The 70,173-nt window shown below is 51.4% G+C and overlaps 3 protein-coding genes and 5 pseudogenes across 3 annotated transcripts; 3 read left to right on the top strand and 5 right to left on the bottom strand.

Annotated features, from left to right (window-relative positions):
- LOC137156530 (duodenase-1-like) overlaps positions 1-16,694 on the top strand; it is a 22,962-nt pseudogene extending 6,268 nt beyond the window's left edge.
- A 10,991-nt stretch (positions 16,695-27,685) lies between these two features.
- Positions 27,686-30,108, bottom strand: LOC137156598 (duodenase-1-like). The gene is made up of 5 exons (XM_067553483.1): positions 30,045-30,108; positions 29,572-29,719; positions 28,639-28,774; positions 28,186-28,458; positions 27,686-27,928 (listed from the first exon to the last, which is right to left on the bottom strand). The coding sequence occupies exons 1-5, from the start codon at positions 30,106-30,108 to the stop codon at positions 27,779-27,781; spliced, it is 771 nt and encodes a 256-aa protein (XP_067409584.1). The 3' UTR covers positions 27,686-27,778.
- Positions 30,109-34,580: 4,472 nt separating this feature from the next.
- LOC137156589 (duodenase-1-like) lies at positions 34,581-37,111 on the top strand. Its single transcript, XM_067553474.1, has 5 exons — positions 34,581-34,644; positions 34,971-35,118; positions 35,966-36,101; positions 36,432-36,704; positions 36,962-37,111. Exons 1-5 carry the CDS (start codon positions 34,581-34,583, stop codon positions 37,109-37,111), a joined length of 771 nt encoding a protein of 256 aa, XP_067409575.1.
- A 3,421-nt stretch (positions 37,112-40,532) lies between these two features.
- Positions 40,533-44,094, bottom strand: LOC137156580 (duodenase-1-like; annotated as a pseudogene).
- Positions 44,095-52,690: 8,596 nt separating this feature from the next.
- On the top strand, positions 52,691-54,948 carry LOC137156518 (olfactory receptor 10A4-like; annotated as a pseudogene).
- Positions 54,949-61,767: 6,819 nt separating this feature from the next.
- On the bottom strand, positions 61,768-62,460 carry LOC137156511 (olfactory receptor 5P55-like). The gene has a single exon (XM_067553421.1). It carries the CDS (start codon positions 62,458-62,460, stop codon positions 61,768-61,770), a length of 693 nt encoding a protein of 230 aa, XP_067409522.1.
- Positions 62,461-65,777: 3,317 nt separating this feature from the next.
- LOC137156570 (olfactory receptor 14C36-like) lies at positions 65,778-66,713 on the bottom strand (annotated as a pseudogene).
- Positions 66,714-68,826: 2,113 nt separating this feature from the next.
- LOC137156633 (olfactory receptor 14C36-like) lies at positions 68,827-69,733 on the bottom strand (annotated as a pseudogene).
- Positions 69,734-70,173: the final 440 nt, after the last annotated feature.

Raw genomic sequence — 70,173 nt, 5'->3', positions numbered from 1 at the left:
TGAAATGATTCCCAAAACAGTTGTCTCTAAACATTCAGAAGTGTGGGATTTTAGTGGGACAAAACAAAAAAATCGCTCTACAACTTCATCGTTGCCAGTCACATATCTTAAAATTAATGTTAATTGGTCTACATTAAGGTACAGAGAATCCACCAGCAAGTGAGCCGTGCCCCATGCCACAGAGGAAGGCGAAACCCCCCCCCCCGAGCCTCTGCCAATCTGTCTTGGGGGAAAATTCTTTCCTGACCCCAAATATGGCAATCAGCTAACCCCTGAGATTGTGGACAAGACTCACCAGACAGACACCCAAGAAAGAATTCTCTGTAGTAACTCAGAACCCCCCATCTAACATCCCTTCACAGACCATTGGCATATGTACCCCCAGTAGTCAAAGATCAGTCAATTGCCAAACTAGGCTGTCCCATCATACCATCCCCTCCATATATTTATCAAGATCAGTTCTGAAGCCAGCTGGTTTTTTTTCCCCACTACTCCCCTTGGAAGGCTATTCCAGAACTTCACTCCGCTGATGGTTAGAAACCTGCGTCTAATTTCAAGTCTAAACTTCCTGATGGCCAGTTTATATCCATGAGTTTGCATGTCCACATTGGCACTGAACTTAAATAATTCCTCTCCCTCCCTGGTATTTATCCCTCTGATGAATTTAGAGAGAGCAATCATATCTCCCCTCAATCTTCTTTTGGTTAGGCTAAACAAGCCAAGCGCTTTGAGTCTCCTCTCATAAGGCAGGTTTTCCATTCTGCAGATCATCCTTCTCTGCACCTGTTCCAGTCTGAATTCATCTTTCTTAAACATGGGGGACCAGAACTGCACACAGTATTCCAGATGAGGTCCGACCAGCGCCTTGTATAACGGTACTAGCACCTCCCTATCTTTACTGGAAACACCTTGTCTGATGCATCCAAGGACTGCATTAGCTTTTTTCACAGCCACGTCACATTGGCAGCTCATTGTCATCCTGTGATATCCCAGTCTTTCTCTGTATTGGCAACACCTCCCAACTTTGTGTCATCCACAAACTTTATTAGCACATTCCCACTTTTTGTGCCAAGGTCAGTAATAGACAGGTTAAATACGATTGGTCCCAAGACCGATCCCTGAGGAGCTCCACTAGTAACCTCCCTCATTGGTCTGAATACTGATGCGTGAGAGACCCAGCTCTTTACCTCTCTGCACTGTGAAATTCCCCTTTGCACAGAATCTGCCTCTGTTAACATTTACTTTCTAATACAAGATCCAGCTCTTTGCCCAGTTACGTTTCCGTTGAGCTGATAATGGAGGAAAGGTTTATTTCCTCTCCAGGGTCGTATGGCAACAAACATAGATTGCACATTGGGGAGAATATAGGCTTCATTCCCATTTCTACTGAAAATTGAATATTTATTCTGTTGAATAAATTATTTTCTGTATGTACAGCCTGACATTCAGAGGTGCAGAACAATGAATCAAAGTGCAACTGAAGTAGATTTCAAAAAGCACTTAAGTGACTTCGGAACAAAAGTCCCATTAATTTACTCTCTTGTCCTTTTCAAAATCATGTCACCGTGACTAGAGAATGTTTGCTGGGCACATTCATTTCTTCTTCTTCTTCTTCTTCTTCTTCTTCTTCAGAAATACTACTGATTTTCATAGGGATGAATCCAATAAGATACTATAGATATTAGATTGCATTTTAACAAAACAGACTGAAACAACAGACAGAAATTAAGAGACAAAGATATAATTTACCAGATCCCCAGTATTGGTAAATCATCCGTAGTTCTCTTGGTGTCAAGGAGCCAGATCTCCCGCTGGTGTAAATCTGCTGTGGCTCTATAAAGCCACTGGTATGAAGCAAGGTATTAAGCAGCCTGAGGTCTCTGCATACCGAACTCCACACCTAGTTTAAAACTGTTTTATGTTGGACAGTGAATGTGTGAGGTCTCTCCTGCCCTGTCTCTCCCACTTCCTAGATACAGTTCACCAGAAAGCAAAAGTCCAGAGCCCAATCTGCAGGCAAAGCAATGGTTTTATTTGGGACTAAAGAAGCAAGCATAAAACCATAGACCTTCACACCGGTCGGGCTTCCTTTCCCATAACCATATCTCTATATGCCGATAGAGTTTCCTCCCCGCCCCCGCGGCACCATGACCATTTCCTCTTGTCTTTAAACAGATATTGAACTTTATAAAACATTGAGGGACCCAAAGGATTAAATGCTTAATAACAAAGCCAAGGAACACTAGCTGTCTGTGTCTAGCAGAAAGGGTTTATAATATTTGCAACTTTGAATGAAAAATTCCAACGCACCAGTAGTGGAATATCCATTTTAAACATAGAAAATAGGGTTCCAGAAACCAGAAGTCATGTCCTGTTTTGGAGGGTCTTGAGTCTGGGGGCTTTTGTACCTCATGGGAGAGGTAGGGAATGAGGTTACATTTTGGCCATGGTCACCTTATGGCCCTTTAGTATTTCATTCTCACACCTCCCTTTGTCTCTCTGCTCCTCCCAATCGGTTCTTGACCTTGCTCTGGTGTCGGTCTTGAAGAGGAGTCAGAATTTTCCTTCATTTGTACATTCATAAATCAACCCCCCACTACACCTCAAAACATTTTATCTACATCCCTTATCTCTTCTCACAGTAATAAAGAATAGTCATCTTGTTGTGGTGAGGCAAGAGCAACGCACAATGTCTTTGTTTACATGTGTAGCTTGAAGACCTGAGTTTTCAGGAGGGCAAGCAGGCCAAAAAGCAGGCCCAGAATACCATCTCAGGCAGATACACAGGCCTAAAATACTTATACAATCCTAAACTTTATACTGCTAATCCTAACACTGACTGTGTTATGTGCACTCTTTCGGCCTATATATGGATCCAAATTAATACATACAAAGTTATTTGAGATCTTTGTGGATCACGGATGCAGATGAAGAAAACTGCTCAATTCTACTATTGTCTCTGTGATAGAAACATGAAAATTGCCATAGTGAATCCAGCATGAGGGCCATATATAGTCCAGTGTCCTGTTCCAGACAGTGACCAGAACCAAATGTTCAGAGGAAGTTTCACAGTAGACAGATGTGGGATAATCGGCCCCCACAGTAGAATTGCTTATAGTTATATATTGGCTTAATCCCTGAAACATGATGTTTAATATCCCTTCAAAATATATCATCATAATTCATTATAATAACCCTGAATATTTTTCTTATCTTAACCTTTAAATGAATTTTGATACATTTTTGGTCTCAATGTCTTTCAAGTGGCAAGAAATGCCACAATCTGATTACGTGTCTTCTTCATGCCATGAGCACATGCGTAGAACACCCTCCCAATACTAGTTCACCAAAACCATCATGCTCACCTTATGATAATCATATAGAGGCGGCCTTTGCTGAATGGGCTTTTTCATTTGTCTGTTGTGTTTATGTGAATCTCTTCTTTTCTATAGACATGATACTGCACAAACTTGTGTTTAGATTAAATGAACATTTTCCTACAGCCTGTCTGCGGTCAGAACTCCAGTGGATGCTTACAAGACTTCAATGTATAGACAATCTGCATTATTAAGCCTAATCAACAATATGCATCATCCCGATCCTGCAGACAGGTTCATATTCATGCTAGTAATTTGTACTCGCAACACTTAATTTCAATAAGGTTATTCATGTGTTCAACCTAGTCGTAGGAGTGAAGCTTTTGCTGGATGGGCACTATTTGCCTATTTATATGATCATTTGTATTCTCATTAAACCTGTCAAATTGAAAAGTGAGATCTACAAGATGTTAATTAGGACTGAAATTTCACAGGGTTCCAAATTCTGGACACTGACAAAGAGACAGGAGCATATCTTGAATAATGTGGAAAAGGAAAAAGTAAAGATGGATGCTTGGAGTTACACTGACAGACCATGCTTAGAATGAATGAACTAAGGGAAATGTGAAGGTGGTACCAGTTATAGAAAGGCTGAGGGAATCCAGTCATAGATGGTTTGACCATGTGAAAAGGATATAGGAAGAACAGATACAAAACGGGCAGTTTCTCCTAGAACTGGAGGGTAAGAGAAGGGATGGGAGACCCAAACTAGATTGACGAGTGTCATACTACAAGATCTGATTCACTGCAGTGTCTCTGAGGAATTGCATTCAAGACAGACTGGAAGGGATAAGGACAAAAAGAGCCAACTCCATATAGGTGGAAGTGAGGTGAGAGGAAGATCTGAGTTGAGTAAGTGCAGCAAGGGGTTGAGACATTATATTGCAGGAGTGTTGCTGTGACTGATAGGACAGTGTCCTGTAATATACATGACAAACCTGATGGAATTAAGTTTCACATCTTTGGAGTTCATTGTATTAAAAATTCAGATGTTTATGTACTGCTGTAGGATGGGATATACTGGGGACTTGAAAGGACTTTGGGCATAATACGTGTGAAGTGGATTTTCAAGGACATTGGTGGGGGTGAAGATGATGCAAATGACCCAACTGTACCCCATCCTTTTGGAGCTTCACTTTAGGCAGAGACCCCAGGTCTGGCTGATTTCCTAGTCAAATAATCAGAACCTAACTGATCGACAACTAGCTAAGAGCACAACAACTAACAGCAAAAACAAATTATTAAATATATCGGAAGCAGGAAGCCTGAGAAACAATCAGTGGGGTCATTGGATGATCAAGGTGCTAAGGGGGCACTCAAGGAAGACATTGCTGTTGCATAGAAGCTAAAAGAATTCTTTGCATTGCTCTTCACTGCAGGAGGTGGGAGGGAGAGTCCTTCAACTTAGGGGACAAATCAGAGGAACCAGACTGACAAATCATAGAGAGGGTGTTTACTCCACTTTCCCATTCCCAGCCTGTATTCATTTATTAGTGACGTTTAAATCTAGCTGGCCATGCTGCTGTCTTGTGGTAATTATAAATTATGGCTGGGAGCTTCAAAGGAGTGTAGAGGAGATTAAATCATTTGCCATTAAGGTATCTAGCTCCTCCGGCTGTTTTGAAAACCTGAGCCTAAATACATGCCTTTTTCATTGACTGTTGCTGAGATTGGGTACCTAAATCCTGTGATAATCCAACCCTCCTTGCTCTCATTCTTACTCCCTACAGAGCATTGTTGAAGAGTTGACCCAGCCCAGGTTTAGTGGTAGCTCATTACAGAGAGTGAACTTCAGGGATCTTATCCCAGGGGGAATAAAACAGCATTTAGACAATTCTCAGGAAATCAGCTCTTCATCTTGGAGTCAGACGAGGAAGGCACTTTGTGCCACTCCGACAGAGAGCACGACACATGTCGAGTGGTTTCACTGCTGCGGGTCAAAGGTCCAAGGGTCACATCCAGAGACCTACTGGATGTCCTGAGATGCTGGATTCCAGACACAGACAGACAGACTAGATAGCCAAATCCATACGCAGGTCAGTAAACTAAGAAAACAGAGAAAATCGCAGGTCAGAATGATCTCGTCATATTTATGATCTATGTTTAAAAGGCAGGTGAGTTGATTCATAATTTTATTCCTTTTTAATCTTTATTTGCTTTCAGTTTCAAAGGCCCAGATTCGGCCCCACTGATCTAGGGGTGGGTCTCTCTGCAGAGTCCCACTGACTTCTGTTCCCCCAGAGGCAGTCACAGCTCACGGGACAGCGCTGAAAACCCAGCTCTGCTGAAGCACACAACTCTCTTGCTCACTCACGCTCCCTCTCTCATGACAGCACTGAAACACAGGAGATCAGCTGTTGCACGCTAGCAGTGATTTCTATGTGTGCTCTGGGTGTGTGTGGGGGGATGGTGAGGTTAGGGGCAGGGCATTCCCTGGAGAAGGTGATTAGCCTGGAACTCACTTTGCAAAGAATCTGCCTGGCTTGACATTCACGTTGTAGTGCAAGATCTGTTTGCCTGGGCATTTGTGTGATGAGCTGATAAGGGAGAAAAGATTTAGTTTCTCCCTGGGAGACATACGGGATTAAATATAGATTTGACATTGGACAGAACACCGGCTTCATCCCCATTTCTATGAAAAATCAATGTAAAAATAGCCGCTCACTTCCAGGAGGGCAGGATAGGTTCTCTTATGTATGAGCAGCAGGATATTCTGACTTGGGAGACACTCAGTCAAAAGTCCCAGGGCTCAGATTTTCAAAGGGACTTCAGTGATTTTTAGGCACAACAGCCCCGTTAACTTTCATGCAGACCCTTCGTTTTAAAATCATGTCAGCATGCCCAGGGACAGTTTGCTGGACACATTCATTGATGATGATGATGATGATGAAGTCTCTCAGTATTACCTAAGGTGGATTTTTTACAAAGAAACAGCTGTCACACCGTACTGAATCATGGCGTTTTAGCAGAACAGCGAGATCACGGTGTGTCTGGGGGCCCACAACTTAAAAAAACGGGAACAGAGACAAGTGATCCCCGTGCGCCGCCAGATCCCCCACCCGCGACACAACAAAAAAACTTGAAACAATGACATCACACTGCTGCAGGTACCGCCCCCTCTCCATCACCCCGCCCCCTGTGACCTCACACTGCTGCAGGCACCGCCTCCTCCCCGTCATCCCACCCCCTGTGACCTCATACTGCTGCAGGCACCGCCTCCTCCCCGTCATCCCACCCCCTGTGACCTCATACTGCTGCAGGTACTGCCCCATCCCATTCCCCGCCCCCAGTGACATCCTGGCCATGGGTTGGTTGTATTTTCTCTCTCCTGGGATTGGGACGTCTCTGCCCAGCATCGATTCCGACCTTTATCCTGCCCTTGGTGCTTGTGTCTTCTCCTGTGCACAGCTGGAGAAAAAGGCAAAGCTCAACGAAAACGTCAGCCTCATCAGCCTGCCCCCAGCCTGTCACCGAGTGCGTCCAAGGGCCAAGTGCAGCGTCGCCGGCTGGGGCCAGACTAGCCCACACTTTAAGCTGCCTTCGGATACGCTGCGGGAGGTGGATGTGATGGTGATGTCGGATACCAATTGTACATATCTTCATTATAACCCCTCCACGATGCTGTGTGCGGGGGACCCAAAGACAGGCAAAAACCCTTTCAAGGTGATTCTCCTCCTGGTTTCAAGCCCCTTTGACCAATGGTTGTGATTTACGAGTCTGTCGGGGTCGCAGTCAGGTCACAAAGCACAGATCAAAGTTCAGGCCCCTCCCTGTGCTCGGTGCTGTACAAAAGAATGGGAAAATAGCTGCTCTTTTGCCAGGGGAGGCTTAGAATGGGCAAATGTGATGCTGAGACTGGCTGAGCTGGCGGGGATGGTGCTGAGACTTGTTCTTTATCTGTTTCTAGGTTCATTTCTCAGGGCGACTGGGGGCCCCCTGGTGTGCAGGGGAACGGCCCACGGCATCGTCTCTGTGGTACGCAGTAATGGAACCCCCCCCCCGCCCCCGCGGTGTACACAAAGTCTCCACCTTCATCCCCTGGATTGAAAAGACGATGAAGAAGCTGCAGCCCTGAGCCCTGCCAGTAATCGCTGAAGGGGCCGGAGCTGCGCCGTGTCTGTCCTTTGGCGAGGCCCAGCCATGGGGCCTGCTTTGCTGAGAGGCTCAGTCCCCTCCCACCTTTCGCTTCACTCAGGCAGTGCCCAAACCATGAACCTCAAGGCAGGGAGCCTAGGGGAGTTAGGAGCCAGGTTCAAGGCCCATCTGCTCCCTTGGAAATCCCAGCCCGCAGCCTGTCCCTTCGCTAGGCAAACAGCTGGCTTATTTCCCTGGAGGTGAGGGACAGAGCCCAGCACTGGGGAAGACGCGGGGGTTTGTAGCTCTCCCCGTGTCAGCCGGTCGAGGGGCTGTTCATGGGAGATCGTCGTCCATCCCTGCCCTGCTAACTCATGTGAAAATCCCGTTCTCACCGGGCCTGTCCCATGTGATAGTCACCCCGGGGTGGCCCCTCCTGCTGCAAACACCCTGTCCCAGCGCCGGCCAGGCCAGCAGGCATTCACTCGTGGGAAGGGAACTCCACAAAGGCTGCACTGAGGGCAGATCAGTCGACAGCGCTGATCTTCTCCATCCCGCCTCCCCTTCCCCGTGCTGCTGAGTGGCCTAGTGCATCTCGCTCGCTGGTTTGGAGACAGGAATGAATAAAAATGAAGTTAACAAAACAAGCAAGATTCCGGGAATGAGCGACCGACCCGAGCCGTGAATCCAGCGCAGCCGCTGCATCCGCCGGGCGTGGGGGGAATCGACTCCACAGACAAAGGCTGGGCTGGTGCATAATGCGCTAGGCTGGGCCCTGGGAACGGGGAGCCGGGGGGTGGCAGCAGAGAATGAATCCGTACGGGGCTGGAGGAGTCCCTGCTGGCCAGGGCTGAGCTGCAAAGGGAACCACAAGGAGAAAAGCTGCCTGGGCAAGCGGCTGGTCTGGAGCAGTCTATTAATTTCACGAGGCGCTGGTGTGGGGTTTCCTCGCTGGTCTGCTCTGGTGCAAACCTCTCTCCCCACTGAAGCGCCTGGCCCCCAGCAGAGCCCACGAGGTGGGAACAGACCCTGACTGCAGCTGGAAAAGGTGCTGGAGGGGGGAACTGGCTGGCTCACAGGGTGGGGAATGGGACATGGGGCCTTTCCAACTCTGGGACGTGGTTTCTAGCTGCAGGGATTACTGCCTATGTCTAAGGGCGCTGGGAGGGGAGCGGGGACTAGTGGTTAGAGCATGGGAGATCCAGGACTCCTGGGTTCTGCCCCTGGCTCTGGGAGGATGGGAGGGGAGTAGGCTCCAGTGGGTAGAGTGGGCAACAGGGAGCCAGAACCCAGGAGTCCTGAGAGGGGAGTGGGATGTGAGGGGTTAAATGGGAGGGGGGCTGGAAGTCTGGACTCCTCAGTTTGTGCCCGATCTCTGGGAGGGGAGAGGGTGTCTAGTGGTTAGAGCATGGGGGCGCCAGGACTCCTGGATTCTCTCCCTGGCTCTGGGAGGGAATTGGGCTGGGACGGTTCTTGGGGTTCCCAGGGCTGTGAGTGACCTTGTTACATCCAGGTGAACAGCAGCTGCCCTCAAGCCCGCTTGCCCCGCTCCCCTCTGACACCCCGTCCCTGGCGCCGGCTACTCACAGAAACCCCACCTCCTCGGCCCCCACGGGAGGCGTCTGTCTCTGCTTTCCCCAACCCTCGTGTCCCCAATCACACACCGCCAGCTAGGGACGATGTTTCCTGATAGTTCCACAAGACGCCCCCCCAAATTCGGCCGTTGCTGGCTGGCCCGGCAAGATCGGGGCTTCCCTGAAACCCCCCATGCACCAAGACGTCTCCTTGAGGGTCCGCCTCCGCTCTGGGTTATACCACATCCACCGTCCATCTCCTCCCTTGGCTGGCTCTGGGATGGGGCAAGGGTGGCCAACCGGCCCTTGCAGCGTGGAGATGGGGGTGCCGACCCCAGGGGGGGGCTGGCCAAAATGGGGCCGACGCCTGAAATCAGCGGCATGTCCTGTGATCCAATTTCCCCCCTCCCGCACCGAGTGTGAATGCCTGCGGCCCTCCACCCGCCTTCCCACGGCATCCTCCATGGTCCCCTTAAGCTCTCTGCTCTTTCTCACCCTCAGACTTGGTGATACAGTCACTGATCCCCCAAACAACCCCCCCCGGCCAGGGTGCTTCCCCCCCCGAGATCAGTCCCTCACCCCGGATTGGCTGCCGCCTAGATTGGACACAAAAGATTGCACCGGAGCCAATCCGGGGGAAAAGATCTCTGGCATCCGTGCTGCGTTTCCAGCCCGTTCAGATGCCAAACCGCACGGAAGACAAAAACTTGTCCCGGGGCTTCGTCGTCTTTCCTTCATTCAGACTCCCCGGACCACATTTCCTCACATAGCGCATGCCCGTCGCCAGCCCTTCATCGTGAGATGCGCAGCGGTCGGATTTTGATGGTCCTTCCAGCAGGCAGTGGATTCGTAGAAGATGAGGGTTGGAAAGGACCACAGGAGTATCTAGTCCAACCCTTGTTCAGAGCAGGAATAACCTCAGTTAAATCATCCCAGCCAGGGCTTTGTCAAGCCACAGTTTAAAAACCTCTAAAGATGGAGATTCCACCACCTCCCTAGGTAACCCATTCCAGTGCTTCACCACCCTCCTAGGGAAATTTTTTTTCCCTAATATCCAACCTAGACCTCCCCTAGTGCAACTTGAGACCATTGTTCCTTGTTCTGTCATCTGCCACCACTGAGAACAGCCTAGCTCCATCCTCCCTGGAACCTCCTTTCAGGTAGTTGAAGGTTGCTATCAAATCCCCCCTCACTCTTCTCTTCTGCTGACTGAACAAACCTAGTTTCCTCAGCCTTTCCTCATATGTCTTGTGCTCCAGCCCCCTAATCATTTTTGTTGCCCTCTGCTGGACTCTCTCCAACTTGTCCACATCCTTTTTGTAGTGGGGGGCCCAAAACTGGACACAATATTCTAAATGCGGCCTCACCAATGCCGAATAGAGGGGAATAATCACTTCCCGCGATCTGCTGGCAATGCTCCTACTAATGCAGCCTGTAGGAAGCTGCTGTGGCCTCCCATGGAGCCAGAGCCTGAGGAAGGACACGAGCGCTCTGATTGGCCCAACTCACACCCTGCCCCAAAGTCTGCCCGGCAACAAGGGACCCGGGCCGTGATAGGGCCACCCGGCCAGGCCAATTGGCAGCCACGGGGCAGAGCCCCAACAGGAAGGGGAAGTACAAAAGCCTGGTCCCTGAGCTCAGTAGGGCTCAGACTGTTGCTAGAGGCAGATGTGCTGCCCCGCCAGCAGAGGCCTAGGCCAGAGCCTAGCCGCCGCCGATGAACCCCAGCCCCACCCGGGCCTGGGGATTGGATAGGGCCCTCGAGGAGCTGGACTAGGCAACCCGGCCAGGACGACTGGGCCGAGTTACCCTGACCCCGAGCCCGGGGCCGTGCTCTGGAACCGCCAGACTGGGCTGAGACCCCAGAGCGGCCCGAGTGGCGGGCACCCCCGGAGGCCGGGCCGGATTTGGAGGAACTGCCGGCCGCCGAGCCCCTCCCTGCAGCGGGGCAGGACTTGGAGGAGCTGCCCGAGGCTGAGCCTCTCCCCACATCCAACGACCTTGAGGAGCTGCCCCCTGAAGAGGAGCTTCCCGCCTTACCCCTGGTCGACGAGGAAGGACTGACTGCGCTACCCCTGGCGGACCACTTTCGCGGCATGGAGGAGGCAGGTACTAGGGTCAGTGGGGAGGAAGTAGCCCAGGGACAACCACGGTCTGTGGCTGAAGCCACATTCTAGTCGGTGTGTTGCGGCGGGAGCCCCGCCGACACAGTGGCAGCCGCTTCTGCCACTGCTAGGGCCCTGGGCTGGGATGCAGTGGAGACGGGTGGGCCTGCGTCCCCCTCCCCTTCCCCTTTTCCCTAGCCACCCCAGGAGAATTGCTCTCCTGACACCGCCTGCAGCCGTTGCCGCCGTCTGCTCACCCTGCCTAGGGGTTGGAGCAATAGACTCCTTGTTCACTCGCCCTGCCTGAGGGCCTGAGCGATCTGCCCCTGCTCGCCCTGCCTAGGGGTTGGAGCAATAGACTCCTTGTTTGCTCGCCCTGCCTGAGGGCCTGAGCGATCTGCCTCTGCTCGCCCTGCCTAGGGGCTGGAGCAATAGACTCCTTGTTCGCTCGCCCTGCCTGAGGGCCTGAGCAATCTGCCTCTGCTCACCCCTGCCTAGGGGTTGGAGCAACTGACTCTTTGCTCGCCCGCCCTGACTGAGGGCCTGAGCGAGTAACTGCTGCTCACCCTGCCTAAGGGTGGACTATTAGGACTACTCACTCGCCAAGCGCGAGCTATTCCCTGTTTGTAGGAAGCCGCTGTGGCCTCCCACGAAACCAACACGCCTACACAGCTCAATGTGCTATTAGCCTTCTTGACAACCAGGGCACACTGCTGACTCATATCCAGCTTCTTATCTACTGTTACCCCCAGGTCCTTTTCTGCCTAATCCTTCAATTTGTCTAGGTCACACTGTATCCTATCCCTACCTTCCAGGGTATCTACCACTCTCCCAAGCTTAGTGTCATCTGCAAACTTGCTGAGGATGCAATCCATCCCACGTAGTCCTGGTTGAGAACCACTGCTCTATGTGCAGCTCCGAGTGTGTATTTCGTCCTGTTATGTGTCGTGGTCTGCAGAAACGCAGACATCTGCTAGGTTACTCAGTTCTGCTCATCTCTGCCAGCCGGAAAATATCGTGCCACCGGGGTCAGAATAGCCACGTGAGCAACTCCAGCTAGGCTGAGCCTGTAGCACAGTGGTCATGCAACTCGAATTGCACCGGGCCTCCAACAGGAAACACTTTACAACACCCGCAGCACATTTCCCACGTCTTTGTCGACTTCAAGAAGGTGTTGACAGAGCCTGGCACGAAGCTCTCCTGGCAATCATGAAGTAGACCAGCATTGGTCGTCAGCTTATTTTTACCATTAAACGACCGTGTGCCCAGGCTGGTAGTGCAGCCTTGTCTGTGGCACAAGAGGGGAATGGTTTTACAGCACGGTTGGAGTCTGGCAAAGCTGCCTCCATTTGCCCACGTTGTTTGCCGTCTATGTGGAGCGTGTAACAATGGATGCCCTGGAGAAGATCACATTTGCAGCATCGTTATTGCGGGGCGAACAGGCTCAAAGCTTTGATTGGCTGATGACACTGATTACCGGGCAGGCCGGGACGAGGAATTTGTGAACCTGGCAAAATGATTGGCTGAAACCTCGGCAAAGCAGGGCCTGGAAACGGATGCAGAGAAAGCCGGGCTGAGACAAGTCGATGTGCTGGGATCAACCCACGCATGACGAGCTGGAGCCAGTGGAACAGGGCAAGGAGCTGGGGGCAGTCCCCACCGACAATGGGTTGAAGGCAGAAAGTCCGGCAAGAAAGGCACAAACAGCAGCAGGGCAGGTGAAGCTAAAGCCGGTTACAGCAGGTGCTGGTGGTCTCCGGTTTTCGGTCTGCGTGCGAGACATGGACCTACTGGCATAACTGGAACGGCCAATACGGGCCGTGGAGCTGAGCTACATCCGGAAAATCCCAGCATCTCCCACCTCGGCCAGGTTCAAAATGAGGGGGTTTGGAACAGCATCGCCCCATGGACTGGAGCGCAGGAAGACGTCCCGACAAGCGCGAAGGAGCGGCCGTGGTCTGACCATGTAACGAGATCATCCGGCCTCTCCAAGCTCATCCGCCCAGGGGCAGGCGAGGGAGGAGACGAGAGACAGGCAGAAGCAGGGTGAGGACATGCAACAGGGGCCAGGAATGGACATCGCAGAGACTCGGGGGACTGGGGGAATGAAAGGGGAGGTTGGGGGAATGAAAGGGGAGGTTGGTGAATTAAAGGGGAGGCTGGAGGTTTTTCAGGGAGTTCAGTGGGATGAGAGGGGATGCTGGGAGGCTGGCAGGAATTAAAGGGGCGTGCGGGGAGAGTTACAGCACTGCAGGATGGTGCGGGTGTGGTGAGGAGGCCTGGGTTTGTGGTGATCACTGAGGCAGGACTGTGAGCAGGCCTAGTGGTTAGAGCAGGGTTGGGTTGGGAGCCAGGACACCTGGGTTCTCTCTGTATCTGCTGTGTCATTTCCTGGCAGCCAGGATTCCTGGATTATATCCCAGTCTCTGGGAGGGGAGTGGGGTCTAGTGGTTAGAGCCAGGAAGGTGGGGGCCAGGACACCTGGGTTCTCTCTGCATCTCTGCTGTGTCATTTCCCCTCTGGCACTACATGGGCACAGCTCCTGGCCCTACAGCCTCACACATGCTGCCACATCCCCTTTGCGTGGTCACAGTCTTTCCGGGGCGCTTCTCAGAAACCCTCCTGCTGCAGTCGCTGTGATGGGGGCCGGTGGCAGCTCTGCCCAGCCCTGCCCCTGCATACGGCTGGGCCGCGGTGAAAAAAATCAAAGAGCTGCATTCTTGCCTGCCACCGATATCCGGGGCTGTCACCCACAGCCCCAGGCACGGAGAGATGGGCAGGGAGCTGAGAGAGACTGGGTGTAGGTGAGGAAGGCCCCCAGATGTGCCCAGCCATGAGCCGGCTCTCTTGATCCTGTTAGACACGTCCCCACCGGGGTCTTCTCCATCCAGGGGTGCTTCATCTCTCGCTGTGCAGTGACCCAGCTGTGCATCATCCATCCAGCTGTGCTGTAGCACCAGCTGTGCAGGACCTGCCCATCCTGCCCCCCCAAGCTCGTGTGGTCGGCTGTGGCTGGAAAATGAGAGGCCTGAGCCCTGCATTGGGAGGAGCGTGTGGGTGACCCTGAGGTTTCCTGCCCACCAGCTCCCACCCAGCTCAGTCTATAAATCACCCCAGCCCCAGACAGAGGCATTATCCCTGCACTGACTCTGAGCATGCAGATCTACGTTTGGCTGCTGCTCCCCGCGGCCCTTCTCCTGCCCCCCGGGTTTTGGTCTGGTGAGTGAGGATAGGATTGGGGCCCTCTGGGGTTTTGGGCTGAATAGAGAGTCTGCGAGATGTTGGCTTTCTGGATGGTATCTCAGAGACCCCTGGGGCTTTGGGGTGAATGAGGTGTGTGTCTAGAGGCCCACAGGGGTGAACGGGGGGTTCTTAACATCTAGATCAGTGCAGAGCGGGAGAGGGGCTGCACCCAGGGGTCTGCAGCTCTGCACATCTGGGGTGTGGGGCTCACCAGGCTAGGGGGTGACAAAGCTGGTCCCGCTGGGGCATCCCATGGGCACCTGAGCTGATCCCTCCCCTCCTCTCTGCCCGCGGTGCCAGGAGAGATCATCGGGGGCCAGGCCACCAAGCCCCATTCTCGACCCTACATGGCCTTTCTCAACAGATAGACCTCCACAGGTCCAAAGATGTCCGGGGGCTTCCTGGTGTGGAAGGATTTTGTGCTGACAGGCGCCCACTATGCCGAGGAGTAAAAGCCTGTTTTTCTCTTCATCCTGGTGTCTCCCTGAACCCAGGACCCAGTTGTGCAGGGACCCAGTTGTGCAGGGATCCAGCTGTGCAAAGCCCTCCTCATTTTACTGGTGTCCTGTGGGAAAGGCAAAGAGAAGCCCAAGGGCGTCAGAGCCAACATTGGGCCATTCGTATTCTTGGTGTAAACACAATACAATGTAATTCATTCGTTAGGGGCTGGTTGTGTGGTTATTTAGGGTTGTTTAGCACTGAGATCCGGGCCCTGCTCCATCGTTCCAGGCGCTGCCCAGATCCTGAGACTCAGCCCCAATCCCTGCAGCAGGCGCCCCTCGGCTGCGGGTCTTCCCCTAGGTCCCAGCCCCAGAAGAGCTGGGCAGAGGTCTGGAGTGGGGGAGCCAGGCACAGAAGCTGTCTGGATCTACCAGGAGGGTCCCCAGGGTGCAGGGAGCTGATCCCCAGCGGCCAGGAGGACACGGGGCAGCGAAGGCGCTCAGGGGAACAGCACAGGGGGCCGGGAGAGACACCGGCTGGGACCCCCATGCCACGGGGCAGGGGCTCTGTGCTGCAGCCGGCGCCACCTACAGGGAAAAGGCCCCTTATGCCCCATTTCCACCCTCGCAGGCAGCCGGTGCTTAGCCCCGGGGCCGTATGGCAGCCAGCATGTGTGCAGTGGGGTGAGGGTTTACAGGCTGGGAGCTGAGTCTGAGATCTCGGCCTGAGAGCCCTGGGCTGCCCCGTCCCCCCATATCACTGTCCCTGCGCCCCTCCCCCAGCTCCCCGCTCTGCTCCTAAGGCCCCACGTGTCGGTCTTGGCTCTCACAGCGAGATTACGGTGTTTCTGGGGGGCCACTACATTAGCGAACCGGAACAGAGCCAACAGGTGATCAACGTGGATGTCAAGATCCCCCACCCGCAATATGATGAAGAAACTGATAACAACGACATCATGCTGCTGCAGATACCACCGAATCCCATCACCCCGCCCCCTGTGACCTCACACTGCTGCAGGTACCATCCAATCCCATCACCCCGCCCCCGGTGATCTCACACTGCTGCAGGTTCCACCCGCATCTCATCACCCCACCTCCAGTGACCTCCTCGCAATGTGTTTTCCTGGGCATGGGGTGTGTCTCTGTGTCCTTGAGTACCACCCTCGCTCTGATCGTCATCAGTCTTATCATGTATCAGCTGAAGAGGAAAGCGAAGCTGACCCGATGGGTGAAAACCATCCCCCTGCCCCGCGCCGACAAGACAGTACAGCCCGGGGCAAAATGCAGTGTCACCGGCTGGGGCTGCACTAGCGCAGACGGTGAGGAGACCTCGGATATTCTGCAGGAGGTGGACGTGGTGGTGATGCCGGAGGCTGCATGTTGGAGTACTCCTCACGGGCCAGATGAGAACTATGACCCCTCCATGATGCTGTGTGCGGGGGACCCAGACGAGGGCAAAAACCCTTCCAAGGTGATTCTCCTCCTGGCTTCAAGCCCCCTTGACCAATTGTTGTGATTTATGAATTTGTCAGGGTCGCAGTCAGGCCGCAAAGCACAGATCGAAGGTCAGGTCTCCCCCTTGCGCTCGGTGCTGTACAAATGAATGGGAAAATAGCTGCTCTTTTGCAGGGAGGAGGCAGAGACCAGGCAGGCTGCAGGTAGTGTGAGAGGCAGAGACTGGCAGCGCCACGACTGGATGTTGTTTATCTGTGTCCCTTTCCATTTCTCAGGGCGACTCTGGGGGCCCCCTGGTATGCGGGCGAAAGGCCCAGGGCATCATCTCCTATGGATTTGATGATGGGATCCCCCCCCGTGGTGTACACAAGAGTCTCCACCTTCATCCCCTGGATTGAAAAGAACATGAACAAGCTGCAGCCCTGAGTCCCTCCGTGAATCACTGCAGGGGCTGGAGTTGTGCCGTGTCTGTCCTTTGGTGAGACCCAGCCGTGGGGCCTGCTTTGCAGAGGGACTGAGCCCCCCTAGGCTGAGCCCCCCCAGCTATCGCTTTGCTCAGGCAGTGCCCAACCCATAAGCCTCAAGGCAGGCAGCCCAGGGGAGTTAGGAGCCGGGTTCAAGCCTGGCTACCGTCAGCTCCCTTAGAAATCCCAGCCCTCAGCCTGTCTCTTCGCTAGGCAAACAGCTGGTTTCTTTCCCCCGGGGTGACAGACAGAGTCCAGCGCTGGGGAAGACGCAGGGGTTGCAGCTCTCCCCTGTGTCAGCCGGTCAAGGGGATGTTCATGGGAGATCCTCGTCTGTCCCTGCCCTGCTAACTCGTGTGAAAACCCCATCCTCACTGGGCCTGTCTCGTGGGTTAGTCACCCTGGGGTGGCCACCTCCCACTACAAACACCCTGTCCCAGCGCCAGCTAGGCCAACGAGCGTTTGCTCGTGGGAAGGGAACTCCGCGAAGGCTGCACTGAGGACAGAACAATTGACGGCGCTGATCTTCTCCATCCCGCCTCGCCTTCCCCGCATTGCTGAGCGGCCTGGTGCATCTCGCTCACTGCTTTGGAGTCAGAAATGAATTAAAATGAAGTTTAAAAAAAAAAAAGCGAGAATCCAGGAATGAGCGACCGACCTGAGCTGTGAATCCAGCGCAGCCGCTGCATCCGCCAGGCGTGGGGGGAATCGGCTCCCACAGACAAAGGCTGAGCTGGTGTGTAATGCTCTAGGCTGGGCCCTGGAAATGGGGAGCTGGGGAGTGGCAGCAGGGAATGAATCCGCTCAGGGCTGGAGGAGTCCCCAGGGTGAGCTGCAAAGGGAACCGCAAGGAGAAAAGCTGTCTGGGCAAGCAGCTGGTCGGATCCCAGAGGTTCAACTTCCGGGACAAAAGGGAACAGGTTGGGAACTGTTCTAGTGACGAATAATCGATCAGCCTCTTCCCATCCCCCCATCCTCCCCGTCTATCTATCTAGGGTTAGTTTCTCTCCTTATTTGGTGGAGTGGTGACGGGGGAACCTTAGGCAGAGTGTCCTGTGATCTGATTTCCCCCCTCCCACACTCAGTGTGAATACCTGCAACCCTCCACCCGTGTTCCCACGGCATCCCTCTTGGTCCCCTTACACCTTCTCTTTCTCCCCCCCGGACATAGCGATACACAGTCACTGATCCCCCAAACAATCTCCGGCATCCATGCAGCATCTCCAGCCCATTCAGACACCAAACCACGTGGAAGATGGAAAATTGTCTAGGGGCTTCGTCATCTTTCCTTCATTCGGCCTTCCCGGGCCACATTTCCTCGCACGTCATGGGCCTGTCACCAGCCCTTCATTCTGAGATGCGTGGCTGACAGATTTTGATGGTCCTACCGGCTGGGTTCATAGAATCCTAGAAGATGAGGGTTGGCAGGGACCTCAGGAGGTATCTAGTCCAACCCCTGCTCAAAGCAGGACTAACCTCAGCTAAATCATCCCAGCCAGGGCTTTGTCAAGCCTCAGCTTAAAAACCTCTAAGGATGCAGATTCCATCACCTCCCTAGGTAACTCATTCCAGTGCTTCACCACCCTCCTAGGGAAAACGTTTTTCCTAATATCCAACCTAGACCTCCCCCACTGCAACTTGAGACCGTTGCTTCTTGTTCTGTCATCTACTACCACTGAGAACAGCCTAGCCCCATCCTTCCTGGAACCCCCTTTCAGGTAGTTAAAGGCTGCTATCAAATCCCCCTCGTTCTTCTTTTCTGCAGAATAAAAAAGCCCTGTTCCCTCAGCCTCTCCTCATAAGTCTTGTGCTCCAGCCCCCTCATCATTTTTGTTGCCCTCTGCTGGACTCTCTCTGACTTCTCCATATCCTTTCTGTGGGGGTGTGGGGGGGGGGGGGCAAAACTGAACCCAATAAACCAAATGCGGCCTGTGTCTGTTGGGGGTAATGATTTGCCCATGGGGGAAGATGCCCTGGTCCCCAGAAATTTGTCTGGGAACAGCCAGGTGGGCTGGGACAAAAGAGGGGGTGGGGGGATTCCAGATTGTTTGGATGTTAAGAAAGAGAGGTTACCTGCTGAGAAAGAGTTCATCTCCCAGGTTCTGTCTAAAGAGCAGACAGGGTGTGCCGCTTCCCTTATGCTAATTGAGGGGGTGCCAGTGATCTCAGATTTGGCCTTGGACTTAACTGAAACCCCGAAAGAGTCTGTTAGGTCTCAGGGAAAGGTCTCTGTACAGCAACCTCTAGCTGAAGGGGGAAGAGACGTTTCTGTGAAAAGTGGCTTGTTGCCTAAAACTGCTCCTGAGGAAATAAAACCTCCTGAGAGCCCTTGCAAGCAGTTTTCTGCGACCGAAGAGTGTGAAAGGAAGTGATTAAGTTGGCTCAGGATGAGTCACTGCCTGTGGCAAGCAACAGTTCACATGTTGAGAAACTTGGTTCAGTTTCTAAGGGCCAGAACTTTTCACAGCTGGATGGATTCACTGACTGTGTTTTAGAAAGGGCCAGTTGGATATTTTGGAGAAGGCTTCAGGTGAAGTGAAAATTGTTTGGGAGCTTAACCAGCCCTGCAATCCAATGGCTGTGCTCGGTCATTACAGCAGGGAGACAAAGATGTTGGAACCTGAATGGCTCCAGGCTGGTGGCTGTGTAATGACCAGAGAGTGTCTCGGTTTCAAAGGAAGGATTGGGCAGCTATAGTTACAGAGCAGGACAGATGTGGAATTGATCCCTTGGAAGAAGAGAGGGGGAAAGGCAAACTCTCACCTCTAAATGCTGTGGGTGTATGGTGCAGTCTCTTAGGGCACCCAGGTACATCTGGTGCTAGGTGGAGTCAGATTTGGCAGTGAGAAAACACCAGAACCCTGTGTGTGAAAAGCTAGTGAAAATGGTTGATGTCTCTTTAAAACCAAGCCCAGACTGGAATCAGATAACAGTTAAGACTTTGGAAACTCCTGAACTAGCTAGTGTGTGTGTGTGTGTGTGTGTGTGTGTGTGTGCGTGTGTGTGCGCGCGTGTGCGGGGGGGCGAAATCAAATTACCTGTCTGACAGTGGGGAGGAGAATCTACCCCAAGCTGTTAGGAAGAAACTAACGGCAGACCTGAAGAGTTACCAGGATTGGCCCATGTGACTCTGGACTCCATTTTAGTTCTTGAAACATCCCACAAGACAGCATGGCCAGGGCCAGAGGGTATATAAGGCCAAGCCACAGAAACCATGTTGTCTTTCTTCCTGTCCATAGTCACAAGGGCCAATCCTGGTAATTCTTCAGGTCTGCCTTTAATTTCTTCCTGGGCCCCTTGCATCCGTGAGTGTCTTAATGTCCATTAAGCAGGCTATTGTCCTGATCCCATCCTATCTGGGGTGTTGCCCAGGCAGCACAATTTGAAATACAGATACATCAAATACATCTATAATTTCCATTTCACATATTACACATGAACATAAGTATCATCATCTCACTTAGCACATTACAACCTTCCTAACAGTACCAGACACGGCCTATCTCCATGAATTATTATGATTATGACACACTGGTGTTAACCAATATGACAAATGCTCTCCCCCCATCTACTCAGCATGACACCCCCAACACGAGACTGGTGTAGAAAGGAATAATCGGAGCTCCTGAATACACCTCAAGGCCCCCCTCATTCAGCTTTCAACATACTTCAAGGGTTTTACAAAGTATCAGGCACATGGCACATTTTTGCAATTCTTGCATTAACAACAAATTAACTACGAGACTTAACAATGACAAATGTTAACAGCAAAATCATGTTTAGCTAAAACAGGCTTTTCTTTGTAAGGTTCACTATGGAGGTAACAACGTTATTCAATTTTTTACAAACATTTGTAAGGGTTCAGATAGCTCAATACTGGGTTCTTGGTGCATAATCTATGCTCCTCTTATGTGATCTTGCCAGCTTTCTTTGAACTGTGACACATGCTCTCCCACTGGTTGTTCTGTCACCTCTGCATTACCCTCCCAGGAATCACAAATCAGATTCAGGGGTCCCCGGACCTGCCTCCCATAAAGCAACTCAAAAGGAGCAAACCCTGTAGGCTTTTGGGGTACACCTCTGTACGCATACAGCAGATAAGGTAATAGGACACCCCAGTTATTCTGGTGTCTGTCCACATACATTTCAGCATGGCCTTCAATGTCCCATTAAATCTCTCTACCCAGCCATTGGTCTCTGTATGGTAAGGGGCAGCTTTCAGATGACGTATTTCACACCTTTCCCATAGCTGCTCACAAACAACTGACGTACAATTGGCACCAGGGCCTGACAAGGTTCCCTTCGGAAACTGCACCCGGCTAAAAATACTAAACAGAGCTGAGGCCACTATCTCAGCCTTAACATCAGATAAAGCCACAGCCTCAGGGTATCTGGTGGCAAAATCCACCCACCCCGGAATATACTCCTTCCGCTTTCTGGAAGGGTTAGGGAGTGACCCCCAGTATCCACAGACACTCTGGCAAACAGCCCCACAAGAATGGGCAATGGCTGCAGGGATACCTTCCTAGGACCCTTCAAACTCCTGTGCTCCTGACACAAATCACAGCTTGTGCAATAACCCCGCACTGTGTCAGACAGGTAAGGCCAATAAAAGTTTTGTTTCAGCCTGTCACACAGTTTTCCTATGCCCAGATGTCCTGCAAAGGGGTCATTGTGAGGCAACTTTAACAGCTCAGTTTCACATCCCTCAGGCACTATAAGTTGATGGCAGTTTTTTCCAGGAGGCTGCTTTTCCCTGGAGGGAATTCTCTGCATAGCAAGCCCTCATGCATGAAAAATCTGCCTGCTCCCCCTGCTGGGGCTAGGCTTTGGACCCCCATTCTGGCCCCCTCCAAAGAAACATCTCCTCTGTGAGCCCTAACAAATTCATTCTGAATTTCACTCAAATTCAGAGCCGTCCCAGGCACATCCAACCCTCCTGCAGCTGGCCACCCCCGAGATGAGTTATCTGTGCTAACAGTCATGCGTGGATTCTCCTCCCCCTGCCGGCCAGGTAATTTGCATTACCCCCCCCCCCACACACACACACAAAGACACACACACTAGCTAATTCACAAGTTTCCTAAGTGTTAACAGTTATCTGACTCCAGTCTGGGCTTGGTTTTAAAGAGACATCAACCATTTCCACTAGCCTTTCACACACAGCGTTCTGGTGTTTTTTCACTGCCAAATCTGACTCCAGCTAGCACCAGATGTACCTGGGTCCCCTAAGAGACTGCACCATACACCCACAGCATTTAGAGGTGAGAGTCTGCCTGCCCCTCCCCCCTTCTTCCAAGAGATCCATTTCACATCTGTCCTGCTGTGTAACTATAGCTGCCCAATCCTTCCTTTGAAACCGAGACACTCTCTGGTCATTACAGAGCCACCAGCCTGGAGCCATTCAGGTTCCAACATCTTTGTCTCCCCGCTGTAATGATCAAACACAGCCACTTTTTTACAGGCTGGTTAAGGTTTTTAATAATTTTCACCCCATCTGGAACCTTTTCCAGGGTATCCAAATTGGACCTTTCTAAAAAAAGTCAGTGGATCCATTCACCTGTGGAAAGCTCTGGCCGTTAGAAACTGAACCAAGTCTCTTAACATGTGAACTGTTGCTTGCCAGAGGCAGTGACTCATCCCGACCTCAGAATCACTTCGCTTTCACACCCTTCGGTTGCAGAAAACTGCTTGCAAAAACTACCAGGAGGTTTTATTCCTCAGGAGCAGTTTTCGGCAACAAACCACCTTCCACAGAAACGTCTCTTCCCTCTTCAGCTAGAGGTTGCTTTAAAGAGACATTTCCCTGAGCCCTCACAGATTCTTTCTGGGTTTCAGTTAAGTCCAAGACCAAATCCGAGATCACCAGCAAACCCTCAATTAGCACAAGCGGAGAGGCACACCCTGTCTGCTCTTCAGACAGAAGATTGGATATAAACCCTTTCTCAGCAGAGAAACTGATATTCTCAAAATCCCAATTGTTTGACATTTCTCCTTTTTTGTCCCAGCCCACGTGGCTCTCCGGACAAACCTTTGGAGACCGTGGTAGCTTCCCTTATGGGCAAGTCATTACGCCCAACAGACACAGGTTTAGGAACCTTTCCTTCCTGCGTCTTCAACTCTTCCCTAGCAGATAAACTGCTAGTCTTAACACTCAAACAATTTGAGAATTCCTCCCCTTTGTCCCAGCCCACATGGCTGCTTGCAGACAAGCTCTGGGAGACAGTTTTTCTTTCAGCAGAAAAACTGCTTTTCTGATCGTACAAGCTGCCATCTTCCACAATCCCCAGCTAGAGACATTCTCTTCCTTGTCACAGCCTACCTGGCTAAATACAGACAACTGCTCACATTCATGCACCTCCCTCCCCTTCACACCTTTCCCCATTGCTTACTGGTAACACAGGAGACTTACATCCATGCTCCCTCTGGGGGACATTAACCTGGTTATATATATTTACCACATCAGCATTAAACACAGCAACATCGCTACAAACTGGAGAGGTTTTTTCCAATCACTGTTAAGAGAAGCTCGGCTTCCAGAAGGATGCAGTTTCTGCATTTCCAGGATCTGGAGTTGGATTTTTCCTGCTTCTATCTGTTTTTGATACACCTCCATTTCTCTTTGATGAGCTTTTTTTTCCAGTTCATTTGTCCTTTGGATTTTGGAGATTCTTGTTTTATCTTCTAATCTCAGTCCTCTGAGTTCCTCCTCATGCTGCAGACCCTCTCTTTCTCTCTCTCACGGCTTGCAGCTTGATCGCTTTGTCTGATTGTGAATCACTCATCCTGACTAACTTTAGTCTTGAACACTCTCAATATCAAATTTCAAAATTTGGAATAGCACGAGGTTCTGATCCAAAACCCAAATGTTCTTGTTCTGTGGATCCTGTTATGACTACACCACTGTGACCCATCCGTGCCCAGGGCAGCCGCTTGAAAATGCCAAGGTCAGGGCAGGCTGCAAACAGAGAGCAGGTTCTCCCAGCACTGGTGGGTGACACTGAAGCCAGACTTCCCAACCAGCCACAAACTGCGCTTCTGAATCCCCACAGAAGCCAGTCCACAAATGCACACAGCCCCTTTACTGCATTTCAGCTCCAGGCTCCCAAGTCAGCACTAGGTCCAGTAAACAGATCAGTTATTTAAACTCTATTCTCTTTGCTAAAAAGGTTCCCTCTGACCCCAAAGGGTCAGCCACAGCACCAGATCAATATATGTTTGGATCTTACCCAGAATCCCACGCTGCCAGCCAATCCTTTAGTAACTAAAACTAAAGGTTTGTTGTAAAAAGAAAGAAAGAAACCATAAGAGAAATGGTAAAGGATTAGAGCAAATCAGATACGTACAAAGATTGTAAGTCCATATACATCAGGTTTCTAGAAGAATTGTGGAGTTGCAGCTTGTATGGTTCCTCTGAGATACATCCAGTACCTGGATAGGCCTCAGTCCTTTGTCCAAAGCTTCAGTTACAGGTGACTGGATTCAGAGGTAGATAGGTGTTTGAAGCTGAGTCCCGACTGAAAGACTGGTGACCGACGACAAAATGGATTCCCCAGGCCTCTGCCTTATATACCCTCTGGCCCTGGCCATGCGGTTTGTAGAGTTTTACAGGAACCAAAATGGAGTCCAGAGTCAACATGGGCATGTCCTAGTGCCTCATCACATACCTCTCTGGTTTCTCCCTCTGAGCCCCTTGCACCTGCGGATGTCTTAACGGGCCATTAAGCAGGCTATTGTCCTGCCGCCATCCGGTATGAGTCGTTACCCAGACAGCACCATTAGAAATACAGATACACCAAATATATCCATAACTTCCATTACACGTATTACACATGGACATAAACGTTGTCATCTGTCTTAGCACATTACAGCCTTTCTAACAGTGCCTGACATGGTCTGTCCCACGTGAATGAATCTGATTTTGACACACTGATGTCAAACAACATAACAAATGCTCTCCCCTCCATCTACCCAGTGTCACACCCCCAACGCAAGACTGGTGTAGAAGGAAGTAATCAGAGCTCCTGAATACCCCTCAAGGCCCCCCTTATTCAGACAGCGTGACACCCCCCCGGCTAAGGCAGACCCTGGAGGAGACGTCGTGGTGCATGGGGGGGTTTCAGGAAAGCCCCAATCATGTGGGGCCAGCCAGCAATGGCTGAATTCGGGGGAGAGTCTTGTGGAACTATCAGGAAACGTTGCCCCTACCTGGCGGCGTGCGATTAGGGGCACGAGGGGTGGGCGTGACACGAGGGTTGGGGAAATCATGGACAGGCGCCTCCCATGGGGGCTGAGAAGCTGGGATTTCTGTGAGTAATCAGCGCCCGGGACTGGGTGTCAGACAGGAGTGGGGCAAGTGGGCTTGGGGGGCAGCTGCTGTTAACCTGGATGTAACAAGGTCACTCATCGTCCTGGGTACCCGAAGAACCGTCCCAGCCCAATTCCCTCCCAGAGTCAGGGAGAGAATCCAGGAGTCCTGGTGCACCCATGCTCTGACCACTAGCCCCCACTCCCGTCCTAGAGATGGGGAGAGAACCAAGGAGTCCTTGCTTCTGGCCCCCCCCCCTTTTAATCCCTCAGACGCAACTCCCCTCCCAGGACACCTGGGTTCTGGCTCCCTACTCCCCGCTCTAACCACTAAACCCTATTCCCCTCCCAGAGCCAGAACCTTGGAGTCGTGACGCCCCCATGCTGTAACCACTACAACCCACTTCCCTCCCAGAGACGTGGAGAGAACCCAGGAGTCCTGGTGCCCAACCCCGCTGCTCTAACCACTCAGACCCTACTGCCCTCCCAAGACACCTGGGTTCTGGCTCCCTACTCCCTAGTGGCTCTAACCACTAGACCCTACTCCCCTCCAAGAGCCAGAGACAGAACACTGCAGTCCTGGCGACCCCCCTCCCCCGCGATAAACACTAGAACCCACTCGCCTCCCAGAGACGGGGAGAGAACCCAGGAGTCCTGGCTCCCATCTCCCCTGTTCTAACCACTAGTCCCCGCTCCCCTCCCAGCGCCCTGAGACAGAGGCAGTAATCCCTGCAGCTAGAAACCATGTCCCAGAGTTGGAAAGGCGCTGTGTCCCGTTTCCCAGCCCATGAGCCAGGCAGTGCCCCCCCAGGGCCTTTCCCTGCTGCAGTCAGGGGCCGGTTCCCGCCTTGTGGGCTCTGCCGGGGGCCGGGCGCTTCAGTGGGGAGAGAGTAGAGAGGTTTCCAGTGGAGCAGACCAGCGAGGAAATCCCACACCAGTGCCTCGTGAAATTAATAGACTGCCCTCCCTCTCCCTGCTGGGGCATGGGCCCACTCTCGCCACACCCCCAAACAAGGAGAGAAACTAACCCTGGGGGCGCAGGCAGGATTCGGGTGCCAGCTGTCCCGATTTTATAGGGAGAGTCCCGCTATAGGTGACTTTTTCTTATATAGGCACCTGTGGTGAGTGGGTGTGTCCTCCCTCTGAAACTGACAGGGAGAAACAGGCCGGGCCTGTGGGGGCGGAGCCAGAGACTGCCCGTCCGTCCACCCAGAAGCGAGGGGGCGGGACAGGAAGTATAAAAGAGAGGCCCAGGAGCTCAGTCGGTGTCCAGTCGGACTTCCCTCCCCGCCCTCCAGATCTGCCTGCGGCCTGATACCCGGGGGAGCAGACCGGGACCCGGTACCAGGGTAAGCGGAGCCGGGCCTGGGTCCGGAGACAGGCGAATGAGCAGCGCGTGGCCTGGGGCCCAGAGGTATCTCCAGATGTGACCCCCCTGCCGGACCCCCTGATCCAGAGGGGCCAAGACTTGGAGGAGCTGCCGGACGCAGATAAGGAGGCAGTGGCCCTACCAGGGCCAGACTTGGAGGAGTTGCCCTTGGAGGTGCCAGAGGATGAGGATGAGGCACAGGCCTTGACAGGGCCGGACCTGGAGGAACTGCCCCACACCGACCTCCCCGCCAAGCTGCCTGACCTACCGCCCCCGATGATATCGAGGGGTTCTGCAGCCTGCCCCTGGGAGCCTACCCCGAGGAAGTCGACTGGATGGTGGCACAGCAGATACCCAAGAGACAGGGGGAAGGCAGTAGCCCAGGGGAGGGGCCACCTGGTCCGGGGACTGGGGAACCGGACTGTGAATCAGCGTCTTGCGGTTGGGACCCCGCTTTCTCCGTGTGTGACAAACCCCTCTGACACGGCTAGGGACCTGGGCTGGGACGCAGTGGAGTCGGGTGGCCCTGCGTCCCCCTCCCCTGACCACACCGGTGGTCTCTGAACTGTGTGCTGCCCCGTTTCGAACTTCTGGACTACTTGCTGCCCACTGGGGCACGGGCCTATTGTCTGCCACCCCTCAGCTCCCCGTTGGCAGGGCCCAGCCTAGCGCATGACGCACCAGCCCAGCCTTTGTCTGTGGAGCAGATTCCCCCCGCGCCCGGCAGATGCAGCAGCTACGCTGGATTCACGGCTCGGGTCGGTCGCTCATTCCCGGAATCTCGCTTGTTTTTTTAATTTCATTTTTATTCATTGTTGTCTCCAAACCAGCGAGCGAGATGCACTTTGCGGAGTTCCCTTCCCACGAGTGAAAGCTCGCTGGCCTGGCTGGCGCTGGGACAGGGTGTTTGCAGAGGGAGCGGCCACCCGGGGGTGACTAACACATGGGACAGGCCCGATGAGGACGGGGTTTTCACACGAGTTAGCAGGGCAGGGACAGATGAGGATCTCCCATGAACAGCCCCTTGACCGGCTGACATGGGGGAGAGCTGCAAACCCCCACGTCTTCCCTAGCGCTGGACTCTGTCCCTCACCCCCAGGGAAATAAACCAGCTGTTTGCCTAGCGAAGAGACAGGCTGAGGGCTGGGATTTCCAAGGGAGCTGATGGGAGCCAGCCTTGAACCTAGCTTCTGACTCCCCTGGGCTGCCTGCCTTGAGGCTCACGGGTTGGGCGCTGACTGAGCAAAGCGATAGCTGGCGGGGCTCGGTCTGGGGGGTCTCAGCCCCTCTGAAAGCAGGTCCCATGGCTGAGACTCTGCAAAGGGCAGAAGCGGTGCAGCTCTGGCCCCTGCAGTAATTCCCAGCAGGGCTCAGGGCTGCAGCTTCTTCATCGTCTTGTGAATCCAGGGGATGAAGGTGGAGACTCTTGTGTACACTGCGAGGGGGGTCCCATTACCGAATCCACAGGAGACGATGCCCTGGGCCTTTCGCCCACACACCAGGGGGCCCCCAGAGTCGCCCTGAGAAATGGAACAAGAAACAGATAAAGAACATCCAGCCATGGGGCTTCCAGTCTGCCTCGCACCCTACCTGCAGCCTGCCTGGTTTCTGCCTCCTCCCTGCAAAAAGGCAACTGTTTTCCCATTCATTTGTACAGCACCGGGCACAGGGGGGGACCTGCCCTTCCATCTATGCTTTGTGGCCTGACTGCGACCCCGACAGACTCGTAAATCACAACCATTGGTCAAAGGGGGCTTGAAGCCAGTAGGAGAATCACCTTGGAAGGGTTTTTGCCCTCGTCTGGGTCCCCCGCACACAGCATCGTGGAGGGGTCATAGTTCTCATCTGGCCCGTTAGGAGTACTCCAACATGCAGCCTCCGGCATCACCACCACGTCCACCTCCTGCAGAATATCCGAGGTCTCCTCACCGTCTGCGCTAGTCCAGCCCCAGCCAGCGACGCTGCATTTTTTCCCGGGCTGTACTGTCTCGTCGGTGCAGGGCAGGCGGATGGTTTTCACCCATCGGGTCAGCTTCGCTTTCCTCCTCAGCTGAGACATGATAAGACCGATGACAATCAGAGTGAGGGTCCCACTCAGGGACACAGAGACACACCCCACGCCCAGGAAAACACATGGCCAGGAGGTCACAGGGGGTGCGGTGAGGGAATGAGGGTGGGGCCTGCAGCAGTGTGAGGTTACAGGGGGCGGGGTGATGGGATGGCGCGGTACCTGCAGCAGCATGATGTCGTTGTTATCAGTTTCCTCGTCATATTCCGGGTGGGGGATCTTGGCGCGTGCGGGGATCACCTGTTGGCTCCGTTCCCATTTGCTAATGTTGTGGGCTCCCAGAAACACCGTGATCTCGCTGTGAGAGCCAAGAGCAACGTGTGGGGCATTAGGGGCAGGGCGGGGAGCTGGGGGAGGGGCGCAGGCACAGTGATATGGGGGGACGGGGCAGCCTGGGGCTCTCAGGCTGACATCTCAGACTCAGCTGCCAGCCTGTAAACCCTCACCCCACTGCACACATGCTGGCTGCCATACGGCCCCGGGGCTGGGCACTGGCTGGCTGCGTGGGTGGGAACGGGGCACAAGGGGCCTTTCCCCTGTAGGTGGTGCCGGCTGCAGCACAGAGCCCCTGCCCGTGGCATTGGGGTCCCAGCCGGTGTCTCTCCCGGCCCTCTGTGCTGTTCCCCTGAGCGCCTTTGCTGCCCCATGTCCTCCTGGCCCCTGGGTCTCAACTCCCTGCACCCCGGGGACCCTCCTGCTAGATCCAGATGGAGTCTGTGCCTGGCTCCCCCACCCCAGACCTCTGCCCAGTTCTTCTGGGGCTGGGACCTAGGAGAAGACCCACAGCCAAGAGTCTCAGTCGGGATCTGGGAAGCGCCTGAAACGAGGGGGGGACCCTGATCTCGGTGTTAAACAACCCTAATTAACCATACAACCGGCCCCTAATGAATAAATTATGTTGTAATGTGTTTACACCATGAATACCAATGACCCAGTGCTGGCTCTGATGCCCTTGGGCTTCTCTTTGCCTTTCCCACAGGACACCAGTAAAATGAGGAGGGCTTGGCACAGCTGGATCCCTGCACAGCTGGATCCTGCACAGCTGGATCCTGGGTTCGGGGAGACACCAGGACACAGAGACAAACAGGCTCTTACCCCTCGGCGCAGTGGGCGGCTGTCAGCACAAAATCCTTCCGCACCAGGAAGCCTCCGCACATCTTTGGACCCGTGGAGGTCTCTCTGCTGAGAAAGGCCATGTAGGGTCGAGAATGGGGCTCAGCGACCCGGCCCCCGATGATCTCTCCTGGCACCGCAGAAAGAGAGGAGGGGATGGATCAGCGCTGGCGCCCATGGGACGCCCCGGCAGGACCAGATTTGTCATCCTCAGGCCTGGTGAGCCCCACACTCCAGATGTGCACAGCTATGGACCCCTGGATGCAGCCCCTCTCCCGCTCTGCATCGATCCAGATGTTAATAACCCCCCATTCACCCCTGTGAGCCACTAGACACACACCCCATTCACCCCAAAGCCCCAGGGGTTCCTTAGATACCAGCCAGTAAGCCCACATCCTGCAAACCCCCACATTCACCCCAAAGCTCCATGGGGCCTCGATCCTAGCCCCACTCACCAGACCAAGCCCCAAGGGGCAGGAGAAGAACCGTGGGGAGCAGCAGCCAGACATAGATCTGCATATTCGGAGTCAGTGCAGGAACGGTGCATCTGCCTGGGGCTGGAAGGCTTTATAGACTGAGCTGGCAGGGAGCTGGTGGGCAGGAAACCTCAGGGTCACCCACACACTCCTCCCAATGCAGGGCTCAGGACTCTCATTTTCCAGCCACAGCCAACCACACGAGCTTGGGGGGGCAGGATGGGCAGGTCCTGCACAGCTGGTGCTACAGCACAGCTGGATGGATGATGCACAGCTGGGTCACTGCACAGCGTGGGATGAAGCTCCACTGGATGGAGAAGACCCTGGTGGGGACGTATCTAACAGGATCAAGAGAGCCAGCTCACGGCTGGGCACATCTGGGGGCCTTCCTCACCTAGGCCCAGCTGTGCTCAGCTCCCCGCCCGTGTCTCTGTGCTGGGGGCTGTGGGTGACAGCCCCGGATATCGGTGGCAGGCAGGAATGCAGCTCTTTGATTTTTTTCACCGCGGCCCAGCCGTATGCAGGGGCAGGGCTGGGCAGAGCTGCCACCGGCCCCCATCACAGCGACTGCAGTGGGAGGATTTCTGAGAAGCCCCCCGGAGAGTCTGTGACCATGCGAAGGGGATGTGGCAGCATGTGTGAGGCTGTAGGGCCAGGAGCTGTGCCCGTGCAGAGCCAGAGGGGAAATGACACAGTACAGATACAGAGAGAACCCAGGAGTCTGGCCTCCACCTCTCTGGCTCTAACCACTAGACCCCACTGCCCTCCCCAAGCCTGGGATATAACCCAGGAGTCCTGGCTGCCAGGAAATGACACAGCAGATACAGAGAGCCCTGCCTCACAGCCCTGCCTCAGTGGTCACCACAAACCCAGGCCCTCTCACCACACCCGCACCATCCTGCAGTGCTGTAACTCTCCCCGCACGCCCCTTTAATTTCTGCCAGCCTCCCGGCATCCCCTCTCACCCCACTGAACTCCCTGAAAAGCCTCCAGCCCCCTTTTAATTCCCCAACCTCCCCTTTCTTTCCCCAACCTCCCCTTTAATCCCCCCAGTTCCCTGTGTCTCCGCAATGTCCATTCCTGGCACCTGTTGTATGTCCTCACCCTGCTTCTGCCTGTCTCTCCGTCTCCTCCCTCGCCTGCCCCTGGGCGGATGAGCTTGGAGAGGCCGGATGAACTTGTTATATGGCCAGACCACGGCCGCTCCTTCGCGCTTGTCGGGATGGCTTCTCGCACCCCAGCCCATGGGGCGATGCTGTTCCGAACCCCTCGTTTTGAACCTGGCCGAGGTGGGAGATGCCGGGATTTTCCGGATGTAGCTCAGCTCCACGGCCCGTATTGGCCGTTCCAGTTCTGCCAGCAGGGCCACATCTCGCGCGCAGACTGAAAACCAGAGACCGCCAGCGCCTGCTGTAACCGGCTTTAGCTTCGCCGGCCCTGCTGCTGTCTGTGCCTTTCTTGCTGGACTTTCTGCTTCAACCCATCGTTGGCGGGGACTGCCCCCAGCTCCTTGCCCTGTTCCACTGGCTCGAGCTCGTCATGCGTGGGTTGATCCCAGCACGTCGCCTTGTCTCAGCCCGGCTTTCTCTGCATCCGTTTCCAGGCCCTGCTTTGCCGAGGTTTCAGCCAATCGTTTTGCCAGGTTCGCAAATTCCTCGTCCCAGCCTGCCCGGCCGTCAGTGTCATCAGCCAATCGAAGCTTTGAGCCTGTTCGCCCCCCGATACCAACACTGCCAATGTGATCTTCTCCAGCATATCCATCGTTACGTGTGTCACGCTGTCTGAATGAGGGGCCCCTGAGGTGTATTCAGGAGCTCCGATTCCTCCCTTCTACAGCAGTCTCGCGTTGGGTGTGTCACACTGGGTAGATTGGGGGGGTGGCATTAGTCATATTGGTTAACATCAGTGTGTCAAAATCATAATAATCCATGGAGATATGCCATGTCAGGCACTGCTAGAGAGGCTGTAATGTGCTAAGTCAGGTGACAATACTTATGTACACGTGTTCTGTCTGTAATGGAAGTTATGGACATATCTGATGTACCTGTGTTTCAAATTGTGCTGGCTGGGATACACCCCAGGCAGAGAGGCGGCAGGACAATAGCCCGCCTAATGGCCCATCAAAACCTTCACAGAAGCAAAGGGCCCAGGAAGAAACTAAAGGAAGAGCTGAAGAGTTACCAGGATTGGCCCATGTGACTCTGGACTCCATTTTAGTTCTTGTAACATTCCACAAGACAGCATGGCCAGGGACAGGGGGTACATAAGGCTGAGCCATACAAACCATTTTGTTTTTCTTCCTGTCCAGCTACAGACACACACCTACCTCTGGATCAATTCATTTGTAACTGAACCGAAGGACTAAGATCAAACCAGGTGTTGGATGTGTACCAGAGGAACTATACAAGCCTGCAACTCCACATTTCTTCTAGAAACCTGATGTATGTGCACTTTCGATAATTTGTATGTATCTGGTTTGCTCTAATCCTTTAACATTTCTCTTATGGTTTCTTTCTTTCTTTTTGCAATAAACCTCTAGTGTTAGTTACTAAAGGATTGGCTGGCAGCGTGGGATTTTGGGTAATATCCAAACTTACATTGATCTGGTGCTGTGGCTGACCCCTTGGGGTCAGAGGGAACCTTTTTAGTAAAGAGCACAGAGTGTAAATAACTGGGCTCTTTACAGGACCCAGTGCTGATTTGGGAGCCAGGAGCTGAAATGCAGTGAAGGGGGCTGTGTGCATTTGTGGACTGGCTTCTGTGGGGATTCAGAAGTGCAGTTTGTGGCTGGTTCGGAAGTCTGGCTTCAGTGCCACCCTCCAGTGCTGGGATAATCTGCTCTCTGTTTGCAACCTGCCCTGACCTTGGCATTTTCAGGTGGCTGCCCTGGGCACGGACGGGTCACAGTGCACTCCACGTAGACGGCAAACAACGTGGGCGAATGGAGGAAGCTTTGCCGGACTTCAACCGTGCTGTAAAACCATTCCCCTCTTGTGCCACAGACAAGGCTGCACTACCAGCCTGTTCACACGGTCGTTTAATGGTAAAAATAAGCTGACGACCAACGCTGGTCTACTTCATGGTTGCCAGGAGAGCTTCGTGCCAGGCTCTGTCAACACCTTCTTGAAGTCGACAAAGACGTGTTAGATGTGCTGTGGGTGTTGTAAAGTATTTCCTGTTGGAGGCCCGGTGCAATTCGAGTTGCATGACCACTGTGCTGCAGGCTCAGCCTAGCTGGAGTTGCTCACGTGGCTATTCTGACCCCGGTGGCACGATATTTTCCGGCTGGCAGAGATGAGCAGGACTGAGTAACCTTGCAGATGTCTGTGTTTCTGCAGAGCACAGCACATAACAGGACGAAATACACGCTCGGAGCTGCACATAGAGCAGTGGTTCTCAACCAGGGCTACGTGGGGGTGCGCAGAGATCTTCCAAGGTGTGTGACCCATCTGTGCCCAGGGCAGCCACCTGAAAATGCCAAGGTCAGGGCAGGCTGCAAACAGAGAGCAGATTCTCCCAGCACTGGTGGGTGGCGCTGAAGTCAGGCTTCCCAACCAGCCACAAACTGCATTTCTGAATCCCCACAGAAGCCATATACAAAAACACACAGCCCCCTTTACTGCATTTCAGCTTCTGGCTCCCAAATCAGCACTGGGTCCTGTAAAGAGCCCAGTTATTTAAACTCTATTCTCTTTACTAAAAAGGTTCCCTCTGATCCCGAAGGGTCAGCCACAGCACCAGATCAATGTAAGTTTGGATATTACCCAAAATCCCACGCTGCCAGCCAATCCTGTAGTAACTAAAACTAAAGGTTTATTGCAAAAAGAAAGAAAGAAACCATGAGAGAAATGTTAAAGGTTTAGAGCAAATCAGATACGTACAAAGATTGTAAGTCCGTATACATCAATTTTCTAGAAGAAATGTGGAGTTGCAGCTTGTACAGTTCCTCTGGTACACATCCAACACCTGGATGGGTCTAAGTCCTTCGGTTCAGTTGCAAAATGAATTGATACAGAGGTAGGTGTGTGTCTGTAGCTGAACAGGAACAAAGACAAAATGATTTCTGTTTCCTGCCCACCACTGAAATCCGGGGCTGTCACCCACAGCCCCCGGCACGGAGACACGGGAGGGGAGCTGAGCACGGCTGGGCCAGCGTGAGGAAGTCCCGCAGATGTGCCCAGCTGTGAGCCGGCTTTCTTGATCCTGTTAGACACGTCCCCACCGGGGTCATCTCTGTCCAGTGGTTCCTCATCCCCCACTGTGCAGGATGTGCATCCATCCAGCTCTGCTGTAGCCCCAGCAGTGCAGGACCCGCAGTGGCCAGGCTGATGCACGGCCCATCCTGCCCCCCGGACCATTTGGTCGGCTGTGGCTGGAAACTGAGAGGTCTGAGCCCTGCATTCGGAGGAGTGTGTGGGTGACCCTGAGGTTTCCTGCCCACCAGCTCCCTGCCAGCTCAGTCTATAAAGCCTTCCAGCCCCAGGCAGATGCACCATTCCCGCACTGACTCAGAATATGCAGATCTATGTCTGGCTGCTGCTCCCCACGGTTCTTCTGCTGCCCCTTGGGGCTTGGTCTGGTGAGTGGGACATAGATTGGGGCCCTCTGGGGCTTTGGGATGAACGGGGGGGTTTGCAGGATGTGGGCTTACTGGCTGGTATCTAAGGAACCCCTGGGGCTTTGGGGTGAATGGGGTGTGTGTCTAGTGGCTCACAGGGGTGAACGGGGGGGTTATTAACATCTGGATCGATGCAGAGCGGGAGAGGGGCTGCATCCAGGGGTCCATAGCTGTGCACAACTGGGGTGTGGGGCTCACCAGGCCTGAGGATGACAAATCTGGTCCTGCCGGGGCATCCCATGGGTGCCAGCGCTGATCCATCCCCTCCTCTCTTTCTGCGGTGCCAGGAGAGATCATCGGGGGCCGGGTCGCTGAGCCCCATTCTCGACCCTACATGGCCTTTCTCAGCAGAGAGACCTCCACGGGTCCAAAGATGTGCGGAGGCTTCCTGGTGCGGAAGGATTTTGTGCTGACAGCCGCCCACTGCGCTGAGGGGTAAGAGCCTGTTTGTCTCTGCGTCCCAGTGTCTCCCCGAACCCAGGATGCAGCTGTGCAGGGATCCAGCTGTGCAGGGACCCAGCTGTGCAGGGATCCAGCTGTGCAAAGCCCTCTTCCTTTTACTTGTATCCTGTGGGAAAGTCAAAGAGTAGCCCAAGGGCATCAGAGCCAGCACTGGGTCATTGGCATTCATGGTGTAAACACATTACAACGTAATTCATTCTTTAGGGGCCGGTTGTGTGGTTATTTAGGGTTGTTTAATACCGAAATCAGGGTCCCCTCCCTCATTCCAGGTGTTGTCCAGATCCCGACCGAGCCCTGCTCCGATTCCTGCAGCTGATGCCCCCTGGCTGCGGGTCTTCTCCTAGGTCCCACCCCCAGAAGAGCAGGGCAGGGCTCTGGGCTAGGGGATCCGGGCACAGACCCCATCTGGATCGAGCTAGGGTGGGTTCCTGCGGTGCAGGGAGCTGAGCCCCAGGGGCTGGGAGGATACCGGACAGCGAAGGGGATGAGGAGAACAGCACATGGGGCCGGGGGAGACACCGGCTGGGACCCCAACACCACGGGGCAGGGGCCCTGTCCTGTAGTCGGCACCCACTAGAGGGGAAAGGCCCATTGTGCCCAGTTCCCACCCCCGCAGCCAGCCAGTGCCCAGCCCCGGGGCCGGATGGAAGCCGGCACGCATGCAGTGGGGTGAGGATTTTCAGGCTGGCAGCTGAGTCTGAGATCTCGGCCTCAGAGCCCCAGGCTGCCCCGTCCCCCCATATCACTGTCCCTGTGCCCACCCCATACCAGCTCCCCGCCCTGCCTCTAATGCCCCACACGTTGTTCTTGGCTCTCACAGCGAGATCACGGTGTTACTGGGGGCCCACAACATGAGCAAAAGGGAACGGAGCCAACAGGTGATCCCCGCACGCGCCAAGATCCCCCACCCACAATATGACAAAGAAACTTATAACAAAGACATCATGCTGCTGCAGGTACCGCCCCATCCCATCACCCCGCCCTCTGTGACCTCACACTGCTGCAGGCACCGCCCAGTCCCATAACCGCGCCCCCTGTGACCTCACACTGCTGCAGGCCCCTTCCCCATCCCATCACCGCATCACCTGTAAGCTGACACTGGTGCAGGCCCCCCCCCATCCCATAATCCTGCCCACAGTGAGCTCACACCGCTGCAGGCTCCACCCCATTCCATCACCCCGCCTCCAGTGACCGTCTCTCCATGTCTTTTCCTGGCCGTGGGGTGTGTCTCTGTGTCCCTGAGTGGGACCCTCATGCTGATCATCATTGGTCTTATTATATCTCAGCTGAGGAGGAAAGCGAAGCTGACCCGATGGGTGAAAACCATCCCCCTGCCCCGCACCGAGGAGACAGTACAGCCCGGGAAAAAATGCAGCGTCGCCGGCTGGGGCTGGACTAGCGCAGACGGTGAGGAGACCTCGGATACGCTGCAGGAGGTGGACGTGGTGGTGATGCCGGAGGCTGCATGTTGGAGTACTCCTCATGGGCCAGATGAGAACTATGACCCCTCCACAATGCTGTGTGCGGGGGACCCAGATGAGGGCAAAAACCCTTCCAAGGTGATTCTCCTCCTGGCTTCAAGCCCCCTTGACCAATGGTTGTGATTTACGAGTCTATAGGGGTTGCAGTCAGGCTGCAAAGCACAGATGGAAGGGCAGGTCCCCCCTGTGCTCGGTGCTGTACAAATGAATGGGAAAATAGCTGCTCTTTTGCAGGGAGGAGGCAGAGACCAGGCAGGCTGCAGGTAGGGTGCGAGGCAGAGACTGGCAGCCCCATGGCTGGATGTTCTTTATCTGTTTCTTGTTCCATTTCTCAGGGCGACTCTGGGGGCCCCCTGGTGTGCGGGCGAAAGGCCCAGGGCATCGTCTCCTATGATTTCGATGATGAGACCCAACCCGTGGTGTACACAAGAGTCTCCACCTTCATCCCCTGGATTCACGAGACGATGAAGAAGCTGCAGCCCTGAGCCCTGCCGGGAATCACTGCAGGGGGCGGAGCTGCACCGCTTCTGCCCTTTGCGGAGTCTCAGCCGTGGGACCTGCTTTGCAGAGGGGCTGAGACCCCCTGGCTGAGCCCTCGCAGCTATCGCTTTGTTCAGTCAGCGCCTAACCCGTGAGCCTCAAGGCAGGGAGCCTAGGGGAGTTAGGAGCCGGGTTCAAGCCTGGCTCCCGTCAGCTCCCTTGGAAATCTCAGCCCTCAGCCAGACTCTTCGCTGGGGTGAGGGACAGAGCCCAGTCCTGGGGAAGACGCGGGGGTTTGTAGCTCTCCCGTGTCAGCTGGCCGAGGGGCTGTTCATGGGAGATCCTCGTCTGTCCCTGCCCTGCTAACTCGTGTGAAAACCCCGTTCTCACCGGGCCTGTCCCATGTGTTAATCACCCCGGGGTGGCCCCTCCTGCTGCAAACACCCTGTCCCAGCGCCGGCCGGGCCAGCGGGCGTTCACTTGTGGAAAGGGAACTCCACGAAGGCTGCACTGAGGGCAGCTCAATCGACGGCGCTGATCTTCTCCATCCCGCCTCCCCTTCCCCGTGCTGCTGAGCGGCCTGGTGCATCTCGCTCGCTGGTTTGGAGACAGGAATGAATAAAAATGAAGTTAACAAAACAAGCGAGATTCCGTGAATGAGCGACCGACCCGAGCCGCGAATCCAGCGCAGCCGCTGCATCCGCCGGGCGTGGGGGGAATTGGCTCCACAGACAAAGGCTGGGCTGGTGCGTAATGCGCTAGGCTGGGCCCTGGGAACGGGGAGCTGGGGGGTGACAGCAGAGAATGAATCCATACGGGGCTGGAGGGGTCCCCACTGGCCAGGGCTGAGCTGCAAAGGGAACCACAAGGAGAAAAGCTGCCTGGGCAAGCAGCTGGTCAGACCCCAGAGGTTAGTCCTGCGTTGAGCAGGGGCTGGACTGGACGACCTCCTGAGGTCCCTTCCAACTCTAATATTCTATGATTCTATGACAAAAGGGGAACAGGTTGAAAACTGTTCTAGTGACAAATAATCGATCGGCCTCTTCATAGACTCTGGGTCATGGTGCTCCCGGGGTTCCCTGGTGTCAGGCAGCTCCTCCAGGTCAGGACCGGCCTCCGGGAGCTTCTTCCATCCAGCGGGCGGGGTTGGCTTCTCCCAGCTATGAGGGTCCAGCAGCCCTGCACAGTCACCAGGGTTGGGCAGCCCCCTCCAGTCGCCCGGGCCTGGCTTGCTCGGCAAGGTCTGGCGGCTCCAGGGGGCGGGGCATTTACACCAAACAGCCGCAGGGCCTGGGTCAGGCCTAGGCTGCAGCTGCTGGGAAGACACGTCTGCCTCCGGCAGCAGCTTCCCCCTAACTGAGCTGCTGGGCCAGCCTTTTATACTTCCTGCCCTGGGCCTGGCTCCGCCTCTCTGCTTCTGGGTGGCTGGGCCTGCAGGGCCTGGTTCTGTCCAGCGGGGGCAAAGCGACCCTTCCTTGGGCCCGGGCTCCGAGGAAGGCCACAGCACCTTGCTACAGGGATCAAATGTCCATCTGAACCTAACCCAGGTCAGTGCAGGGGGCGAAATACCGAGGGGTGCGCCACGAGCACAGGAGGGGAAATGCCAGCAGATGGCGCGGGAGGACAATTAGCCAGTTGTAATGGGGGGCTGGGGTGAGACCGACCTCCCCACAACTCTCCAGATTGGAAAGTCTTTGCCTGGGAAAAGCCCATTCAAATCCCTTCGGCAGCTGGGCCCAGGGCAGGTTCACAGACACTGCTTCCCAGGGCTGGGCTGGATTTCCCATCCATGGGGATGGAGACGTTTCTCTGACAGCTCGGCCCTAGTTCAAACCGGGATTAACTTGGGGCCGGGGCAGGCAGGGATCCGACGGGACGAGCCCTGTGGTGCCTCTGGCCTTGGAGCGGCCGAATCATTTGACCACACGTGATCTCTTAGTGCGGCGTGTCGGGATGGGGGGACCCAGGGCACCGGAGGGCAGCTCTGGGAATATCTCCCAGACAAATCTGGTCTTTAGCCTGTGGGTGTTACAGCCCCAAGCCTGTAACCAGAGACCCATCCTGCCCTGGGGGACCCTGCGCCTGCCCCAGACCACATGGGTCAGGAGGGAATTGAGGGCTGGAGACCTTTGTATCAGATCTGTACTGACTGCAAAGGCTACAAGATGGGAAGTGAAATTAGCAAGCACCGTGGAGGGGCTGGGAGGGTCGTGGGGCCTGGGGCCACCTGAGGGAGGGGCTGAGAGTTGGGGGGCAGCAGTGTGGGCTAGTAGCCAGAGTCTCAGGACACCTGGGTCCTGTTCCTGGCTCTGCTGCTGGGTGACCTTGGGCAAGTCACATCCCCTCTCTGCACCTCAGTTTCCCCATCTGGGGATAATGATCCTGACCGCCTTGGTAAAGTGCTTTGAGATTTGCTGAAGGGAAGAGCCTGGGCCCAGATCCTCAAAGGTATTTCTACTCCCTGTGAGGTCAAGGGGAGTTAGGCACCTAAACACGTCCTAATATCGGGGCCTATTTGTTCTTACTTAGCCCTAATGTTCTCTGAGGCTCAACCCAGCTTCCCTTCTTCCTGCCTCCCAGCCCCATTATCGTCACCCAACCCTGCATCATTCATGAACACAACATCCAGTCTACAGGCCAGGGAGGGAAAAGGCAGGGTGAATTCTCCAAACAACACGTATTTTATTCAGTATCAACATAATAAATAACAAATAGTCAAATACTTGTGGGAAGTGGAGAGAAAAAAAAAAAGGAAAACCCTGAAAATAAATAAAAGTTGGGCCCAGCTTAAAATGCATGAAGCAAAACATTCAAAATTTCAATCTTTTTCACACAATTGTTTCGATGTGCGATTGTCAGGGACTGCTTAAGTTGCCCAGCCACGCTTCATGGTGATAGGTTGGCTGTCCAAATGACATGGCCCCATTCCTGGTCTCGGGTTGGGCGAAGACAAGACCCAAACAGAGAGACCTGGGGACAGAAGCGCGGCAGGCGCCGAGTATAAATCTGGACAGACACAGCATGAGAGAAGCAGCTTTTTGGGCACAGAGTCTTGGCTGGAAAGGCAGGCTCGGGACTGCGAACAGAGGAGCTCTCTGCTGCTGTTTGATTCTGACTTTCAAGATTCCTGGTAAATCAACCAGATCCCATCAAAGGAAATGCCAGACTCAATTATCAATTTGTGCTGCCATCCAGAACACAGGCAGGGCCTCGAACGTTGACCGGCCGCTGGGGTGACAACAGAAGAGAAGAAAATTTCAAACATCGCTGGGGCATTTCCAGACACAAGGTGATTTCCAGACTGAGCCCTTTGTAGCATTTCTCTAACAGCAGAAAAAAATACTCGGCTCTAAAGTCCCTCAGGGGTTACATGCCAGAAGGGAGCCTGGTATGGCCTAGCTGGCCCTTTAAATTGGCGTGTCTCCTTTAACTCAGTTTCTGCAGTGTTTCATTGATCCAGGGGGTGAATTTGGAGATTCTCGTGTATACACTGGGGGGGCACCTGGCCAGATCTCCATTGGAGACGATGCCCTGGACCACCCCGTCACACACCAGCGGCCCGTCGGAATCGCCCTGCCAATACGGAGAATAACATCAGTGACCGACATTACCCAGCCCGGCCTGTCCCCCAGAGATCTCAGATTCTATGGGGGACGGCTGATCTCTGCTTCCGAAGGCCCAGCTCTTGACATCAAACAGACCCCGCCTGGAAAAGGGTCGGCAGAGTGTGAAATCCACAGCTGGGCAGAAGGCTGGAAAGGGCAGTATCCACAAATTGTAACTTTACACAGAGAAATTTTGCTTTTGATATTCCCAACAAGTTTCCATTTTTGCATCAAGAAAATGGAAATTTCGGGTCAGTTCCTCCCAAATGAGAAAATGTCTTTTTTTTTTTTTAAATGACCTAAAACATTTAGTGTGGCATCAGTTTAACAAAATGTTCAACTGCTTTTACCTATCCGTGTCTTGGCTTATGGGATTTGTCGTTCAGGTCTTCAGTCTCCCTAAGGGCTGGGCTCTCTTGAGGACTACATCTCCCAATGCAACCTGGGCTGGCCTCTGCCTGAGCTGTCTGGGGCATCATGGGAATATCAAGTCTCGGTGCATTGTGGGAGATATAGTCCAGGCTGGGACTACACAAGGGAAAATAGCGGCCTGAACTACAGCTCCCAGAAGGTAATGCGCGTCTAAGGAACTGCAGCTTAATGTCCAAATTGTTTGCAATTAAGTATTTTGGGTGAGCTCAAGAAACCAGAATTTAGAATCATAGAAATGTCGGGCTGGACGGGACCTCAAGAGGGCAGCGAGTGTAACCCCCTGCACTGAGGCCAGAGTGAATAAACCTAGATCATCCCTGACAGGTGTTTGTCCATCCTGGTCTTACAAACCTCCAGCGATGGAGATGCCAGAACAACCCTAGTTACCCTTCAACTCTCCTTAGAGTTAGAAAGTTTTTCACAATACACAACCACAATCTCTCTGGCTGCAGATGAAGCCTGTTTCTTCTTGTCCTAGCTTCACTGGACATGGAAAATGTTTGATCACTCTCCTCTTTATAAGAGCCCTGAACATATTTGAAGAGGGTCCTCATATCCCCCCTTTCAGCCTCATCTTTAGCCTAAACACGCCCAGTTCTTGCAGCCTTTCCCATGGGTCAGGTTTTCTAAACCTCTGATCATTTTTTTACTGTTGCTATTTTCTTCTCTGGACTTTCTCCCATTTGTGCGCACAGAAGGAAACATTTCAATCACTGTCCTCATCTCAGCACATTGCCTTGCGGTGGATAATGTCGAAACAAAGCATTTCGACATTTGTGAGTCAAACGTGCTTTTCGGAATTTTCCACTCTGCCGAAAATTTTGAAATCTCAGCTTTTCTTTGAAAGCCAAGGGGGGAATGTCGCCATTTCCCACGGGATGGAAATGCTTTGACGTCTCCTCAACTCCAGCGCAATCCTGATGCTACGGACGTCAGCGGCGAAGCTCCGATGAACGTCTGCAGGGCCAGGATTTTGCCCAAGGTCCTGTCTATTGGGTAGCCTCAGGGTTGAGTTCTCCAGTAGACCTTCCCGTGATGAGGAAGAGTAGAGATGGTCATAAAATAGGGAGGTGAAATGGGGTGATTTGTCATCAACATTTTCCCTGGAACATTTTGTTAAAAAAATCAAAGCCCCAAAATGTCCCGTCACGGGGCATCATGAGAGTTGTGTTTCAGGTGCCTCATGGCCTAATGGGAACACAGTATTCGAAGAACCCTACTGGGTCATCGAGTGCAGTTCCAGCCATCACGGGCAGCCCCGCCGTGTCATCCCATCCATAAATATGAAGCTCCATCATTTCCTCCCACCCAGTCCCTCTCCTTGGAGGTTGTTCCAGGTCCTCCAACCTCTGATGGACAGAAACCTTGTCCCCATCTCCGGCCACCATTGGTCCTGGCCCATTTATTCCCATTTGGATTGTCCTTTAGCTCCATTGGCTTCTTTCCCTGCCTGGTGTTTCCTCCCCCCCACAGTATTTCTACAGCAACCAGACCCCGCTCAGCCTGTGTTTTGCGCTGAACAAGTCCAGCTCTTTCATCAGGCTGACTCTCCGTTCCCCTGAGCATCCCACCAGCCCTTCTCAGCACTGGCACCAGCTGGGATCCTTCTTTCTGGGACACAGCTGCCCAGAAATGTGCATCAGATTCCACCTGTGCTCTGCCCAGAGCCTTTACCAACTGGCCTTAAAACCTCCCCTCTGCCTGCTGGAGGCACCTCGGCTGCTCCATCCCTGGGTCGCATTGGCCTTGCACCCGGCCGCAGACCACAGCCGTCCTGCATCGACTGACATGCCCAGGTCTCTCTCCTCTTCCGATGCTTCCAGCGGAAGAGCCCCCGGCTCAGAGTAGCCATTTCCTTGTTACTTGTGATAAATTTCACCCAGTTTCCATCAGTGCCTTGCACCAGAGACATCCCTGGCTGGGCTGCGTCTCCCATGATGCACCACGGCGTCCCTTCCCGCATCAGTGCAGCATGGGAGAGGCACGGCCATGTGGTTTCCATCAGCTCAGCTGGCAGCAGGCCAGCGGCTCCAGGCAGGGGGACATTTACCTCAAATGCTTTTTTCTTGGTGTTGGCATTGCCGGCGCACAGCATGGTGCTGGGGTTGTAATGTTGGTACCGCTCTCTGCACAGCCCGTCCAGCACCACCTCCTGCTCTGCCTCCTGCAGCCTGTCAGTGGTGGTGTTCATGCCGGTCCAACCCCACCTGGCCCCACTGCACTCGGAGCCTGGCCTGACGTGGTGATCAGCCTCCGGCAGGGGGAGGGATCCTACCCACTCGCTCAGCTCCGCGTCATGCGACAGCTGCCACGGGTGAGAGAAAGAAAAAAACAGATCCAGATCAGAGCAGGAATCAGAGCAGGCGAGGGCCAGCACAGCCAGGCCAGAGCATGGACATGTGTCCAGGGAGTGAGTGTGAGGTCACTGGGCCTGGGGGATGGGATAGGGTGGTGCATGCAGCAGTGTGAGGTCACAGGGATGCAGGGGGATGGAATGGGGGCAGGACCTGCAGCAGTGTGAGGTCACTGGGGGTGGGGTGATGGGATGGGGGTGGTGCCTGCAGCAGTGTGAGGTCACTGGGGGCGGGGTGATAGGATGGGGGTAGTGTCTGAAGCAGTGTGAGGTCACTGGGGGCGGGGTGATAGAATGGGGGCGGTACTTTGATCAGTATGATGTCATTGTCCAAGTTCTCGTTGTTGAAGGCAAATTTGTAATTTTCACATCCCAAACACACATCTAGTCTTTGGGCAACAACATGCCGGCCCCTATCCCGCCCCAGGCCAGGGACTGGCTGGGGACGGCATGTTTCTTACCCCAGGTTGCAGTTACAATGAGCCGCTGTCACCACCACATCCTCCCGGATGAGGAACCTGCCGCAGCTTCCCGCTGACCCGATTTACACGTAGGCCATGTAGGGCCTGGTGCTGGGCGAGGCTTCCTGGCCCCCAATGACCCAAGCTGCACAGAGACAGGGAGGGCATCAAAAAGGAGGCTGGAGTGTGGAACCATGGTCCTGATCTAATCCCACAGGCCAGCCCTCTTCTGGTTTAGGTCAGACCCTTGGGTCCCCCAAGCATGGTGTCCCCCAAATCAGCCCCTCACCCCACCCCACCCAACCTTCCTCTGGATCAGCCCCTAACCCTGGCCGGCCTTGTCTGGTGAGCTCATACACAGCCATCCGTCTGTCTGTCTGTCTGTGGGTCACCCCTTGGCCATCTGCCCTGTCAGAGAACTAGACTAGGGATTCCTTAGCAGCCCCGGCCCCATTTTCCTGCCGCCTGAGACTCGCCTGAGCCTTATGGCTTATTCTATTTCCCTGCCCCGTTCTCACTACTGGAACGGCAAAACTTTTTCAGCAAATACCCAATTTGCCGGAAAATGCAATTCCCGGAAAAGGAGACAAGTTTCATTCTGGCCACTGTGAAACGAAGCATCTTAACTTTTTGTTTGGAAACTCTGTTTTGTGTAGAAGTGGAGGGAGTTATTCTTTTTAAATACTTTTTTTTAAAAGTGTGGAAAAAAACCCTACTAACCGACCTGAAATGAAATGAAAAAACACCCCCCCCAAAATTGTTTCGGTTTGAAGGAAGGGGCTGAAAACGAATGAAAAAGCACGAGGAAAAATAAAAGGATTCTGGATCAACTTTTTGTTTCAAATTTACATTTTGGGTTCAAAACGCTGCTAATTAAAGAAAATAAGGGTGAAAAACACCTGAAAAGGGCCCAAAATGGAACCCAAAATGGGAAAAAAATTTGCCTCAGGCCAAAGGAAACAGCCCAAAGCAAATGAAAAACGGAAACCTTTTGGCTTGGAATCAAAGTATTTTTAGGGTTTTCCCTTGGGCGAGAAAGAAATCCTTTTTGGTAGGAACCCAATCTCCCCCTCCCCCGGATTTTACGCTTTGGCCGCTGAACCAGAAAGTCAATGGTTCGCTCGGCCGGGCGGTTCCTTTATTTCTCTGGCAGGCATTTTCCCCAGCCCGCAAATCGTTTGCTAGCCTCGTCCTGGCCTCTCCCCAGTTTGCTGCTGCCCCTTTTAAAGTGCATGCCCCAGAGTTCGGTGCAGGAGCTCAGTATCCTCCGGGAAATAACACGCCCAGTCCTGGCTCACCATGGCCCTGTTCACGCGGCCAGGGATGGCACTAGACTTTTGTGCCGCAGTTACGCACGGGGAGTTCGGGGATGGGCCATGTCAGATTGAAATAAAGTTTGGCTGGAGAATTTCACCCCAGCGGGGATGGGAGTGAAGCTGCTTTAGGAGGGAATCTTGGTTCTCTGGTGTTTAGGTCTGGGGGTCCCGGGGACACCAAAGGCAGCATTAACATCCCTCCGCAAGCTTTCCTAAGCCCCCAAAGGCTAACTTGGGTCTCAGCAGCATTGAAAATCCGGCAGCTTAGTAAGAGATCTTCTGAGTGTCAGAATGGGTTGGCCACATATCGGCACCATCTATCTATCTATCTATCTATCTATCTATCTATCTATCTATCTATCTATCCCTCCGTCTGTCCATCCGTCCGACCGTCTGTCTGTCTATGTCTGAAGAGATCTCTGAGCCATCAGTGATTATTGTCGAGAACTCATTGTCAACGGGAAGGAACCCAGAGGACCCAACAAAGGCAAAGATTGCATTGATCTATAAAGAGGGGAATATGGGAACCCAGGGAATTATAGACCAGTCCCCATCATTTTGGAAAGAGAATGGAGCAAATAACCAAACATTCAAATTCTAAGCGTCTAGAAGCAACATGCCTTTGCCAAGAACACAACACGGCAAACCAACCTCGCACCCTCTGACAGGGTAACAAGTCTTGTGGATAGGGCGAAGTGGTGGATGTGATTCATCTCAACTTTAGTAAGGCTTTTGATACCGTCTCGTATAACCTTCTCATACACAAATTCGGGAATACAGTCTAGATGGAGCCACTCTAAGGTGGGTGCATGACTGGTTGGAAAAACCGTTCCCAGAGAGTACTTATCAGTGGTTCCCAGCCAAGCAGGAAGGGTGTAACGAGTGGGTTCCCGCAGGGATCAGTTCTGGGTCCGGTTCTGTTAAATGGTTTTTAGACAATGGTGAAGAGATGACCCTTTGAAAGTATGCAGAAGACACCCAGCTGCGAGGGGTTGCGAGCGCTGTGGAGGACAGGGTTAGAATTCAAAACGATCTCAGCAAACTGGAGAGATGGTCTGAAATAAACAGGCCGCAAGTGCAATGATGCAAAGCACTCTATTTAGGGAGGAATAATCAGTTGCAGAAATAGAAAATGGGAAGTGACTGCCGAGGAAGGAGTGCTGGAGAAAGGGACCTGGGGTCAGAGTGGATCATAAGCTAAATATGAGTCAGCAGTGTCACAGCCTTGCAACGAAAAACAAAAATACATTCTGGGATGTATTAGCAGGAGTGTTGTAAGCAAGATCACAGAAGTAATTTTCCTGCTCTATTCCGCACTGATTAGACCTCAACTGGAGTATTGGGTCCAGTTAAGGGCACTGCAATTCAGGAACATTGTGAACAAACTGGAGGAAGTCCAGAGGAGAGCAACAAAATGATTAAAGCTCCAGAACACATGGCCTAGGAGGGGAGACTGAAAAAACTGGATGTCTTTAGTCTGGAGAAGAGAAGACTGAGGGGGACATGATAACAGTCTTCAACTACCTAAAAGCTGTTATAAATAGGAGGATGATAAAATGTTCTCCTTAACCGCTGAGGATAGGACCAGAAGCAACGGGCTTAAATTGCAGCAAGGGCGGCTTAGGTTGGACATTAGGAAAAACTTCCTAACTGGCACAGTAGTGAAGCAGTGGAATAAATTGCCCAGGGAGGTTGTGGAATCTCCATCATTGGAGATTTTTAAGAATAGGTTAGATAAACACGTGTCACAGATGGTCTCAGACCTGCCTCAATGCAGGAGATTGGACTAGATGACATACTGAGGTCCCTTCCAGTCCTATCTAGCTATCTAATATTTGAATTGTTCAGATCTTATTTGTTTAGTTAAATTAGTTTGTTGATTTAATTCTGGGTAATTGTTTCAGGTTAGGTTGAGGGTAAGAGGGTGAGACAATGTTGCAAATGTCTTTCTGATGGTGGAAAAGCCCATCCATCCATCCATTTTGATACCCCTCCATTCATCCATCCATCCATCCCTTATCCACCACTTCATCCATCCATCCTCCTACTCCTCCATCCATCCTAAAATCCATCCATCCATCCCCATACACACCCTTTTACCCATCCATCCTTCCTCAAATAAAGAAAGGGCCATCTCCCTACACCTCCATCCCCCGACACTTCCATTCATGCATCCATCCTCCTACATATCTTCTACCCATTCATCATTCCCTCAACACGTCAATGCATTGATCCATCCATCACGCTACACCACTTTCATCCATCCACCCATTCGTACGTCCATCCAAATCCCTACACGCCCATCCCCCTACACATCAGTCCATCCATCCCCCTCCACAGCCTCCATCCATCCATCTATCCCCCTCCACAGCTTCCATCCATACATCCATCCGCATACACACCCTTCTACCCATCCATCCATTCGTCCCCAAACAAATCCATCCATCCATCCATCCCAGCCATCTGTACATCCATCCCTCCATCCATCCATCCATCCATCTATCAATCCCCATAGACACCCTTCTCCCCACATATCCATCCATCCATCCATCCATTGATCCATTCATGCATCCCAGCCATCTGTACATCCATCCATCCCCACACCTAGATCCATAGATTCCAAGGCCAGAAGAGATCATTTTGATCATCTAGTTTGATCCCCTGTATAGCACAGGCCATACAACTTCCCCCAAATAATTCCCAGAGCAGATCATTTTGAAAAAAACGTCCAGTCTTGATTTAAAAATTGTCAATGTCAGAGAATCCACCACCACCCTTGGTATATCGTCCCAGTGGTTAATTATTTCTTATTTCCAGTTTCAATTTGTTTAGCTTCAGCTTCCAGCCATTGGATGGTGTTAGCCATTCCTCTGCCAGGTTGAAGAGCCTGTTGTTAAAAATTTTGTTCCCGTGTTTGTACTTACAGACTGTGATCATGTCACCCAATAACCTTCTCTTTGTTAAGCTACACAGATTGAACCCTTTGACTCTGTCACTATAAGGCAGGTTTTCTAATCCGTTAATTGTGCTTGTTTCTCTTCTCTGACCCTGTTCCATTTTACCAACCTCCTCCTTGAATCCTGGGCCCCGAATGTACACCGGGATCCCAGAAGCCGTCACACCAGGGCCAAAGCCAATGGTAAAATAACCTCTCTACTCCTAATCGAGATTCCCCCGTTTATGCATCCCAGGATTGCCTAGTCCCTTTTGGCCGAAGTGTCGCACTGGGAGATCACATTCATCTGATTACCCACCATGACTCCCATATAAAAGTGGAGCAGCAGGACAGAAGTGGCACAGGCCTGGCCCATCCAGCGATTCCCGGCAGGACTCAGGGCTCCAGCTTCCTCATCATCTTCTGAATCCAGGGGATGAAGGTAGAGACTCTTGTGTACACCCCGGGAGGGGTGATAGGCCCCCAAGAGACGATGCCCTGGGCTGTTTGCCCGCACACCATATTTGAACTAAACACCAAATTTGATATAAACACGGATCCAGATTTGAACTAAACACCATATTTGAACTAAACACGGCTCCTCTAAAAACGCAATGGGAGGAGGAACTAGGCCAATTATTTTCTGCTAACTAAGTGGAAACAAATTTTCACCAGCGCTCCAGCCTGCTCCTTGGACCTACATTTAAGATTAATTCAGCAGCAAATCACATGGAGGATGTGTTGGACCCGTGTTCAAAACAGGTGCTACTAAGTAAGACAAATATTGGTGCTGTGATTCAGAAGTTGGTTGCTTAACCCATATGCTCTGGGAAAGCTCCTAGACCCGTGGGCTTTGGGCGGAACTGAAGGGGAGAGGTCATTTTTTCCCTATCAAATAAAATTAAACATGTAATTTTCAACTGAATGGGTGTTAATTGGAAGCGGAATAAATCTGAAATACTTTGGCTAAGCAGAGCACTAATAATGGCGAAATCCAAAAAGCGACCAACAACCAAAGAAGATTGGAGCCTGGACTTCCTAAGCTTGGGAAGAAATGGAGACCATTACAGAGATACCCCAGAAACGTTGTCAAAGATATGGGATACTTTCCTGGACGTATCTGAATGATCCAATCAAATGCATGGGCAGCCTTCACCTCCCCCTCCTCTCTGCCCACTTCCTTCCTCTCCCGTCTCTATCTCCGGCCTCTGAATTTTGCTTCTAGTCTTTCTCAGAATTCAGTAATTTTTCTTCTGTTGGATTTTTATAAGTATCTCAGGTTCGTTAATTGTGGATTACAATAAGGGATTGATATTCTAACCATTCATATTAGAGATAATGAAATGTTTCACGCATAGCTAAGGTGAGGAAGCAAATACTTAATATTTTCGGGACGTTTATATAGCATAAAATGTATATGTATATTTTTTTCTTTTTCTTTTCTCACTCTCTCCAGATGTCTTTTTAAAAAATTAATAAAATATGAATAGGAGAACAAATTCCTTTTGGCGTTTTCAAGGAAAAGTAGAAATTTCCCGTGGAAAAACTCTGAACAAATCTCAACCAAGCTGGATGAAACCAAAACTCGACATTCAGTGTAAAGACAGCGGGGTGGAGGGGAGAGAAGGGCAAGGAAGAACTAGTGAAGCTGAAGGACAGGGCTGGCACACGACGGAATGGGGGTAAACTGGCAGGGATGGATGGGCTAGCTGGCCCCTGGGAAGTTTTTAACACTACAGGCCCGGTTGAAATCAATATCAGGGCAGCCACATTCAGAGCTGAACCAGTCGAATGACAGATGTGGGTTAAAATCAGTTTAGTTAAAACTGTGCAAGTCTGTGAGTCGCTCAGACCTGAACGTTGGCAAAGATGACTCAGGGATGTTGGTTTGGCTTCCAAATCAATGAGGGAGGTTTGAAAATCTGAGGCCGTTATTTCTATATTGTCCCCCGTTGTGCTGCACACGGCACAGACCCCAACCAATATGGGAGCCCCTCTTTGCGCTTGTTGTGGCACCGTCCCTTCCCTAAAGAGCTTCAGTTTAAAAGTTTCAGACAAATGAAGAAGGAAGTAGAACCCAGGAGTCCTGGCTCCCAGCCTCCCCGCTCTAACCACTAGACCCCACTTCTCTCCCAGAACTGGGGATAAAACCCAGGAGTCCTGGCTCCTGGCACCCACTTAAGATCCCCTCTGTCTCTCTCCTGTTCTCAGTCTCCCTCTCTGTCTCACAGGGGCTTTATCTGGGTACCATCTCCGCTGCCTGGGCTCCCGCACCCACACCTCCAAACCCTTCCCGAGCTGGGTCTGGGGAGGCAGCGATCACTCTGGCAGATGCATCTGACTCTGGGGAGGAGACACAATTTGCAAAGAGCCCAGAGAGCTCCCGATTCCCCGTCAGTCAACAGCCCCAGCCCCAGGAGGAGAAGAAAGGCCGCAGCACCAGGATGAGGATCAGCATCATCAGTGTCTTGGAAAAACGAACTCCCTTGTGCCTCCACCCCGGGGGATTCATAGAGCCACTGGCAAACCCCAAGTCACGTACACGTATGCTCTGGGTTCATGCAGCGTCCCCGTGAAACATCAGCCTCTGGCTGCTGACACATCGAGGGCATGAGGGAGGGAGCTGGTGGCTGGAAAACAACCTCCCTCCAGAGGCAGTAGCCCACGGGGGAAAGAACCTCTGGGACAGGGCGTCTCCTCCCCTAGAACTTCTGGAAGCAGAGGCAGGAACCCAGCACATCTGGCGCCACGATCCCCTGCACCTCGCCCGGCTTCTCCGCTCCAGCAGCTCATCTGGGGGGAGAGCAGCCGGCACTGAATCACCCACTGGGTTGCCTCGGCTCCACACTTCCTTCCCAGCACGCGTCTCAGAGCAGCGAGTCCCTTCTGCAGACTGAACAAGCCCAGTTCCCTCAGCCTCCCCACATAAGTCTTGTGCTCCAGCCCCCTAATCCTTTTTGTTGCCCTCCGCTGCACTCTCTCTAACTTCTCCACATCCTTGTTGTAGTGGGGGGCGCAAAACTAGACACAATACTCCAAATGTGGCCTCACCAATGCTGAATAGAGGGGAATAGTCACTTCTCTCAATCTGCTGGCAGTGCTCCTACTAATGCAGCCCAATATGCTATTAGCCTTCTTGGCAACCAGAGCACACTGCTGACTCATCTCCAGCTTCTTATCCACTGTAACCCCCTGGTCTTTTTCTACTGAACTACTGCCTAGCTCGTCAGTCCCCAGTCTGTAGCTGTGCCTGGGATTCTTCTGATCTACGTGCAGGACTCCGCACATATCGAAGTTCAAGGAAAATGATGAGGGGCTGGAGCACAAGACTTATGAGGAGAGGCTGAAGGAACTAGGCTTCTTCAGTCTTTAGAAGAGAAGAGTGAGGAGGGATTTGATAGCAACCTTCAACTACCTGAAAGGGGGGTACCAGGGAGGATGGAGCTAGGCTGTTCTCAGTGATGGCAAATAACAGAACAAGGAGCAACGGTCTCAAGTTGCAATGGGGGAGGTCTAGGTTGGACATTAGGAAAAAGTTTTTCCCTAGGAGGGTGGTGAAGCACTGGAATGGGTTACCTAGGGAGGTGGTGGAATCTCCATCTTTAGAAGTTTTTAAGGCCCAGCTTGACAAAGCCCTGGCTGGGATGATTTAGTTGCAGTTGGTCCTGCTTTGAGCAGGGATTGGACTAGATAGCGCCTGAGGTCCCTTCCAATCCCTATCTTCTAGGAGTCTATGATTAGTCCAGGCAGTCCCCAGTAGGCTGCTTTCGTGGGTGCTTCTCCTTCCCCATCAGCTCACAGTGACCAGACATTGCAGCTCCAAGCCCGACCCGCTAAAGTTTTGATGTAATGGAAAATTGTGATTTTTTTACTATTGGCATTTTTCTCCCAAAGCCTCATCTCGAACTTGACTGAATTACTGTTGTGAAATGGATTCACCTTCCCCCCTCACAGCCCTCCATCAATTCTGGGTAACTTTTAAGTGAAAGTTTTCAGGTTTCGATCCCTGTAAAAGGAAACACGTCGGGAGGTTTTTCCCAAGGAAAAATTTTTAAAAAACTTTTCATGATCAGCTGTGAGCAAGTCTTTACGCAGGTGAGTGGGTGTGTTAGAAAACCAACCTTTAACACATGGTTGGTCTTTGCATTAGGGCAGCGCCTAGACCAAGATCATGGCCCCTCCTGTGCCAGGAGCTGAACAGACCCCGACAGAGATCAGGGTCCCTTCCCCTCATTGTGCCAGGCCTTACACATCTCCACAATCCCTGACCCAAAGGGTGTCTGTTTCAAACAGAGACAGGAAGAATCGTTCTTCCCAATTGCATCGATGGGGAAACTGAGGCCCTGGGAGATTGTTCCTTCACCTGCCTAACACAACTGGGGGCCCATCAGTGTTCTGTGCAAATCCCTGTCCACAGAGATCCTGCCCAGAGGTGGGAACTGCTCCCAGATTTCTTGGATCCCAGCCTGGAGCTTTAGCCCCATGGCCGGCGTCCCTGTGTGGGGCACGGACTGGCAGAGGAGTTCCCAAGGAGCCTGCGGCAGCTGGGACACCCAGCCCCTTGGGCTGCTGTGAGAGCCCCAGCGGCACTCAGGAGAGGCTCCGGGGTTTTCTAGTGTCCCCTTGGCCCAGCAGGATCGGGGGGGGGGGGACCCTCACTGCTGCCCACATCTCCCGCTGTGGGGCAAGGGCCCCTCTTTCCATGGGCCCCGATCCCCCCCACTCACCAGCCCGAGCCTCTGAGTGCAGGAGAGGGGCCTCCGGGAGCAGTACCAGGATCAAGAGCTGCATCGTCAGAGCCATCCAGGGATGGGCACGGAGCCTCTGCCTCAGCCCTGGGAGTTATATGGCCTGGGAGGGAGGGCAGGGCCTGCCGACCACAGGGGTACGGACCCTGCTGCCGTGGATCCCTCGCCCCAGATGGGCTGGGTGCAGACACCCATTGGGAAGCCTCAGGTCACAGCTACGCCCACATGGGGCAGGGATTTCCTCTCTGCTCTGGTGAGCAAACCACCTAGCTGAGAATGTGGCTAACACTCCCCCCCCCCCCCCAAACGACCAGTGTTAGAAACACCCCTGGGCTGTTCCTCACCTCGATTCCCAGACCCAGAGATTGCAAGGCCAGGAGGGGCCACTGGGTCTTTGCAGCCTGATGCCCTGGGCACCCCAGAGTCCAGAACCCACCCAGCAACTCCGGCCTCAAGCCCCACACCGTGGTGACGCTGGGGCAGGTGTCTGGAGAGAGACGCCGCATCTCCAGGGAAAGAGGCTCCATGGCAGCCCCAGGTCAGCTGCTCCCCTGGCTCTGCATTCATAGTAATTCATGTGAGATGTGTCATGTCAGGTACTGTTAGAAAGGCATAATGTGCTAAGTAAGATGATGATGTTTATGTTCATGTGTTATGTATGTAATGGAAGTTATGGCTATGGTTGCTATATCTGTATTTCAAACTGTGCTGTGTCTGGGCAACTCCCCAGACAGGAAGGCTGCAGCACTACCCTGCTTAATGGCCCATTAACAAATTCACAGGTACAAGGGGCCCAGGGGGAGAAGCCAGGGATACACCTGATGAGTCACCAGGACTTGCTCATGTGACTCTGGACTCCATTTTGGTTCCTGTGAAATTCCACAAGCAGCATGGCACAGACCAAACGACAGAAAAGGCAGCTGCCCAGGATCCATTTTGTCTTCAGTCGGGTTCAGCTTTCAGCCACCAACGTACCTCTGGATCAAGTCATCTGCAAGTGAAACTGTGAAACAAAGGACTGAGACCCAGCCAGATACTGGATGTTCACCAGAGGGACTGTACAGCAGGAACCACACAGTGGTGACACACTTCTTCTTCGTGCCTTTCTCCAACCTCCTTGTGCTCCGTGTTTCCCTTTTTTTCCTGGTGCTGCTGATGTACCTCCTTACCATAGTGGGGAATATGCTCATCATCACGCTCACGCTGGTGGACCTTGCCCTTCGCTCCCCCATGTATTTCTTCCTCCGGAACTTGTCCTTCCTGGAAATTGGTTACACCTCGTCCATCATCCCCAAGATGCTGGTGAACTTCCTCTCCGAGGACCAGAGCATCTCCTTCCCGGGCTGCACCACTCAGATGTATTTCTTCATCTGCTTGGGGATCACAGAGTGCTGACTATTGGCCGCCATGTCCTACGACCGTTACGTGGCCATATGTCACCCTCTGCACTACATGGCCATGATGAGCAGAGCGGTGTGTTTCCAGCTCTCAGCGGTGTGCTGGCTCATCGGGCTGCTGGTGGGCGTCGAGCAGACAACTCTCATATTCACTCTGCCCTACTGCGGGCCGAACAGGATCAACCACTTCTTCTGCCACCTGCCCCCGGTGCTGAAGCTGGCCTGCGCGGATACCTACAAGAATGAAATTTCTATTTTCATCAGCTCTGTTCTCTTCATCATGGTGCCCTTCCTGCTCATCCTTGTGTCCTACCTCCACATCCTCCATGCTATCCTCAAGAGACCATCAGCCATGGGCAGGAGCAAAACCTTCTCCACCTCCTCCTCCCACCTCATCGTGGTTACCTTGTTTTACAGCTCCGCCATCGTGACGTATCTGAAGCCCAAATCCAGAAACTCACTCAACACTGACAAACTCCTTTCCCTGTTCTACACGGTCATGACCCCAATGTTGAACCCTTTGGTCTACAGCCTGAGGAATAAGGAGGTGAAGGAAGCCCTGAGAAGGGTGATAGCCAAAAAAATATTGGTTTGAACCCTGTAATATATAGCTACACGTTCTTCTATTGAATTTGGCACTACCTGTAATAATTGCTGAACATTGCGTGTCCTGAGGATTGTACAGACGTTGTTTATTGGCATATATGGGGTTAATTCAATAGCCGGGCTTCAGGAAATTACCCGGGAAGATGGACAACAGCCCAGGTGAGAGTTCCTCACCAGATACCAAAGCCAATAAATCGTGATCTGCTTTCCTTGCCTGTGGTGGGCCTGCCGGACCAGTTTTCCCAGGACTGTATCCCTCCACCTGTGATGGGAGGGACATCAAAAGACTGAGGGGGGGGGGGTTTAAAGAGATACGCTCCCTGCATAGAGGTGACCCTAGTTGGATGAGATAGTTTAGGAAACAAAAATTCCAAAAGTTGAGGGTTTCCTCAAGGAACCTGAGCCTTCCTAGAGGTTCTGCCAAGGGAAGGCAAATCTTTAGGTAAGATAAACACGGGTGTAGCCTTTAGTTGTTTTAATTCTTTTTTCTTCCAATGCTGAGCTCCTACTGTTAAGATTAAACAATACTTTGTCTGAAAAAGGCTGTTTTGGGTCAGTGTATTCAGCCCTGGTCACAGCTCCCTGTGGGGGCTTGCTGGTGCTAAGTTCAGTCGGCCCTGCTAAGTAATTCTGGTTGATATCGAGAGTGCTGTCTCCCAGGGATCCAGTCTGGGAGTGGGAGAAACATAGCAGTCCACACCAGAGAGGAGAAGGCTTGAGGCCTGACACCTGGAGTCCACCAGAGAGACCCGGTGAGGGGACAGAGGTGCAGCTAACTCTAAACCAAGACAATTCTTTTCTTTTCTCTTTACCTTCTTACTTGCTTGCCTTTTCTCTCTCTTCTTTTTGCATTTCTCACTCTCTTCTTTTTCACTTTTTTATTTTTCCATTATTTTCTCTTTTTTTTTCTTTTCTCCTTTCTTCTCTTCTCATCCCAGCCACCACCATCTTTTCCTTTTTAAGGGGTGGTTGTTGAATGAGTCTGACAAATACTTTTTTGATGCATTTTCATTCACTTATTCACCGTGTTTTGAAACACGAGTAAATTAAAGCACATTAGGGAACTTGAAGCACATGGCACCATGGTCCAGGCCATAGGACGCTTAGTGCATGGCACACTAGTGTGCTATAGATGGACACCCCAGCATGCCACAGACTAAGGCCATGTCTACACTAGCATGCAAGTCAGCAAAACGTTTGTCACTCAGGGGTGTGGTTTTTAAGTTTTGCCATCATAAGCACTCATGTGCACAGCGCTATGTCAGTGGTAGAGGCTCTCCCACTGACATAGCTACCGCCACTCATTGAGCTGCTTTTATTATGTCAACGGGAGAGCTCTCACGTCAGCGTAACGCAGCTACACAAGCCGCATCACCATGGCTTGGCCTCAGTGTTCACCTACAAAAACCCGGAGATATAGAAGCTGCCGTGGGAGGTGTCAGCAGGTAATGGAAATATTATTTGTTTTCAAGTACGTTGCTTTCTTACCCCAATGTGATCTGCAGAAATATTCGATGGGAAAAAATATTTTTGGTCAAAATTTTCTATGGAGAAAAAAAAATTCCAAGTAGCCAAAACAGTGGGTGGATTTTGAGCAGTAGGTGCAAATGCTGAGAGTCTCCGAAGAGAGAATTTCATTTTCTCCTGATACAGGCCAACCGTGAAATGATGGTTTCCTGTGGTTGTTGCTATACAGAGAGTAGAGCGTGTGGTTTCAATCCATATGATATTTCTCTGGAAAGAAAGAAAGAAAGAAAGAAAGAAAGAAAGAAAGAAAGAAAGAAAGAAAGAAAGAAAGAAAGAAAGGCCATGATTCATCACAGAACGTAACGTGCACCTATGTTACACATGGGATTAGTCTCTTTGAAGTAAGTGCGACTACTCATGTGCTAAAGATTCAGCACATACCTAAGTGTCTTGTTGAATCGGGATCATAAAACCTCCATATCAGTATGACCAAAGTGTGTTACCTGCCCTGTAATGACCCTGAATTGACTGACACAACTGCTCACCCACAGACAGACAGGAGATTTCCCGTCGTGTATAACTCTATGAGACCAGTGCATACATCCTACGCAGTGTCTGTGTCTTATAAGTTCAGATCCACAGGACAGCCTTTGGGACATCGGGGTCAGGGCTGGTTGTGGGTGCAGGTTCCTCTCATTTCTGAGTTTGGCCCGTTGTGGCGTTCCCCTCTCCAGTCTGGACTGACATATCGCTGTGTCACCCCCAATCCCTCCACTCCTGGGACCTGTCTTGTACTTGCCCCGCTGTGTGAATCACCCACTCTTGGGTCAGCCCACGCACAGCCTTCTGCAAACAAGTGTTCCCTGTTTTAGTGAATGAGTTCTTCTGGCCAGCCACTCATGGGATTACACAATGCTGTGACACACACCCGACCCCCAGGCATACCCCAATGAAACCCTAGGAACTGCTGTCTTACATAATTCAGTGCTGCCACTGGTCTTTGCAAGCTCAGATGTCCATCAATTTATCAAAGACCCTGATCTGCCCCAGCTCTGTCATTTTTAATGAAGTCTCAACACGCACCCAAACCACGAGCGCTGCTTTGGATAAAACAAACCAGTACATTTATGAAGTACAGAAAGATGTTAAGTGATTCTACGCCAGAGGAATATAAATCAGACAAAAATAAATAAAAACAAATCACATCCTCAACTAAACTCAGCACTTCAGTGGCCTTACAGTTGTTAGATGGTGCTCACCACGGGCTGGTTGGACGGCCTCCAACCAGGCTCCCCGCCCGTGAGCGGTCTGTCTTGATCTTGTTTTGTCGATGGATTGCAAGAGAGAGCTCAAGAGATCAGAATGTCTCTGCCTTTAACCCCTGTTCCTTCGCCACCCCACGTCCAACAGGGCTTCCTCCACTTGAATCAAATGAGCATCACCTTAGCAGATGTTCAGGCCAGTCCGTTGTTCCTGGGAGAGTTAGATTGTTTTATGCAGGCCTTAGTGAGGTGTGGACGCTCACTCTGCAGTCAGTGTCGGCCTGGATTCGCTCCAAACGATGTGAGACGCACATTTGGGAACATTCATAGAATCATAGAATATTAGAGTTGGAAGGGGCCTCAGGAGGTATCTAGTCCAACCCCCTGCTCAAAGCAGAGCTCCATAACCACGCGTGTGACATTGCGAGAAGCGCACTATCATAACGACAGTGTTCAGTGTGCCATGGGCGTTCCAAGAACACGGCACACCACACACTTTGCATTAAACCATACACACTTACACCATAAGGGTGTAGATGGGGTGCAGTGTGTCTAACACTGATAACAATGTCCTTTGGAAAATAGCAATCTAACCAATGCTCTCCCCCACTGGGCTAAGGGAAAAATATCTCTCAATCCAGCTCTCTCAGAAGAACAGACAGAGAGACCTGCGGGGTGTGGGCAGTCATGTCCCTTGCACATTGTCAGCCTCGGTCAAGCTACAGCTGTAGTGGGCACTTGCTCACCTGGTCTGCCATATCTGACCGAGCCTCAGTAGCCATCGCTTCTGGCCCCAGCCTACAAAACTGATGCCTACGAGTCTCTTCACTCATCTGAGCGACCCTGTTGAGCTGACATGAATGGGGGTCACACGTTTGTGTCCATGTTACGTCTTCTCCTGCAGGCGGGCCATGCAATGGGAGATCGCTGGATAAGCCGGGGCCAGAGGTGGTCAGGAATGTTTTGAGGGCACTTTTTCTTTGTTTGAAAAAGCCGATTCTTCAAAACTGAATTTTTTTGGTGTGGAAACTTAGTATTGACTCAAGTGTGGTCAGGAAGGTTTGAAAATTGCAGCTGGAAACCAAATTTTGAAACATTGAAACTTTTCAAAAAATGCAATTTTTTTCCATCCTGTCCCGCTATGTGCAAAGATGATGATGATGATGATGATAGATAGATAGATAGATAGATAGGGTGTGTATGGGGATAGATAGATAGATAGATAGATAGATAGATAGATAAGCTGATTTTATCCGTGAAAATAAAATATTAATACTGAGTAGAATGTCTCAGAAAATGGTAATGGTAAAAATTATTGTGGAAAAATGAAAATTTCAAAAGCACTTAAGGGAATTAGAAATATAAATTGATTGAAGTCAGTACTCCTATATCTCTAACAAACCTTTGAAAACTCCCCCCCAAAAAACGAGTTAGTCAGTGTCTGAAATTTCATGATTTTTTTTTCTTGTCCATTTTCTGACCAGCTTTATTTATCACTAATTTCTTAGGGTGGAATTTTAAACAGTACCTAGGGGATTTAGGCACCCAACTCCCATTGACTATCAATGGGAACTGCAGGGCACCTCATGAGGTCAGGTCCTCTCATGAATCAAGAAATGGTTAAACGACAGGAAACGAAAGGTAGGAATAAATGGTCAGTTTTCCAAATGGAGAGAGGTAAATAGTGGTGTCCCCCAGGGGTCTGTACTGGGACAAGTGCTGTTCAACACATTCATAAATGATCTGGAAAAAGGGCTAGATGGACCATTGGTCTGAGCCCGTACGACTGTTCTTATTTTCTTGAGTCGGAATAAAGACCCCAGCGAGGCAGTTTTTACATCGTCCCGAATTAAACTGGCATAAGGACTGAGTAAAACTGAGTGGGGATCTCAGGATTTCTCGTCTTCTCTTCATTTGGTCGCTATTACACACACACTCACGGACACACAACCACCTTTTCCTTGTTTGTTCTCTCTAAGCGGCACAGTTGCACGGGCAGCCTCTGTCAGGCCAACCTCACCTCGTTAACCAGAGCGGGCCGAGCTAATGACTCCCTGCTCAGACAAACCAACCTCCTTCACCCCTGATCTGGGGGGAACAATTCGACTGATGAGAAAGGCCACTCCTACGCCTCGGTCCACTCCACCCTCGCTCTACCTAGCAGGCAGTGGATAACTCTGTTGATTTTGCTTGACTGGTTTTGCAGACTTTCATCCTATCAATACATTTCACGGGTGACCAAACCAAGCCCTTGAGGTTCTCCTCTGCCTTCACTGAACCTTCCTCACCTGGGCTGAATTTTCAAGGAAAGCCAGGAAACAGACATCCCTGTAGCACCTCCATGACCTCAACCAATGCAGACTTTTACGTGGGTGTTTCTCAAGCACCAAACACTGGCTTAGCTCTGTTCCCAGTGAAGTCAGTGAGAGTTTTCCCAGGAGGAGAGGTAGCCCTGGGGACCGGAGACCACAAAGCAGGTACAGAACTGGTGGGCGCTCCAACCATAATCCACTGACTCTCGATGGAAAACACCTCTGGGACAGAGACTGGAATTCAGCCTTCATGGTCCCTTCAGTCTTTGGCTTAGAATTGCTTCGAATTCTAAACATGGGGGTCAGCAAGGACCTGCTTTTTAAAGCAATTTAGACGCCAAGTGGGGCGTTCAAAAACATCTAAGGCCACCTTGGAGCGCACGTGCCTACCAGGTCAGGCCCTGAGCAAAGCACAGCTAGAAGCAGAGTCCCCCTTTCACCCCAGAGTTCAGAGCACTCCCCTGGGATGTAGGAGACCGGGAGGCAAATCCCCAATCTGCTTGAGAGAGGGGCTATTTGCTACTCTGTGGTGGCGTTGTCTGAATCTCTCCTCCTGAAGCTGTTCCACCTGGAACGAACCATTTAAACAGGAACCGGGCCAGAAAGAAAAAAAGAGAGTGATGCTGTAGTCTGGTTGGTAGGTGGGGTGACCAGCTGTCATGATTTTATAGGGACAGCCCCGATATTCGGGGCTTTGACTTATATAGGTGCCGATTACACCCCACCCCCTGTCCTGATTTTTCACACTTGCCATCTGGTCACCCTATTGTTAGTGCAGTTCCCTGCGCTCTAGCAGAACTTCTGGGCCAATGAATAGTTCATTATTTTACCCAAAGTGGAGCGACTGGGACAGGCCTTCCCCAAGATGTGCCATAAATCCCGGGGAGGGAGCTCACCTACAATGAGGGGCTGGGAGACACAACTCCCATGAGGCTCTGCCGAGGAATATCTGAATCCAAACCCGCCCTCTCTCTCTGTCATCTATGTTTGTTGTCTCCATCTGTCTTGTGTCCCACACTCAGATTGTCAGGTCCTTGGGGAAAGGACTGCAGCTTTGTTCATGTGTTTGCACATCGATTCTTGGATCTATAGCTGGGAACTCTATGCACTAGCTTCATAGAAAATTATTATTATTAATAATAATAATAATAATAATAATAATAATAGTATTGCTACAATCTGGGGGCCGACGGGCTAGGCAGCAGTTCTGCAGAAAAGGACCTGGGGGTTACAGTGGATAAGAAGCTGGATATGAGTCAGCAGTGTGCCCTGGTTGCCAAGAAGGCTAACGGCATATTGGGCTGCATTAGTAGGAGCATTGCCAGCAGATGGAGGGAAGTGATTATTCCTCTCTATTCAGCACTGGTGAGGCCACATTTGGAGTATTGTGTTCAGTTTTGGGCCCCTCACTACAGGAAGGATGTGGGCAAATTCGAAAGGGTCCAGTGGAGGGCAACGAAAATGATGAGGGGGCTGGAGCACAAGACTTATGAGGCGAGGCTGAGGGAACTAGGCTGGTTTAGTCTGCAGAAGAGAAGAATGAGGGGGGATTTGATAGCAGCCTTTAACTACCTGAAAGGGGGTTCCAGGGAGGATGGAGCTAGGCTGTTCTCAGTGGTGGCAGATGACAGAACAAGGAGCAACGGTCTCAATTTGCAGGGGGGAAGGTCTAGGCTGGATATTAGGAAAATCTTTTCCCCTAGGATGGTGGTGAAGCAGTCGCTATTCTGCACTAACGCTCCCATTGCACACCAATAGCGATTTGCACTAACTACGCCGGGTTTTTCCCCAGGGGCACAAGCCCGTAGTTTGAACTGTCTCAATTCCTGTGAAAATTAGCAATGGGTTGACAGCTCTTCTCAGGGTCTCCTGGGCCTCTCTGTTCCTCAGGCTGTAGATGAGGGGGTTGACCATGGGAGTGAGAATGGTGTAGAAGACAGAGAACACTTTGTTAAGGACCCTCAGTGTGTCGGTGTCTGGCAGCACGTAGACAATGATCAGGGCCCCATAGAAAAGTGTCACCACGATGAGGTGGGAGAAGCAGGTGGAAAAGGCCTTCTGCCTCCCGGTGGTGGACAGGACTCTCAGGATGGTGGCGATGATGCACACGTAGGACACCAGAGATAGTAGAAATGGGGGCAGGGTGTATATGGAAGCCAGAATGAAAGTCATGGTGTCCACCAGGCTGGTATCACTGCAGGACAGTTTTTTTACTGGGGTGGTGTCACACAAAAAATGGTCAACTTCGCTGGGGCCACAAAACGCTAACTGTGATATCAAGGACATCGTTGTGCTACTAGCCAGAAGCCCACTGATCCAAGATCCAGCTGTTAGTTGAAGGCAGAACCTGCCGTTCATGAGGGCTGCGTAACGCGGTGGTTTGCATATGGCCAAATACTGGTCGTAAGACAAGAGGTAGCACTCAACACTTACCAGGAAACCAGAGAAATAATATTGCATGGTGCAGATTGTGAATCAGATGGTCCGGTGCTCGGTCAGGAGACCGGCCAGCATCCTGGGCAGGATGGTGGAGGAGCAGCAGGTCTCCAAGCAGGACAAGTTCCGCAGGAAGAAGTACATGTATACTTTTACACATTACATTGCACTCGCTATACATTGTGTTGCACATTTTGGGATTAACTTGGTTACTTTGTAGGAACCAATCTCAGTACAGAATTCTCTGTCCATGTACAACTTCCTCTTTAGCTTATCTTTTTGTTCCCAAATTATCGTATCCATTGTAATCTTGTCCATTGTGAATAGTTCACTAGGTGTTCCCCCCTTGTATTAGACAATACAGACATTCTGTTTCCAGCCTTCTGATCCAGTTATGTCCCTTATCCTGTCTCCCAAAAAATGGGACCTTCTCCATGTTTAATTACTCATGTCAAGACAGGTTTACAACTGTTTTAAATATTTCCAATTCAATAATAATAAAATATCATTAAAACTGAATTATTTCCAAAAATTTTTTCTTTAGCTGAAACTGTTTGTTTGGCAGGAAATTTTTTTTGGTCAAAATTTTTGGACTATCTCTGCTATCTACGAACTAAGGGCATTGACTTGAAAGTGATTGTTCATCATGTGCTTTAAGTGAATCCGATGTGCATAAGCACTTTGCTGGATTTGTTTTACTTGCTACATCTTGTGACTCTAGGTTTACACAGTGTAAATAAGGGCAAAATCTATCTGTTTATCTATGTTAGGATTTTATACTTCCCCCTGGTTACCACACTGTCAGAACACCTTCCTCACAAAACCAGTAGCAATAGTAAAGTCCCTAGTGGACCTCATGGAACCTCTGGTTCTTCTACTTTTGAGGGGAAAAACTCTGCTTATGGATGGAAATTTGTGGGGTTTATAGTTTGTTGATTTGACTATTTTTGTTTTGTTTTGGTTGGTTGGTTTCTTTGTTGCAGATACTTGGTTTTCAGGGTAGGGGAAGGGGAGTTATTTGGAAATGTTTGGTTAGATGCAGTAGTCAAGATTCAGTCATCTCATGCGGGTGATGTTGTGTCATCTCTTTAATGGGGTTTTGAAATGGAGTTGAAGGTTTGAATGACAGAAGGGTGCAGAAGAGTTTCATAGATGTCTGGGCTCCTGTTGAGATGATTACATTAATGCAGCTGGGATTTTATTGGGTTACTAAATGGGTTATTATTTGGTTATTAATCTGCCTGGGTAAGCATCCTTTTTATTATATTACAGCTCAATACCTAAATACACCAGTGCTGTGTCGTTCTTCTTATGGTAGAAAGTCATTTTGGAAGAGGAAGGTTTTGCAGTGTTTCCTAACTGACTTGGGAAAACGAGGTAAAACTCTGATCCAATTTTTGTCATTGAGACTTTTCAAAGGAAGCTTTTTTAATAAAAAAATGCTGATTCGTCAATATTGTAGCTTCTCCTAGAAGCACATCTGTTCTGATTAAACTTCCATAGAGACGGTGTCTCGGGTGCAGGATGGGATTTCGAGCCAACACCAGGGAGCAATAGCCAAAAATAGCCAATAAGGCAGTGATCAGAGCACTTACCGGGGCTGTTCTAAATGAGACAGAGCTCGAAACTGGTTCTTCCAGAAGCCACCTGTGTGTCCTACCCATCACTGCCTTTGGCCCAGTGAATAGGACATTATTTATACAAAGTCCGAGCAGGATAATCTATTGTAACCAATAAGGCAATAGAAACAGAGCCTGTTAAAATATGTCCAGTCAACACAGCTCAAATCTAACAGACATTTCTTATCATGAAGTTCTTGTAAATAAGTTCTGGGGTCAGAAATACTGGCAGAAATTCTGTAATAAATAACACCAAATAATGAATATTTTCAAGGAAATCATTGATCTGGAAATCAACAATAATGGACAACAAAAGAGGCACAATAATTGGCTTTGATTATTCATAATCTATCTATCTATCTAGCTATCCCCATAGACCTTCGTCTGTCTATCTAGCTATCTAACTACATACTCTGTTATATTTAATGTATACATAGGGTACACAAATAAGCACAAACATGCTTTAAAAATAACAATACTAATAATAACAACAGCAGCAATAACAGCCGGCTTCTGTGCTCTGGACACATTTGGAACCTTATGTGGAGGAAAGACCATTGGCTAATTCCAAATCAACCCTTTGCAGTGAATGACTAAATCCCACTTGCCCTGGTTACAGGGTTAGCTACATCTCTGACCCCTTCTCGGGTCTCTCTGAGGTCACCCCCTCAGGTCTCATCCATGAGCCTGCCTCTCTTTCAATGCAGAATCACCTGATGTTTCCCCCTCTCAAGCAGGGTCTCAGCTGACAACACCCTGTGCACCAACGTGATTTCTGAACAGGGTTTGATACCAGCAGTTCTTCTCTCAGGAGATGTGAGCAGTAGTAAGTTGAGTGACTGGCCGGCCTTCTCCATACAAAGTGTGATTTATTTACCACAGTAGGAACAAAGTTTAACATAAGAGAAAATATTAGATAGCAACTCCAGATCCATCACAGCAATTGTTCGGTGGGATAAAACTTACACCTTATTACCACGACTCAGTTTGTCTTTAGGCATTGCAATAGCTTTCTCTTCCAAAATGCCTTTCCACCATGGAAAGAATGATACAGCATAAAAATAATTGTTTGACCAGAAACTCAGCTACCCTGACAGCCACACGATTTTTTTTCCAAATCTTCATGAATGGGGAAAGCAAAACTTTAAGACTCTCAGAAAACCCCATCAAAGAGATGATGAGATTGCATCTCGAGTAGATGATAAATAATTGATACCCTCATTTAAACAAGCATATGCCACACTCCCAAACTCCTACCCCCCAAATAAATCATGTGGAGCACAGGAACAAATCAACCACCCAATAAACAAAATAACACACACAAAAAGAAACAATCAAGCAAACACAAAGCAAACCACTCATACCTGAAACACGATATTTATGTCAAAAAAGGAGAAGAGACAGAAACTTCATGAAGTTCACTGGGGACTTAGCTATGGCTATTGATATTCTGTGCAACGTGGTCAGGTCGTGTGGGGATGGTAGCAGTATAAACCTCTAAAATAAACAGATAGGTGTGTAGGCAGATTTATGGATAGATATAGAGATTCTGATCCTATTTACACTGCTGTAACCCTTCACTAACTCTTCTGACTTCAGTGGAGTTAGTCTGGATTTTATTACTTCATAAACATATTTCACGCGTCTCAAGGAGACAATTTTGTCATCAGTCGATAAAGAAGCTCAGAATGAAATCACAGTCAAGGAGCAAGGACGGACATTCTAATTCTTCGTGAATATCCTCCACACAATCAGTTTCTGTAATGCAGCTTTGATCTCCTTGTTCCTCATGCTATAGATGATGGGATTCATCACCGGATGCACCACGGCATAGAGAACACCCATCAGCAGCTCCGGATTTGATGCTGAGGTGGAGGTGGGATTCAGGTACTCAAACAAGCCAGTGAAAAGTAACAAAGAGACCACACTGAGGTGAGGCAGGGAGGTGGAGAAGGCCTTATGCCGGCCCTCTTCAGAGGGGATTCTCAGCACTGCTTTAAAGATCTAAACATAAGACACAATTATAAAAACAAAGCAGTTTATACCTATAAACACACCAAAGGCAATAAACCCAACTTCACTGAAGTAGGAGTCAGAGCAGGTGAGCTTGAGTAGTTGGGGGATTTCACAGAAGAACTGATTGATGACATTGGACTGGCAGAAGGGCAACCTGAAGGTGTTCCTGGTGTGCAGTGCAGAGTAGACAGTACCACTGATCCAGGCACCGGCCACCATTTGAATGCAAGCTGTCCTGTTCATCACCCTCTCGTAGTGCAGTCGTTGGCAGATGGCGACATATCAGTCATACGCCATGACGGTGAGCAAGGCAAAATCAGTTGTGGTGAAGCCGACAAAGAGAAAGACTTGGGTGATAAACCCAGGATAAGAAATCAACCTGGTGTTCATGAGGGAATTGACCATGGATTTGGGGAGGGTTACAGAAATGGAGCCAAGGTCTAGAATGGATAGATTCATCAGGAAGAAGTACATGGGGGTGTGAAGATGCTGGTCGAGCGCTACAGCCATGACGATGAGAAGGTTCCCCATCAGGGCTGCCAGGTAAATCACCAGAAACACCACAAAGTGCAAAATCTGCAGCTCCCTAACATCTGAGAATCCCAGAAGAAGGAACTCGGTCACAGCCGTTCGGTTGGACATTTTCTTCCTCTGTATATTCTCTGATGGCTGTAGAGGGAAGGACAAAGATAACCGTTGGGATTACAGGGACAGAGGAATGGCCCTGATCCCCCTCTGTAATATCTCACGATGTGGGCATCAAAGGTGCACAGCTCTCGTCCCTTCCATTGACTAGGAGTGGTGAGTTATCACCTGAAGGTAAATAGGCTCCCGTAAAGTCAATGGAGATGCAGCAGTGTACACCACCTGAAGGTCTAGCTCAGGATGTGTCTTGATGAAATGCCGTGTGAAAGATGGAGCAAAGAACAACCCCAACGCAACACTTCTAGCCAAGATGGATCCCCTCTCACTTCAAACTGCTGTCTCTGAGCTTGGGCACGAAACTAAAATGCCAACACTGCCTGATACCCACTTTCAGCGGAAATATGACATAGTGTTACTCGGTACCCGTGTGAGAGCTCCTCTGTAATGATTGCACTGCAACACCACCCAGGTGGCCTGCTACCTGCTGATGGATTGATTGATGACACCAAATCCCAGTTGCATTTCCCTCTGTGTGTCATCGTGGGCTAGAAGCATCACTCAGCTGCCTCTCTGCTGTGTCATTTACTGCCCTAACTTTATGTGTGTGTGGGTCTCTGGCAGTCAGGAGACTTGGCTCTGCCACCGACCTACTCTGTGACCTTGGGCAAGTCATTCCGCTCCCTGTGCCTCTGTTTCTCTCCCTATGCTGCGCTGCCTTTTCTGCTAGGACTGTGAGCTCCTTGGGGGTGGGCTGTGTCTGGTTATGTGTATGTTCTGTTCCCCCACCAACAGCATCTGTGCTTAGCTGGCAGCAGAGGGGAGCAGCAGATCCAGCGCTAGAGCAGGAGAGCTGGTTCTAATCCCACTGACCTTCTCCATGTCTGTGGGAGAGTAAAGAGTTAAAAGCTGGACAAGTGGTCGGGCCTAAGTGACAGGAAATGGATTTATGGCACAGGCAAACCTTGTTTTTGTTACTTGGTGAAATTCTAGCTAGAGTCTAGTTCCAGAGGGGTAGTCGTGTTATTCTGTATATAGCAAAAACAATGAGAGTCCTATGGCACTTTAAAGACTAAAAAATTTAATATTTGCAGGCATAAGCTTTCGAGAGACTTCAGCTCTCTTCTTAAGATGCAGTAATACAGAAAATAGGTAACACAGAAGCATCTTATAGATATCCAGGTGCATTGAGAACAATGGGGGAGGTGGAGTCCGGTACTTAAGACCTAATGACTGCCATTGAGTAGGAGGTGAGAATGGGTGAGCAAAGTAATTCACCTTCGGAAGTGAGACAGCCACTCCAAGTCTCTGTTTAAACCCAGTTTGAATGTGTCAAGTCTTTGTACTGCATCTACCACGAGTATCTGGGGGTGGGAGTGAATGTGAGGGGAAACCCAGACTGTCCAAGCAGTGCCCAATATACAGCCCATTTTCAGAAAACTGTGGAGATTCTTAAGAGTATTTTGATCCACTAACCATACATGCCCATTGCTATCTACAACTGTCACAGTGGCCACTAATTCCTACCAATAGCTTCTCTTTTGGTTAAAAAACCTAGGAAAATAAACAGCAAAAAACTTTTTTAAGTTGGTCCAGTGACAGCTCGTGAACGTCCAGAACAAAACTCAAGCTTCTGAAACCCAGGAAATACAGAATTAAGTTAAAACACCCTTAACTCTTCCCACTTTGAGCAATGCCTCACGACATTCGCAAACACTCACGTTGTGCCTTTTGGCTGTCATGGATGGGGGCTACCTGTACTTGCTCTATGCTCAAACACAGCCTGCTCCCCCCGCAGAATACCACACTTGGAACATTTCACAACCGCTTCATACCCTTTTACAGCCTCTTCCCACACAATTTTTCTACATATATTTATGATAGACATATAGATTCTTACCTAATTTACATTTGTGTAAACCTAGAGTAGCTCCATTGACTTCAGTGAACTCAGTTTGCATATATTACCAGTGTAAACCCAGTATTTTACATAAAGAGAGAGCACATCAAAGCTCCACGGAAACAATAATGCCATCAGTTGATTATATCTGTATAGATATAATGAATAAAGCCATAGTCTTGGGAGAAATCTGGATATTTTATGGTCACCCTGTCAGTTTTCTAAGGCACCTTTGATCTCCTTGTTCCTCATGCTGTAGATGATGGGATTCATCATCGGTGGCACCACGGAATAGAGAACAGCCACCACAAGATCCAGCCGTGACGTTGAGATGGAGGTGGGCTTCAGGTAGGCAAAGACACCAGGACAAATAAACAAGGAGACAACAATGAGGTGAGGAAGGCAGGTGGAGAAGGCTTTATGCCGGTCCCGCTCAGTGGGGATTCTCAGCACCGTAGTGAAGATCTGAACATATGACGCTATTATTAATAAAAAGCAGCTTAAAAACAAGCACGCATTGAAAACAATAACCCCAACTTCATCAAGGTACGAGTCAGAGCAGGCAAGTTTGAGGAGCTGTGGGATTTCGCAAAAGAACTGATCCACCGTGTTATTTCCACAGAAGGTTAATGCAAACGTGTTCCCGGTGTGCAGTACAGAATTGAGAACACCACTGATCCAAGCACAGGCGGCCATCTGGACACAAGCTCTTCCGTTCATCACTCTCTCATAGTGAAGTGGTTGGCAGATGGCAACGTATCGGTCGTACGCCATGATGGTGAAGAAAGCAAAGTCTACTTCAATGAAGAAAATGAAGAGAAAGACTTGGGCAACACATCCAGTATAAGAAATCGACTTGGTGTTCAATAGGGAATTGCTCATAGACTTGGGGACAGTGACGGAGATGGAGCCAAGGTCTATGATGGACAAATTCATCAGGAAGAAGTACATGGGGGGTGTGAAGGTGGTGGCTGAGGGCTCCTGTAGTGATAACAAGGAGATTCCCTGCCAGGGCAACTAAGAAAATCCCTAGAAACACCACAAGGTGAAAAAGCTGCAGCTCCCGCACGTCAGAGAATTCCAAGAGAAGGAACTCGGTCACGCTGGTTCGGTTGGTCATTTCCCTCCTCGGTACATTGTGTGCTGCCTGTGGAGGGAAGGACAAGGGTAATGGCCAGAATCAGAATCATCTATGACAATCAAATTCCAAGGCAGGTGCATTGTAAATTGGTAAATCTCCCTTAGAGTCAATGGACGGTGTCAGATCCACCGTCCTACAATCTCATCCAAGGTGTGCCTTGATAGAAAGCAGGGTAAAAACGGACCAAATTACAATGCAAACCCAACAATTGTAGCTAGGATGATCGTACTATTGCGAAAATCGAGAACTGTGTTATGAGAAGATGTCTACACTAGATTTAGAGATATTTGGATCACTGTGATCATCTAGGCTGACCTCTGTATAAGACATGCCATAGAACTTCCCCAGAATAATTTCTACAGTTGATCTTCCAGAAAAAAATCATCCAATCCTGATTTTCAAATGGTCATTGAAGGAGA

Source organism: Emydura macquarii, unplaced genomic scaffold, assembly GCF_026122565.2.
Source record: "Emydura macquarii macquarii isolate MOO-44397 ecotype Brisbane River unplaced genomic scaffold, CSIRO-AGI_Emac_v2 contig_298, whole genome shotgun sequence".
Classification (NCBI taxonomy): Eukaryota; Metazoa; Chordata; order Testudines; family Chelidae; genus Emydura; species Emydura macquarii.
The sequence above is the reverse complement of the archived record's forward strand: the minus strand, read 5'-3'. Positions and strand labels throughout refer to the sequence as shown.

Bases quoted from the DNA above. Each gene is read 5' to 3' on its own strand.
- LOC137156511 (XM_067553421.1), bottom strand. From the start codon at position 62,460: ATGCAATATTATTTCTCTGGTTTCCTGGTAAGTGTTGAGTGCTACCTC.
- LOC137156598 (XM_067553483.1), bottom strand. From the start codon at position 30,108: ATGCAGATCTATGTCTGGCTGCTGCTCCCCACGGTTCTTCTCCTGCCC. The intron at 28,459-28,638 runs GTACCGCGCCAT...ATCATGTCTCAG, and splicing joins ACGACATCATGCTGCTGCAG to CTGAGGAGGAAAGCGAAGCT. The intron at 27,929-28,185 runs GTGATTCTCCTA...TCCATTTCTCAG, and splicing joins AGGGCAAAAACCCTTCCAAG to GGCGACTCTGGGGGCCCCCT.
- LOC137156589 (XM_067553474.1), top strand. From the start codon at position 34,581: ATGCAGATCTATGTCTGGCTGCTGCTCCCCACGGTTCTTCTGCTGCCC. The intron at 35,119-35,965 runs GTAAGAGCCTGT...TGGCTCTCACAG, and splicing joins GCCGCCCACTGCGCTGAGGG to CGAGATCACGGTGTTACTGG. The intron at 36,102-36,431 runs GTACCGCCCCAT...ATTATATCTCAG, and splicing joins AAGACATCATGCTGCTGCAG to CTGAGGAGGAAAGCGAAGCT.